The sequence below is a fragment of the Filicampus tigris genome, chromosome 21 (assembly GCF_054856515.1).
Source record: "Filicampus tigris isolate MCC_2025a chromosome 21, RoL_Ftig_1.0, whole genome shotgun sequence".
Lineage (NCBI taxonomy): Eukaryota > Metazoa > Chordata > Actinopteri > Syngnathiformes > Syngnathidae > Filicampus > Filicampus tigris.
The window spans coordinates 14,476,587-14,537,534 of record NC_141237.1 but is presented as its reverse complement, the minus strand read 5'-3'; the positions used below and the strand labels follow the sequence as shown (position 1 = coordinate 14,537,534).

At 42.4% G+C, this 60,948-nt stretch overlaps 1 long non-coding RNA gene and 2 pseudogenes across 3 annotated transcripts; 2 read left to right on the top strand and 1 right to left on the bottom strand.

Moving 5' to 3' along the window:
- The first annotated feature begins 14,314 nt into the window (after positions 1–14,314).
- On the top strand, positions 14,315–17,197 carry LOC147127744 (uncharacterized). The gene is made up of 2 exons (XR_015084201.1): positions 14,315–16,454; positions 16,526–17,197. It is a non-coding gene; the product is annotated as an uncharacterized LOC147127744 (long non-coding RNA).
- A 7,352-nt stretch (positions 17,198–24,549) lies between these two features.
- On the top strand, positions 24,550–29,505 carry LOC147127743 (uncharacterized; annotated as a pseudogene). The gene is made up of 2 exons (XR_015084183.1): positions 24,550–24,632; positions 28,477–29,505. The product of XR_015084183.1 is annotated as an uncharacterized LOC147127743 (transcript).
- A 26,151-nt stretch (positions 29,506–55,656) lies between these two features.
- On the bottom strand, positions 55,657–58,760 carry LOC147127742 (uncharacterized; annotated as a pseudogene). Its single transcript, XR_015084571.1, has 4 exons — positions 58,319–58,760; positions 57,665–58,222; positions 55,905–55,942; positions 55,657–55,839 (listed from the first exon to the last, which is right to left on the bottom strand). The product of XR_015084571.1 is annotated as an uncharacterized LOC147127742 (transcript).
- Positions 58,761–60,948: the final 2,188 nt, after the last annotated feature.

Here is a 60,948-nt window from a genome sequence, read left to right as displayed (position 1 = left end):
CATCTCTACCTGCTACAGATATTCACCAAAGGTCTGCAGAAGCTGCAAAACAATCCTGATCATTTGAATCAGGTGTGTGTTGCAGCAGGCAGGACATCGGCCCTTTGGGAACAGGATTGAAGACCCCTGATCTAGACCCACATGTTTATCTATTAAGGCAAACCAACAAGTCACAGATAATAATAATAGTAATGATCAAAAAGTAAAATAAATTAAAATATGTTCAGTTATTGGCTATCCAGAACAGTAGCAGGTAGGGTTGGGCATCGTTTGAATTTGGACGATTCCGGTTGATGTTTTGATTCAATTCTGGTTCCTAACAATTCGCAATTCCGATTCTTAACAAAAAAAAAATAGAAGGATTTATTTTTGGACAAATCACATAAACTTCTATGTTCTTCAATTTCATGAACTTTTTACTATTTGTGAACTTTACCATGGATTACTCAAAGGGCTGTTTTAAACCAGTATTTATTTTAATACATTTTTTTTGCATTATTATCTAGAATTATTTTTCACAAGAGCTTTATTTTTGAGAAGTTCAAGACAATACAATAATGCAGCTGTTACTGAAAACATGCTACAGAACACTTGGCTAACCTTGTCTTGCTTTAGAAAGAAAATATATATGACAAACACAACGCTGCATTTTATGGGCAAGCAAGGAAGTCTATCTAATCTAAGCAGTCTATGTAAACATATGATGCATAGTATGTATGTACAGTGTTTCTATATATGCTACAGCTGCGTATGCTATAAAATAAATATGAGCTGGATTTGTGCATTTGCGTTTTGAACTTGTTGGTTCAATGTTGCCATTAGACGTACTTAGCTGATTCTGACTTTGGGTCATGAGCCCTACCTATTCTATGGCTCGGCGTCGGCCGAATGAGCCAGCCGGGCCGGCCCGGCCCGAGCAGGATCAGCGACCCCGCGAAGGGCGACCGCTGCCACCGCGGCGGCTGCTGGGGAGATCCATGGGAAGGGCCGGCGCACGCTCAGCGTCGCTGACCGCAAGGACCACGGCAGCTCGAGTGGGGACAAGCTTCCGTGCTATTGCGACGGCTGCAGGAGCTCAGGGCGCTCACTTTTTTTTTTCTAATCATTAGTACTTCATTTGTAGCTCATGCTCATGTAACTAGGGAGTCGACGAGCAGTCTGCACGCGGCAGAGCAGGGAGGGAGGTAGGGGCGGGCGCACGGGGCAGGCTTCGGCAGTGTGTGCGGGAGCAGCAGACCATTAGGAGCAGACGTTGGCAAACCGCTGTTGGTATCGAAGTCAGTGGTTTGGTATCGGTAATATCGATGCCACAGCAAGCGAGTATTGTATCCGTTCAAAATGTTTAGTATCGAGTAAGTACCGACGTATCGATGTTTTTGACAAGCCTAGTGCAAATGTACAAATTAAAGTATGGTTTCCTTGTGTAAACTAACGAGTTAACTTGCTATGCACTTATAAATTGCCAAAGTAGTTAACTGCTTGGAGTAAAATGCCAATTTTGACAGAATAAGAGACATGCTATTCATCTATACGTTTAGACCTTTGTCTGGAGCCTTTTTTGTTTTGTTTTTAAAGTAATATTTACACATAGTAAACACAGTTAAAAGTAATTTGCTTCTGATAAATTATAAATGTAATTTGCTGATTGGGTCAAACTAATTAAAATGTTGACTGTTACATACTAGTAGGTAATCTTTACAATACTTCTAAATTACAGTAGGCCATAAATAAACTATATTACAATGTAATGACCAATAATATGTTTGCAAATTGCATTTGAAGCTATTTGAAATAAAAATGAAAACAAAAAATTTGACTTCATATTATAGACGACACAAGAAATGTAACTTAAGTCACAGTAATAATGTTTAGCACGGTTTCTATTTTTGTGCTCGTAAAAGTAGTGTATATTTGCATAAGATATGTTATTTAAAATAAATACCTCGTGCCAATTGCGAAGTGTAGTCTGTGCCCTAAACATTTGGAAGCCTTGTTCGGGCAATAGATTCTGTTATCTTTTTGGGTTTCTCTGATGTTGATGGGTGGGGTTTGCTGCGTACAGTGTTTCAACGTTGCACGACGCCAAATCTGACTCGGTGTTTTCTTGCTTTGATGTATCATAAAATCATCGTAAACCAAACGATGGTTGAATAGATTCGTTGTGTTGCCGGATGCACTTAAGTCTTTGCTCCCCGTCTTCCACGGCAAACCCAAAATGTAACCAAATAAGCGATTTCGACTTGCCATGCTTGTTTACAAGTCATTCATGTGGCGGGTCTTGTGCCATTTTTAGGTCTGTTACTCTGTTAAAACGTTGAGTAGAGCGTCTGCAGTGTGACTTGCGGGGTGCGGGCTGGCTGGCGGCTGGCTAGCCAGCTAGGTAGCTAGCTTGGAGAGGGCGGCACGGCAGATTAACTCGTGTGCGCATGCCTCAAAACAACTCAAAATTAGTTGCCGCAGGGCCCGACTGGTCCGGCCCAGGGACGGACTGCCCAGCTCTGCAAGTACGGTATTTCTTTTAGTATTTATATGTAATTTAATAGTATTAGTGCAACTCAGCATAATGTATAGTTTTTGCTTCCATTTTAAAATGCACTAACCATTTAGAATTGACCACACAATATCGCCTTCAATCTCAATTACCGGTACACTAAAAACAAGTCAGGAATGCTGGTACATGCTGCACAGTTTCATACAAACTAAATACAAACTATCATCTTGTCTTTATTCTTTTGTACATACCTTAAATAATTCTAGCTGTAAACTAGTGATAGTCATACAAGGGAGCTGCTTGCTGGTGCGATTATGCCACAATTTACATGTGATCCGATTAGTCAAATAATTGCAATTCCTGTTGGTGAATAGTCGACTACCAAAAAAATCTTTGTGACAGCCCTACTTGACACACTCGCAATTTTGATTCGTACTCACAAGAAAAAAATTCAAGTCCTCACAATTTGGATTCATACTCACAGGGAAATACTTAAAACACAAATTACTATTACGGATACAAATTGTTAATCACGCATATGCCTTTTTGACAGCTATCTTACTCCATCCATTTAGCCACCTCAGGTGGCGGCCATTTCGTCATTTCTGTCGACTGAAAATGACATCACAGTTCACTAGGGATGTAACGATTCACTCAAGCCCGAATTATATTAGATTTTGAATTTCAGTTCACGATCTTCAATTCAATTCTTTTAATTACGCGACCATGCTTGTCTTTGTGCACTAGTGTGGTGCTGCAGTCATTCGCAAACGCAATATGCAATGATGTTTGGCTCAAGCGTGTCAAGTAGGGCTGCCACAAACTATTATTTTACTAGTCGACTAATCACCAACAATAGTGCTGATTTTCACTAACACTATGAAACTGCCTACAATTAAAGAAAAAAATACTTGTAAACATTTCACTTTTTTGGACACCAATCCTTTTTTTTAATGTAGAGGCGAGTGAAATCAAATGAGTAAAATTAGGGAAAAGCACTGTGCTAAATTAAACTAAACTCAACACTTTAATTGGTTTTTATTTAACATTGATGCAAAATGTTTTTTGCTTCACTAGTATGCATAATTGAATCTACACATTCAAAATGTGTTATGCACATGGAATGGGAAAATAAATTGCAATCTTTAGCAATCTAAATTAGTACATTCTAACGAGTCAATGTTATGTCATTTATTGTTAGGTGTTGCCATTAATGGTTTGTGGAAAATAGGTCATGTTGTTAACTTGGAGTTCTGAGATTTCCGATTCCTAAACGTAACACTCGGTGCGTAGTCACAATGACTGGGAGGCAGCACATCCTTTTGCTGCTAGATGTTCGCTGACTAATGCCTCCATAATCCGTAGAAGACGCTACCATATTTTAGCGTACCACAACAGGCCATGCACGGAAGCCTTTCAGAAACGACTGCCCCAATGTGAAAAATGAAATCGGGCATCGATTGCTAACGTTAGTGCTAACTCAGAAGCCATTAGTTTTTTTGGGGTTTTTTTTATACTCGGGAGCCATGACGCCATTACCTACAATGCTTCTGTTTACATCACAGATGACTTGGATTACTACTACTGTGCGATGCAGAAAAGCATGCCCGCCGCGGGATACGTGGCTTTTTCGAGAGAAAAACACAACGGCAAATAATTAGATATAAAAATAAACGACACGTCCACTATTAAAATGAACTGTCGACCATTTTGTCCATGGGTGTTAATCATTACACTGTGACAAGTATTGTAGCATATAAACATAATTCAATTATAACTGTAATTAAATGTTTCCATGACATTCCAATTCTGAAAAGCATTTACAAACCCAATCCCAATGAAGTTGGGATGTTGCGTTAAACAAATTAAAAAGAGAATACAATAATCTGCAAATCATGTTCAACCGATATTTAATTGAATACACTACAAACACAAGATATTTAATGTTCACACTGACAAACTTTGTTTTTAGCAAATAATCATTCACTGAGAATTTTATGGCTGCAGCACGTTCCAAAAAAGCTGGGACATTGAATACCCGTGACCTTAGATACCTCAGGCGGCACTAGGGTGACCATATGTCCCGATTTGCGTGGGACTGTCCCGCATTTTAATGATTTTTAATGCAAACTGACTCGATGTCCCGCATGTCTGATCGACAGGCACCAATTTTCAAACGTGCCTCTAAAATCTTGGTTTTTATTAAACGCCTGTGTGCTGAGAGCAGACAACAAACAGGGGAGGCTATTATAGGGGCGGGTCTCGGACTATGTGTGTGTGTGTGGGGGGGGGGGGGGGGTTATATGGTGTTCGGGCGGGTGTGACTGTCTGTGTGCTGTGAGAGGCAGGGGTATGCTATCAATCAAACAGCCGGGCGCACATGCAGGCAAGTCAATGTTGTTTAAAGATACGCGCACCAAAAACAAACAGCGTACCGCATGGCAATAGCAAGCATTTTAGCGACGTGTTCCAGAAATTTGTGCTGAATTAATGAAAATAGAGGACTCTAAGGAAAGTAAGAAAACTGCAAAGAAAATGAAATGCAGTTACAACAAAGTCTAGGAACTCAATGTCCGTGGGTGAAGCCTGTGAAAGGCAAGTCAGATCAAGTTTTCTGTGAACTTTGTCAGAGTGTCTCCTCTCCTCCCTTAAAAGCGGAGGTGAATATAAAGTTAAACGCCACAAACGATGCGAGACTCACAAAAAAACGTGCAACTCAAAAGGAGGCTTCATGTTCTATGGATACATTCCAATACTAAAACCACAACGTGATTCGAACACAGACAATGTAACAGCAGCTGAAGTAACTAGTCTTTACCACACTGTTCATTACTCCCAGTCGTACAGGTCAGAGGATTGTGGTAAATAAGCTCTCATAAGTTATATTTCCAGACTCAAGTCTGATATTGCAAAGCAAATGGCATGTGGTCGTACAAAATCTGCATCCATAGTTACTGATGTTGTTGCACCTGCTAGTGGGGTGAGTTGTTTGAGAAAGATAAAAACACCAGTGGGTCAACTCCCAAGTGACAACAAGCCCAAATTTGCTGCTATACTTGTGTTTCACTCACTGCCAGGTGCTTTAAGATAAGATAAGATAAGAATGCCTTTATTTATTGATCCCACAGTGGGGAAATTTTCATTGTTACAGCAGCTGTGCTGTGATATAGGTCACACAGGGACGGCAGCATAATGTAGCCATTAATGTATAACATTGACGGCAAACATTCAGGATCAAACCTCTGTGAATATACGCAGTAACATGTGTATATACACATGTATATACACACCAACATACATCTACATAAAAAGTATGAGGAACACTCATTTTGGCAATTGCACTAATGTCCGCCAGTTTGTAGAGACTACACAATGTTCTTGTTAAAGAGTCTGACAGCAGCAGGCAAGAAGGAACGGCGGAATCTCTCCTTTGCACAGCGAGGGTGTAACAGTCTGTCACTGAAGGTGCTGTGGAGTGCTGTTAGGGTGCCCTGGAGGGGGTGGTCCGGGTTGTCCAGCATTGATGACAGCTTGGCCAACATCCTCCTGTCCCCCACCGAGTCCACAGAGTCCAGGGAGCAGCCCAGGACAGAGCTCCTGACCAGTTTGTCCAGCCGCTACTTGTCCCGGGGCGAGACGCCGCCTGCCCAGGTGGCCACTCCCTGGAAGATGACCGATGCAACCACCGAGTCATAAAAGTTCCTGAGGAGTGTCCCCTGAACCCCAAAAGACCTCAGTCTCCTGAGTAGGAAGAGTCTGCTCTGACTCTTTCTATAGAGGGCGTCTGTGTTGTCACACCAGTCCAGTTTATTGTTCAGATGAACACCCAGGTACTTGTAAGTTGAGACTCTCTCAACATCTGTTCCCCGAATATTCACTGGTGCAGGTGAAGAGTGCTGGCGCCTACTGAAATCCACCACCATTTCTTTGGATTTCCCCGCATTGATCAGGAGGCGGTTTTGCTGGCACCAGTCCACAAAACCCTGAGTAAGTTCTCTGTACTCCCGATCATCTCCGCCTGTGATGAGGCCGACAATCGCAGAGTCGTCAGAGAACTTCTGCAGGTGACAGGTAGGGGTGTTGTAGTTGAAGTCCGAGGTGTAGAGGGTGAACAGTAAGGGAGCCAAGACAGTTCCCTGTGGGGCCCCCGTGCTACAGAGGAACACGTCAGACACAAAGTCCTGTGTCCTCACATACTGTGGCCGGTTTGTGAGGTAGTCCTGGATCCATGTGGTGAGGTGGTGGGCCACACCCGCCCGCTCCAGCTTGTCTCCCAGTAGGGTGGGCTGGATGGTGTTGAAAGCACTGGAGAAATCAAAGAACATGATCCTCACAGTGCTCCCCGCCTTCTCCAGGTGGGAGTGTGAAGTGTGGAGGAGGTAGATGATGGCATCATCCACACTGATGCCAGGCTGATATGCGAACTGGAGTGGGTCCATTGAGGAGCTCACCAGGGGGCGCAGGTGGACAAGGACCGGTCTCTCCAGGGTCTTCATCAGGTTGAGCTCCTTCGGGTGGGGGGTCTTTGGCACCGGGACCATGCAGGATGTTTTCCATAACTGGGGGACCCTGCCCAGCTTCAGGCTCAGGTTGAACATGTGCTGGACAATTCCACACAGCTGGTCTGCGCAGGATTTGAGGAGCTGGGGGCTGATGCCATATGGACCCGCTGCCTTCCTCGCCTTCACCTTCTTCAGCTGTTTTTCTTTTCTTTTTTTTCTGTTTTTTTTGTGGAGCTGAATGAATGTGCATAGCTGGGGTGGGCTGGGGCTGCTGTTGCGCTCATGGAGAAAACTGAGAGACTTGAGTTGTGATGGACATAACCCAAAGTGTTTCATCAGTGCTTTCCTTGCTTCTGGAAGTGCATAGTGCTGCTATGGCGGACACGTTTGTTTGCAACTGAATTGATTGTAGTTACAGTATTGTTATTTCCTGACTATTTTTGATATACAGTGGTACCTCTACTTACGAACGTCTCTTCATACGAAATTTTCAAGTTACGAAACGCCTCAACAGGAAAATATTGCCTCTAGTTAAGAAAGAAATTTCAGGATACGAAAGGTTAAAGTATGGGATGATACTCGCAGTATGGGCTGTTACTCGCAGCTCCGGAGTTTCGTGAACGCAACATACTCATAGCTGCTCTGCCATTGGCTAGCCTAAAATCGTCCTGGCATCCCATTGGCTAAGAGGGACCTCTTCCGTATGTCTCTATGTGTGTGGATGGATAGGTAAATAGATAGATAGATGCAGCGTCATCGTCATTCACCCCTCGAGCCATGAGGTCCTCTGATAGTTAGAATTAGAAACGAGGAAAAGAAAGAAAAGGAGAAAATCGATTTTTTGTCCATACAAACAAAGCAAGAGATAATAGAAAAGTATGAAAGGGGGATGCGTTTGTTTGATCTCGCCAAAGAATATGACCGTAATTTATCGACAGTCGGCATGTTATTGAATCAGTTGTTTACAAAACGCCAGGCAAAAACCACTTCTGAGAGAGAACATAAACCAAAGATGGCAAAAAGCGATGAGGACAGCAATTAAAAGGTAAACGACCATTGTTATTCCTTACTCTGTTCTTTGTTTTATTTACATTATGCACAACTCTCATTTATTGTGCAATAATCTAATTGTAACATGTATTTGTTACATGTTTTGATGCATTTTTATGCTTTATAAAACATCTATGTCTGAATATTGGGTGGCTTGGAACGGATTATGGCATTTACATGGAAAACGCGTCTCATCTTACAAAATTTTCTACTTACGAAATTTCTTCCAGAACCAATTAATTTCGTGAGTAGAGGTACCAGTGTACTTCTTGTTTTATTTTCGTTTTATGCTGTGGCTGTTTAATTTGAAAATAATTGGAATTGCAGTAGTTGTAGTAGCCTGGCTTTATAAGGATTGTCTTTGTTACTGTAATAAATTGTTACTGCACTTCATGCTCCACATGTTGACTTGAGATTTGACATGGTTCTATTGTGTGAGTGTGACTATTGTTAAAGTTCATATACCTCAAGATGTGATGAGACTGACTAATTTCAGTCTTTATTGTGAGCTCCTATTGGCAATTAACGTCTCAGAGATTGACCGCTTTACTAGCAGTTTGTGTTGTATATTGTGACTGACACCTAGGGGTAGAATCAGCGCACTAATACTTCCACAGTTCCTGAAAAAAGGGACAAAAAATGTCAAAACGGGGCATTTTCTGATTGCATTATTGAGAGAAAAAGACAAAAACAACCAGGCAGATTGCTATAATTGTAGTAATGAGCCCTCACTATGGGTGCATGTTGTGCGCTGATTCTACCCCTTGGTGTCAGTAATGCCTAAGGCGTTCAATTGGCATTATAGTTTGAAAAAGCAACCCGGAAATCATGTACTTGACTATGGCGCTTCGTTTTGATACGTTGCTAAAAGTACACTGTCCTTTCCTAAATTTGAAGGGAAAGCGCCTTTCCATCCCTCCGTGACCCGATGGCTTGTACCACAAAGGTTAATAAAAGGTGTTATAAGAGTTAAGAGCCGCTGAAGAGGAGATCTCTGTACCTGCAATCGATTGATCATCCTTAAAGTTCCCGTATGTCTGTCACTGAGGTTTGAATTTTTACTCATCGAACTGAATGTGAGCATTCGCGGCATTTAATTTTTAGATGCACTTTTATTGAGGAATTTAAAAAAACATCTGTTAGGCTGTGTGTGACGTAGTATACCCGATGCTGATTGGCTGCCGCGAGGCAATAGCGAGGAATAGCAAAAATGTTGAATTGTTTTATACGCGGCGAATGGGGCAAATGGACAGATTTTCGGTGCTTCACTCCGCCTCCCACAGCTGCAAATGCATCATTTGCACCGCCCCGCACGCAACCGCGCCCACCCGCGCCAACTAAATTGAAACGCACCGCCAGAGAGGCTTCCACCGCAGTTGGTGTGAACGTAGCAGCGGTGCCTTCGCGGCGAACAGAGGGGGAGAGACGCAACACGGCTGTAGGCTGCAAAGCATGAGCTGCGGGTGATCGGATGTTTTGATCGACAATAACAGGCTTTGATCGAATGTTCTGATCACGTAATTTTTCACGAAAATCGACCGCTAATCATCGGTGCCCGATCGATCGGAGCATCTCGAGTTACTTGTTGTAACTACAAGTAAACTACCTCTAAATGCAAGATGGCTGACAGACAGCTACACTTGTTGAGCACTGCAGGAATATCCTGCCAATCCTTCTATTTCAAGAGGTCCATTGAGGTAAAAAGGAAAATATGCTGATGTGCAGAAACACCTAAGGAACAGTCTACTTTTATATAGTTTGAAAACTTTATTTGAACTAACTAGTAAATTGGGATTAACCATGTGTCCAACAAAGTGGACGTCATGTCATTAGTATACAGTAAGTATTCCCACCTACGGACCTCTGTCAAACGGAAATTCCCTCACCCGGAAAAACAACGTATGCATTAAATTTTCTACTCCTATATTACATTCACGATCGATTCCTGTCAACGGAAGTTCCGGTATCAGGAACCCGGAACCAATAGCGAAGCCCGCAGTAGCGCAAACTCAAGCAGTCCCCGCTCTATACTATGGAAAAACTTTGACCGCTCCGCCATCATCGGATCCAAAACGGCGACATGTAAGTTACTTCTTTGGCATACGTTTTGCTGGAATTGCAAAAGATTTCAAATGTATTTATTTACATTTTCGTCTGTAGCTCATGGCGTCCAAACGAAGAAGAACGGGACCGTGGAAGAGAGAGTGAAATGCATCTGATTAAGCGAAGCTGGACACAAAGTAAAAAACACCCAGGAGACACTTGGAGTCGAATAAACTAAAATCTACGAGACTTTGAAAAACAAGGAATCGATTCTGGCTCAGTACGATTCCAGCAGTTTGCCTGCTCAAAGGAAATTGCTTGCGGCTCGACGGACGAAGTACAGTGGCGTAAATGAACGTGTGCTTTTGTATGCACATCAGTGATGATCAATGGGACAGTTACTTGCAATTAGCAACAAAACTGTATGATACACAGACAAACATTCTCATACAGCAAAGAATGAAGCCAACACAACAACTCAAAATAGACTCATTTTTTCCCAAGTCTTGAGAAAAATCAACACTAAAATACAGTACAGTTTACTGTAGTTAAGTACTGTACTGCATTGGTGTTTCAGTATTTACAGTATTTTTTCAACAGTATTTGGACCATGTTTGTTATACTGTACTGTATTTTGTTCATATACCTGTACTTTATAGTTCAGTTTTTGTTTAATAAAATGTTTCGTATTTGTTTCTATGTTGCTTGTATTGTTAACATGTTACACATGTATTTTATTAACATACTTGCACGTTTATACAGGGCATGTATCGTAGTCGTTTCCCACATAAGGAAATTCTGTTATATGGAAAGATTGGAAAATGCAAATATGATTCCTTTCTAGAGAATACTTACTGTATCCAGTACAAACCAGGTGGGTGTTCTCGGCTGTAATTTTTGGTACAATTATAAGTTATTCATCTATAATTATTTTTTTTATGCAGATTATTTGTAGTTTATGTCAGTACCACCATTATGCTGTCAAATTTAGTAAGACCGCAAGTGCAGCAAAGAAGAGGCAATGGCTGCACGATATTGGAAAAAACGGAGATTGTGATTTTTGGGGGGTTTACGATAGGGATAGACCAATTATCGGCCAGGCCGATTTTCGGGACAGATATTTGGCATTTTGCAGATTATCGGCATCAGCCTTTTTTTTTCATTTTAAAGCAGATAAATGAAAAACTGCTTTATTCGTGCTTGCTGCAGCGTGCTTCTCTCTCTCTCTGTTTGCGAGGTACCCTGCCTGCATAAGGCAGATTGGCACGCCCAAAGCACCATCTGATTGGTTCCTTGTGCAGTGCGTAACAGCCAATCAGCGTAAAGCTGCGTGTGTGCTCCCTGCTCGCTCGCTCTCGGTGTCTCCTGGACGAGCCATGCACACGACGGGAGTCAGCGAGTTAGTAGTTCAAGGTAATGCAATAGACTTCGCCGAAATTTTAGTAGATAAGAAGCTTTATTGATCCCACAGTGGGGAAATTTTCAGTGTTACAGCAGCAAAGATATAGGTCACACAGGGACGGCGGCATAATGTAGCCATTAATGTATAACATTAACGGCAAACATTCAGGATCAAACCTATGTAAATATACGCAGTAACTATGTGTATATACACATGTATATACACACCAACATACATCTACATAAAAATATGAGGAACACTCATTTTAGCCAGTACATAGTACAGAGGAAAAATACTCTGAGTGACACAGTGCTCCCCACCTTCTCCAGGTGGGAGAGTGAAGTGTGCAGGAGGTCGATGATGGCATCATCCACACTGATGCCAGGCTGGTATGCGAGCTGGAGTGGGTCCATTGAGGAGCTCACCAGGGGGTGCAGGTGGACAAGGACCAGTCTCGCGTCAGGCAATAGTCGTATTCTCGTATTCGTGTTTGGTGATAATGCACCAGAAAAAAACACTCAAAAAGAAGTTGCGATGTTAGCGTACGATCAAATTTAAATTTAAAACTAAAGCTTGGAGAAACGGATGCTAAAGAAAGCTTGTCCGCGCGAGCACGAATGGAGTGGTGTTGGTGAGTGGTTCCTTCCTTGGCGAATCGCGAATCATTCATAGCAAAACTCAGTTCACTCACTGACTGCATGGAGTTCTCATTTGCGTGAACGAGAAATGGCAGCGACACGTTCACTCACTGAATCGTTGATGAACGGGAAATGACATCACTGATTCCTGCAGCGACACGTTCACTCACCGAATCGTTGGTGAACGGGAAATTACATCACTGATTCCTGCAGCGACACGTTCACTCACTGAGTCCTTGGTGAACGGGAAATTACATCACTGATTCGTTCGTGAACGCCAATAGCGTGGTAGTATGTTCAGTAAATCCCGCTTACATCTGACGTTGGCTGCTAATTGGTCAATCACGAAGATTGGCAACATGCGTGTGGCTGAGCTCAAATGAACTGAGAAAAGAATGAATCACTTCAGGAAGTGATCCATTTACTCACGTTCACTGAAAAGATTCGTTCTTTTTGAATGAATCGTTCGTGAACGACCCAACACTACTATGAGCCCTTGTATGTCATATAAACACAAGGGGCAGTTCTGCTCGCTACAGTAAGCTACCTTGCGGCTCAAGCTAACCACTACCCCAATGTCACAACAGTTAATTTGCTTTGTGAACGATTTGGCTCCTAAGAGAAGTAAAGTTGCTTATAATATAGGGAAATGGTGATAAAAGTAAGACATGAGTGCTAGTGTGTGCGTGTCTGTGTGTGATGAAAAGTTAGTTCGTAGATTTTAGCATGTGGATCACACTACAGCAGCTTTTAAAGTCAATGTGATGCCGAATTGTAAAGTAAATTCAAAATGGCGGACTTCCTGTTAGGTTTAGCATATGACTCCAAGAGACTTTTTTGTGGTTCTTGAACTGTTCACAAATATCGTATTTTAACATCAGGAAGATTACAGAGTCTTCTGAGCAATTCTGAGGTCGACCTGGTTAACTTGCGAGAAGAAAAAGATCAACGAATAAAACATGTAATTCCTATAGCCAGTAGGTGGCGCCACCACTACGATGAAAAATAAACTTGGTTAAGTGTGCAGGACTAGTATTTCAGCAACAAGAACCAACAGTCACTACATCTCCGAATATGAATCATGGGAAAGCCTCTGAATATTTATTTCAACTAACTACCTCTGTATATAGCATCAATTCATCAATCATAATCTGTATGAAAGTAGGCAAAGCATTCAGGCCACATACGTGCAGCTGTATTTGGTCTTCTGGATGCATGCAGCATCGTGGCATCTATTGTCTGTATTTTGGATTTGGGTGAAAAGTGGCCAGTGACTTCCCGTGCTGAACCCGACTTAACTTGTGAAGGCACCCATGGCCATGTGGAGCCCAAGAAAATGCTGAATTTCTTCATTTGTTTGTTACTGGCAGATTTTCGTGCACTTTCTGCAGATCACACAAGTTGGTGCTGTACACAACCTCATCAGCGCTCACTGGGAAACAAACGCAAAAGGAATCAACTGGTGTTCTTTCCTCAACCTTCAATTTCTACTGTACTAGAAATGGAGACAAATCTCCATCAAAGTCATATCTTAGTCCAAGGGTGTCAAAGTCAAATGGACGGAGGGCCAAATAAAAAATTCAGCCACAAGCCGAGGGCTGTTCATTCGAATGTTCATTGACATTTTTTTAAATGTCCAGATTGGATCGGGTCCTTCGCGCCTGCTGATGCTGATGATGTCACGCTTTATATTTCTGTAATATATTTCTTTGCCTCTATGTTTGTCAGCCCTCTATCTGTTGTGTTTTTATGTTCCGAGTTACTAAATAAAAAATAAAGAAAAGTACCGCTACTTTTGCGAGGCATCTTGTACGTCAGTTCCCCTTATGACCCGAGAAGAACCCAATGCCCGTCCTGTGAAACAAGATCAGTGGGAACGTTTGCGTTTCGCCTGCCAAACTAGCAACAATGTTGTTTGACTCGAGCTGCAAGATTGTATGAACTGTACATAATGTGAAGTAAAACGGAGAGGATCATATGATTGGTATGATGTCTCCAGCTGACTCTTGCCACTTGGCAAGGTATGGATGTGGGTGCTCCTGTCAGAGAACACAGGCCCGTGTTCCACTTGACACGTCTATTTATTGTGGTCTGCAACAACACAGACAAAGAACAACCTAGCAACATCATCCAATGTATATCCATTAGTTAACAATATGCCTAAACATTACAATTCACTGTATTAAACAATTAAACAGTCAAACAAAACATACAATCCACATTCACACGTTTGATCACTACAATATTTAGCATACTAGCCGAAATAACTGACTAGTGTTCATCAACGTCACATCACTCACGAGAACATATCCAGGCTATTATGTACAGCAGTTACCTGAACCACGAACTTAAAGGGACACTTGGATGATCTTAACATTGGCACTTATATAATAGGTTTGCATGTAAAATGACATCAGTACTAAAATGCCCACCTCAAAAGACTCTGTAGTGATTTAAGGGCTTTTTTGTGATTAGGTTTACAACAAATTTGCCGCCCCTTTTTGGGGCGTGGCTTATGTTATGTTTTCGGTTTCAGCTGTCCACGTCATGGGAGGAAGGCAAGGTGGTAATATTGCTCGCTTTGTCAGTTCTGTTGTCTAAAACGGTGACCGATCGCCACCAAAATGCAAATGCACATTACTACTCTTGTCCACTTCAACCTGTGAAAGTATAAAAGTCTTCTGCACAATAGTTTGCATTTATTGACATCAAACGTGTTCTCATAATCATAATCATGATCACCTCCACAAAATCAAAAATACTGTGGCGATTGCTTCTCCACTTACACAGGCTGAAGCGGACAAGAGCATGAATGCGCACACAAACCCAGACTGGTTTATATTTCGGACGTTTAGCGACGCTAAACTCGTGTCAACTCTCGGGAGGCAGATGGCCTACTGGCAGTGAGCAAGCAATCAGGCAAGCATGGATCTTTATTTCCCCACTAACCCCTTCCCTCCCCAGCTAACAGTAGGATAACAGTACAGCTAATAGCAACAACTAGCTTCAGGCCATTAAAACCAAAAGGCGTTAGCACAACAACATTAGCTCCTTACTGTCCGCGCAGTGTGTGGAGGTGCTCATGAGCCTGTGTCTTCATGTTGCAGAGTTGCCTCCCAAGCAGTCGCGTGCATTGTCCGACACCGCTTGCAGCCGCCAGCTTCGGCGTGAGTGAAGCAGTGTGAAAGTGAGGTAAGACCTCATCGCACATGTGTCAATGTTCAGCAAACAAAAAGTTCCAGCGAGGAGGCTGACAGCACAGTGTGCACATGTGGTCGCATTGGAACGTACCGTTTCGGCTGTTATGTTCCATTGCTTGCGTGTTGTTGGTCGAAAAACTGGGGCCATTCCTCATCCAAATGAATGTGCACATCCACTCATTCCCACTTCAGTCTCTGTAAATATCCTGACTGGTGTTAAATGCCTCGCTCGTCCGAACGGTGATCAGCAAAGAAGCAGTGTTTTTTTTTTTTGTTTGTTTGATTTTTTTAAGCAAAGAAGCAGTGTGCGCTCGTCCCAGCATAAATCTATGTAGCTCTGCTCACTTCCACATTTCCTCATTCTCATATAAATCAGCCAAAGAGAGGTTAATCCTTTGATATGTTGAAGTGGGCATTAGTAATAATAAGCAATGAAAGTATAATGATTTCCAATGGAGAGTTTGTAATCTGTTCCTCCCGTGACTCCGACCGAACAAGGATAGAACGTTAGGGGGCATGGCCATTCCCCTCATTAACAAGAGGCGTTATTCATGGAGTCACTCATTCTCCCAAATTTATTGATAAATTAGAAAATTACAACTCTTTCCATTTTCCTAATCAAAAAAAATATAAAATGTACTTGTTAGTGAAAACGTTGCCATCCCAGCCCCAATGTCCCTTTAAATGATTAAACTCACCTTTCAACATTTACACACAACAAACATGGTGAAACACGGGCAATCTGTAACTACTGAGTTTTTTAGTAACTACTAGCTGTGTCGAAGGAGGAAAAAGGAAAGAAACGTCACTCGCTATCGCGCCCGAGGAGCGTTCAATGCCTGCTCACAGTGTGGGACATTTCAGCATTCACAAACATAGATGCAAAGAAATATAAAATGCAGAAATAGTGTAATGAATTGGGTTATCTGTGTTGTGGTCGAATTTGTGTCTTGCCAAGTTGTGTTGTTTCTGAGGTTGATGAATGCATCGTGCAGCTGGATGGGAAGGCATGCGAGCGCGGGGAGCCGAGGACGAAGAAGAGAGCCGTTGCTCTTTTTTGACTGAACGCTTGTCGTGCTGTATTGGCGTCGGCTGCGGCCCACAGTAGCCGGTTGGACTAATAAAAACGTAATAATTAAACTACGTCTGTGTTCATGGAAGACGCTGCAATATATTTTAACGCGTGACGTCATCGGCAGGCGCAAAGGACCCGATCACATCTGCTATCCACACCGGCTTGCTGCAGGCCGGATCTAATAATAAAGCAATATCATCCCAGGGGCCGTAGAAAACCTGCTCACGGGCCACAACTGGCCCGCGGGCCTTGACTTTGACATGCTCTACAGTTACTGTATATATGCTGATCAGTCGTCTGTCATAATGTTACCATTTGTGACTGTTTACGAGCTTCCTTGTATTATGTCTTTGCATTTGATGCAATCTACTGCTCATATCTACTATCACTATGACTACTGTTATTCTGGGTATATGTGACTGTTTCGTTGTATGTCTGTCAATGTGACCTGCTGCAAACCAAATCGCCCTCCAAGCCAAGGGACCTTTCAAAAGTGAAGTGATATAACAACGCAAACCCCGGACTGTTGAACAGCTGTAGCTGTACATCGAGCAAGAATGGGAAAGAATTCCGCCGACAAAGCTCCAACAATTAGTGTCCTCAGTTCCCAAATGTTTATTGAATGTTGTTCAAAGAAAAGGTGATGTAACACAGTGGTAAACATGACCCTGTCCCAGCTGTTTTGGAATGTGTTGCAGCCATAAAATTCAAAGTTCATGATTATTTGCGAAAAACAATAGTTTATCAGTTTGAACATTACATATCTTGTATTCAATTAAATATAGGTTGAACATGATTTGCAAATTGTTCTGTTTTTATTTATGTTTAACACAGCATCCCAACTTAATTGCAATTGGGTTTGTATATAGAGTAGTAATATTTGGTTGTGTGTGGCTTTCTGGAAAACAATAAATGTTTACGTTTTGGCACACCTGCGATCGTCACGCTTTCTGTTACAAACGGACCCCTCTCTGCCCCCCCATCAGAAAAGGGAAAAGTTAAGTTTGGGGACCACTGGGGACTTGAATAACTGTATAATTGAAGTCTTAGAAGCTTTAATATGTCATGTTTTGTTTTTTTTAAATTGCGCTGCATCGATTTTAGTGAGGTTATTACATCTCCTTAGCAATAAATGCATTTGCAATAATATATTAAAGTGTCTTAAATGATACAATGTAAAGAAACAAGATATGAAATAATCACTAAAACTTATTGCATTATATCATGAATATACAAAGCCAGTACCGCTTTTGATAGGGTCACCACTAAATAAGGTGCGATGTGTCAGATTCCGCTTACCCGCAGGATTACAGGGAAAATCCTGACCGACTATGCCGTTCAATGGGTTACACTTCCTTTTAAACCTTGCTCGTTCCGATGAGGGAGGGAAGGGAGAGTTTTCTAGCCGGTGTCGAGAGGAATTCGCCTACCTTACTAACAGCCTTTAGATTTGTGTAGCTAATCCGATCTTCTGTCATTTAATTATTCTTAACAAGTAACCACACAGAATTAAGAATTACTAATATGACTACTATACTTTTACGGCAGATTCCGCTCATTTTGAATCAATTGCATTTGTTATTGACCTAGGAAGTTTAACCGTTTTTGTTAAAACCGTACGGATTTGTTTTAAGTCTAGCCGGAGTAAACTAATTAATTTCATAAAATGGTTATGAGACCTTTTATCATTAAGGTCACAGCCATTCAGTCAATAGAGGTTAAGTGGTATCAATTAATTAAATCAGTAGAATGACAATAATAGTGTTAAAATAAGTTTAAAGAATTTATTTTAATAAATTTGGATAATCAAACAATAATCCCCTATTAACCATTAATTCCTTAAAAATAGATTATAGTCAATAAGCAAGAGAATTAGATGATTATGGTTTTTATTACATGTTATGAATTCAAACAATCATAATAGTAATAATAACAATTTAATAATTAATAATATACGATTAAAGGTAAATTACAAATTAATGTTAAAACCATGTATAACATCAATTAAAATAGTAAAATGAGAAGTAATAGGGAGTCATGTGGGATGATCGAGCAAGATGGCGACACATTAATACTGCTCTTGGCATCCGTCATGTAATTTCGAATAATTTGAAACATACACATAACATAAACGTTCTCGACTCCAGTAAGTGTTGCTATCAGTTTACGAGTGATAATTGGACATAATGGCCAACAACAGAGCCAACTTTTTCAAAGGTGCATCGACAAGGAGTAAGCTAGCGCAGAGAAGTAGCCCTCCCCCGGAGGGCGATACTCCGCTGGACAAAGCCAAAACAGATGAACCCGGAAGAATGGAAGAAAAAGGCTTATTCGAAAAAATACGGAAAATGAACGCTACTTTACAAATGGTGGCTGTGGAAGTGTCCGCGATTAAAGAAATGACGAAAGAGCTCAAGGATTCGGTGGAGAATATACAAGTGAGGCTGGGAGAAGTCGAGCAGAGAGTGTCGGACATGGAAGACGCAAATGCACGGATGGAGAATGGCATGGCGAAATGCGACAAAAAGCTGGAGACGTTATGGGAACGCATGAAAGAAAATCGAAGTCAGAGGAATAATGTGAGGAAGGTGGGCCTGAAAGAAGCTAAAGAAGGGACCGGAAAAGTAATGCAGTACGCGGAGTAGATTATTTCTGATGGTCTTGGTCTCCGCGGCAACGAATTTGAGTTGGAATCGATCCCTCGTCCCCATGCCCAACACAGATAGTCCACCAAGGGCAATAATCCTACGTTTCCTACGTTCTTCGGCTCGTGACAAAGTGCTGCAAGCTGCTAAGGAGAAAGGTGGGATACAATGGAAGGACTACAGGCTCTCTTTTTTTGAGGATGTGACGCGGGAGAAGAGAAAGGCGTTTCTCCCGGTGAAGAAGCTCCTACGGGAGCGCAGCATACGGCACAGGCTGGTGTATCCTGCAACGCTCATCTTTACGTGGAAAGGAGAGAGGAAAGCCTTCCGCAACGGCGCAGAGGCTGAAAAGTTTGTAAAAGAACTTAAGTAGAGGACGAGTTACTTGAAATCTAAAAATGTGGACATAGCATTTATTCAGGAGTCTCATATGAAGGAGAATGTAGAGGCTGAGAAGTTTAAGAGGAGCTGGGTTGGAAAAATGTTTCATAGTTCATATTCTAGTCAAAGAAATTGAGTGATGATTCTTATCAACAAAAACTTGAGCTTTGTAGTGTTGAAACAACATAGTGATCAGGAAGGCAGACTGATTTGCGTAGAAGCCTTGATTAATGGGATCCGAATAGTGTTATGCAATGTATATGCACCAAACAAAGAGGAGCCTGACTTTTATTCACAAAATTAACCAAGTGGTGGGGAATTTAGAAGGGCAGGTGATAATGGCAGGATACTTTAAACAGGTGATTGATGGAATAATTGATAAGAGCAAGCCTAGTGGTAGGAACACGCAAAGACAGGGCTGCAATTCAGATGATGTCTAAGGACCTGAGTTTAATTGACATTTGGAGACTCGTAAACCGTCGTGAGAGGGAATACACCTTTTATTCACATAGCCATAAATCACACTCGAGGATAGATTTTTTTTGGTATCTGATACTTTAGTTGACTTAGTAGTGGACTGTAAAATAGGGGCCATTGCCCTCAGTGACCATAGTACGGTAGAGATTCATATAAATTTGAATACACAATTGCTTAAGATCGGTTGCTTGAGGTTCAATGTTATGTTATTACTAGATAAATTGTTTAGTGATACGTTGGTGGAAGATTAAAAATTATTTTTCAAAATTAATATTGGCTCTGAGAAAATAGCTTCAGTATGGGAAGCATCGAGAGCATATATAAGAGGGAAGATCATTTCCCACTCATCAAAATTGAAAAAGGAAAGTGTACGAAAAGAAAAACATTTGGAAAGAGCGATTTGTGAACTAGAAAAATATTTGGCTATGCAGTATTCAGATACTTTATACCTATCCATCCATTATCTATACCGTGGGGCGTGCTGGAGCCTATCCCAGCTGTCTTCGGGCAGTAGGCGGGGGACACCCTAAATTGGTTGCCAGCCAATCACAGGGCACACAAAGACAAACATCCGCACTCACAATCACACCTAGGGGCAATTTAGACAGTCCAATCAACTTACCATGCATGTTTTTGGAATGTGGGAGGAAACCGGAGTACCCGGAGAAAACCCACGCAGGCACAGGGAGAACATGCAAACTCCACACAGGGAGGCCCGAGCCGGGATCGAACCCACGACCTCTGAACTGTGAGGCGGACGTGCTAACCAGTCGTTCACCGTGACGCCTACTTTATACCTAAATATTTGTAACTTAAAATATCAGTTACATGACATATATAAGAGAGCTGAAGATGCATTGTTTGGACTAAAAACTAATTTTTATGAGGGAGGCGAAAAGAGTGGCAAACTATTGGCGAGGCAATTAAAGCAGCGGGATTATGCCAACAATATTCCGATGATTAACAGGGACAATAAGGTTGTAAGTATATTCAAAGAAATAAACAAAGTTTTTGAGAGTTTTTACAAGGACCTTTATACTTCTAAAAATACAGCAAGTACAGAGGAGGTTGAGTCTTTTTTTTCACATCTTATATTACCAAATATTTCCGAAGAACAAAAATGTCAGATGGATGCTCCGATAATGGAGGAAGAAGTCAGAGCTACAATTGTAGGTGGGCGTTCAGCAGGTTTGGATGGCTTCTCATCTGAGTATTATAGGAAATATATTGATATTTCACAGGGTATATTTGGAAGCATATGAATCAGGCTTCCTCCCTGGCACATTAAATGATGCTCTGATTACTTTAATTTTGAAAAAAGGTAAAGATAGTTCCAATCCTGCCAATTTTAGACCCATAAGTCTCCTTGGGGTTAATTTTAAAATTTTGTCAAAAATATTGGCCACACATTTGGAGAAAATATTACCGACTATCATACACAATGATCAAGCTGGATTCATCAAGAACTGGTCGGCAATGGATAACGTGTGACGATTTATACATCTTGCCCATATGAATAATTCCAACCAGGTTCCTGTAGCAGCTCTTTCTTTCACTGGATGCCGAGAAGGCTTGAAATTATTTTTTTCAAAGCCAAGAGCAGCGGTTATGACTAATGGGCTAATTTCTGAATTTTTCCATCTTTCCAGAGGAACTAGGCAGGGCTGCCCATTGTCACCTCAGCTATTCACGATATTCCTCGAGCCGTTAGCTTTAGCAATCAGAGCAAATGCAGGAATTGAAGGTGTGTATGCAGGTGGAAGGGAGCATAAACTTTTTATGCATGCTGATGACATTCTAGCGTTGATAACGAATCCTGTTCACTCTCTTCCAGTACTGCTTAATTGTGTTCGTTTCCTAAAATCTCAGGTTATAACATAAATTGGCACAAATCCGAGGGCATGCCTATGTCAAACACCTGCCATTTTGATCACATCACGCTCTTTAACTTTAGATGGATACTTTCTGGTATGGAATATTTAGGCATTAAACTAGACCCAAATATGAATGTAATGTCTTTAAATATGGATCCACTCCTCAAAAAGATTAAGCTAAATTTGGAGAAATGGGGAAAACTAAAACTTACACTGTGGGGGGAAATTAATATGATCAAGATGGTGGTTGCTCCGCAGTTCAATTATGTTTCCATCATGCTACCTATTGATATACCAGCAGGATTGTTTAAGCAGTTTGATCAGATTGTGAAAGACTTTTTATGGGACAAGAGACCCAGAATTAACATCACGAAAATGTGGGCACCAAGGGTCATAGGGGGAATGGCTCTACCTGACGTTAGACTATACAACTTATTGTTTGAGATGAACAAGCTGGCTAAAGACTGGAATGGGACAGCCTGTGGACAGAGTTGGACTCTAATCGAGGAAAAACTGACAACGCGTTTTGGACCTTTGGATATTCTCTCGCATGGTTTGTCTTCTAATGGACACGATTCCTCATCGAATCCAGTATTGGCTCATTCGAAGACAGTCTGGAGGGAGATACATAAGAGGTGTGGCTTATCACACTTACGTCAACCATATGCCTCTATTTGGCATAACCCCGTGATACGGATTGGCAAGAAAACAGTTTTTTGACAGATTGGTTTGCCAAAGGTATACGTAGGAATGGTGATCTGTATTCGCAAGGAGTGTTTATATCTTTTACTGATCTTACTCAGAAATATGGTCTGGGATATAAAGGTCATTTTTGGCCATACTTCCAAATAAGAGATTGTATTACAAAAGGTTGCTTTGCTGAAATGGAAAATCCGGTGAGGAGATTTTTGGAGTTACCTTCTATGGAACATAAGGCTTCTGTGTGTTATAATACCTTTAACCTGTTATGAAGGGACGTATGTAAAAGTCTGAGGATCATCTGGCAAAGAGACCTAGCATGTCGTTTGGGTGAGGAGGAGTGGCTAAATATTTTATAAAATACAGAGAAGTATGTCAGAGAGGCTAGGGCAAATATCCAATATAAGCTAATACATAGGTTTTATATTACCCCCTCTAAACTACATAGGATGACTTTATCGAATAATGATAGATGCTGGAAATGCCGTTCGGATACAGGGACTTTTTTGCATGCCATTTGGGAGTGCAAGTCTATCAAACCTTTCTGGGAAAAGGTATTATACCACATAGGGAAATGGGTGGACTTTGAGATACCTGTATCACCGAGAATATGTCTTTTGGGAGATAGAATTGAACTGCCTAATATATCTAAATTAGATTTTTCTGTGATAAAGATAGGGACGGTCACGGCTACTCGGGTGATCCTCAGATTGTGGAAAGATATATCGCCACCAAACTTAAAACAATGGATAGAATTGATGTCACAAACTGTATTGTATGAGCATATGTTGGCTAGGATCAATGATGATGATGCGAACTTCAGATGAACATGGATCGCTTTTTCCAATTCAATATTGGGATGACACAGTGATGAATGTTGCTTGTTTTGTTGTGAACCCTGACGATTATTTGTTGTTGGCCGTCATGTGTTGGGACATTTGATATGGACCTTTGTTGTCTGCTGTTTTAGAGAAGTTGCACCGTCTGTGACTTTTATTTATTATTTTATTTTTGTTCATCCCCTTTTTTTTTTTTTCTCGTTCATTATTGTTCATATGGTTTTTGAAAATTGGAATAAAAACTTGAATTACAAAAAAAAAGAGAGGTAATAATAATAAGAAAATGGGATAAAAGTGATTAAATAGTAGTCTTAATTTAAGTGAGCTCTCAAGATTGATCAGTTCTCAACTGCCCCAAACCTGATTAAAAAAAGGAACTATAGGGAAATAAAGAATTCAGATGCTCGACTGGCCAATTTACCTATGCGCGCGGTAAAAAGCTCATTCTTTTCAGTTACCTTATTGAAGCAATAATTTGGTCATGTCCAAAAAGGAGGAGGAAAAATCCTTTCGCTTGGGGATTGAAAAATATCCCAAGAAAAATGCAAAATTGTCTCCTCGTCAAAATGTCTCCTTGCAACCGCAGCAGGAAGAAAGAAAAAGGCGTGGAGCGGTTGTGGCCTTCTCTTTTATTGCCTCTGTTTTTTGGAGGCTTTTACATTAACTTCGCAGGTGCTAGAGCTTTCTCACTGAGAAAAACGTTCCTTTTTTCAGTTTCAGTTAACTGCGCATGCGTAAAAGTCGTTTTTCTCAGTGAGTCCGATGAGGTAATCGGCCAGTGTTTTTCCATTATCTTCCCTGGGGCATGAGGGTTGGCTTGATCATTCTTGTAAACAGGTCTCTTTGGCTCACTTAATTATAGACTTTAACAAGTACTTTAACAATACTTTAACAATAAGTAATGGAAATTCCATCACCCAGAAAAACAACATATACATTAAATTTTCTACTCCGATATTACATTCACGATCGATTCCTGACAACGGAAGTTCCGGTATCCGGAACCCGGAACCAATAGCGAAGCCCGCAGTAGCGCAAACTCAAGCAGTCCCCCCTCTATGCTACGGAAAAACTTTGACCTCGCCGCCATCACAAGATCAAACGGAAATTCCCTCACTCGGAAAAAAATGTATACATTAAATTTTTGACTACTATATTACATTAACGATCGATTCCTTACAACGAAGTTCCGGTATTGTAACCGGAACCCGGAAGCCATAGCAAAGCCCGCAGTAGCGCAAACTCAAGCAGTTTCCACTTGATACTATGGAAAAACTTTGAGCGCTCCGCCATTATCGGATAAAAAATGGCAACATGTAAGTTACTTCTTTGGCATGCGTTTTGCTGAAATTGCAAAAGATTTCAAATGTATTTATTTACATTTTCGTCTGTAGTTCATGGCGTCCAAACAAAGAAGAACGGTAATGACTGTGGAAGAGAGAGTGAAATGCATCCGATTAAGTGAAGCTGGACACAAAGTAAAAAACATCCAGGAGACACTTGGAGTCGAAAAAACTAAGATCTACAAGACTTTGAAAAACAAGGAATCGATTCTGGCTCAGTACGATTCCAGCAGTTTGCCTGCTCAAAGGAAATTGCTTGCGGCTCGACAGACGAAGTACAGTGGCATAAATGAACGTGTCCTTTTGTAGGCGCAAGAATCACCAGACATCAGTGATGATCAACGGGACAGTTACTTGCAATTAGCAACAAAACTGTATGATACGCAGACAAACATTTTTATGAAGCAAAGAATGAAGCAAGCCAACACAACAACTCAAAATAGACTCATTTTTTCTTAAGTCTGAGAAAAGTCAACAAAAATACAGTACAGTTAACTCTCATTAAGTACTGTACTGCACTGCATTGATGTTGCAGTATTTTTTTCAACAGTATTTGGACCATGTTTGTTATACTGTACTGTATTTATAAAGTACATATACCTGTACTTTATAGTGCAGTTTTCGTTTAATAAAATGTTTATTATTATTATATTGCTTGTGTTGTTAACTTGTCACACATGTATTTTGTTAACATACTTGCACGTTTATACAGGACATGTATCGTAGTCGTTTCCCACATAAGGAAATTCCGATATAAGGAAAGATTGGACAATGCAAATAAGATTCCTTTCTAGAGAATACTTACTGTACTTCATAATCTAGGTGAATAACAGTCAATTTGTCTGCGACAAACACGATACTTGAACTAGGGATGTGCGAGACTAGTCGTTTAACCATCTACGATTTACTTAACGTTTAATATTTTACTAGTCAGTTAAACGCTACATTAGGATCACACAAATTGTTCCTCACGCCTCTACCTCGGCCTCTGTAAACAAGCTGAGCACCAAGAGAGAGAATTGCTGTCAAACTGTCCTGAATGTTTGGGCTAAAATAGCCCCTACTGTAAATACACAAAACATTTGCATTTTAAATTTTGAATTCAATGTATTAAATTTCAAGTTTTCTTGTTTATTGACTAGTCGACTAGTCGCAAATAAAATTTGAGACTAGTCGGCGGGAAAATTAGTCGAAATTCCCATCCCTAACTTGACCACACACTGTTATTATATTCATATCAACCAACATTATGGTTGTATAAAACACTTATTTAAAACATGTATGATATTATGATATCTTGTCTACATGTCATTAAAACAATTTGAGTACTTAATATTCTATATCTAAGCAATGCAATATAATGGATAACATGTAGATACAATTCTTATTGTCACATTCTCTCCTATGTAGACAACAGGTTGGTTCTTGTTTTCTCCTTTTAATCACATGTGACATCCCTTGAGAGCAAATGCACATGGGTTATCTGGTACACAAAACAGTTTCTATAACAACATGTAGAATGGACATATGGCACATCGGTGCTTGGGTTACCGGATACTAATTACTTGATGTAATTAGAAGAGCAGGCAAAAAACACCTGCATAGGCAATGGAAGGGCATTGACTTTGGTATGTTTGCTTTTACTAGGATTTATGCTTTTAAACTTTATACAGGATTGTCCGAGCTGGCGAGTTTATATTCGCCAAATTAGTTATGCCGACATCTAGCGTCTAAAATATGGAAGTGCACATTAGGCCTTTTACTTCCTATGGTACTAGGGCTTTAACCAATATAAATTTATACCATCACTTCACCTTGACATAGCACATCACATGACAAATGTCAGACCCTGTGCAAGTCTTTTCACAAATAGCCAAAGATGCCCAAGCACCCCCCCCCCAAAAAAAATGCTTCAGTAAGTCGGTTTGCTAATACCAAACAGTATTATACTATCATACTGCAGCACTCTTCACCTGCACCAGTGAATATCCGGGGAACAGATGTTGAGAGAGTCTCAACTTACAAGTACCTGGGTGTTCATCTGAACAATAAACTGGACTGGTGCAACAACACAGACGCCCTCTATAGGAAGAGTCAGAGCAGACTCTTCCTACTCAGGAGACTGAGGTCTTTTGGGGTTCAGGGAACACTCCTCAGGAACTTTTATGACTCGGTGGTTGCATCGGTCATCTTCCAGGGAGTGGTCACCTGGGCAGGCGGCATCTCGGCCCGGGACAAGAAGCGCCTGGACAAACTGGTCAGGAGGGCCGGCTCTGTTCTGGGCTGCTCCCTGGACTCTGTGGACTCGGTGGGGGACAGGAGGATGTTGGCCAAGCTGTCATCAATGCTGGGCAACCCGGACCACCCCCTCCAGGGCACCCTAACAGCACTCCACAGCACCTTCAGTGACAGACTGTTACACCCTCGCTGTGCAAAGGAGAGATTCCGCCGTTCCTTCTTGCCTGCTGCTGTCAGACTCTTCAACAAGAACATTGTGTAGTCTCTACAAACCCTGGCGTTATTCTGCAGCAGCTGCTCCTCCATCCTCTTCCTGTAGGACCTTTTCCCCTCTCTGATCCTCCTCCTCAGGTGGCGCTGCACAGTCTTCCGCTCCTCTAGGTTGCCTGACGCAAAAGCCCTCCTCTTCTCCTTTAGGAGAGCTTTTATGTCTGGTGTGATCCAGGGCTTGTTGTTGGAGAAACACCTTACTGTCCTGGTGGGTATGGTGTTCTCCATGCAGAAATTTATGTAGTCTGTAACAGTGTCCGTTAGACTACTTATGTCTTCCCCGTGAGCATCGCTGAATACTTCCCACACAGTTGTGCTGAAGCAGTCCTTTAAGGCCTTCTCTGCCTCTCCAGACCATCTCTGAACCGTGCGGGTCACAGCTGGCTGCCTGCGGACCAGAGGTTTGTACACAGACTCAAGAGCCACCAGGTTGTGATCAGCTTTGCCCAGCGGGGGGAGGGGCAGTGATGTGTATGCCTCCTTGGAGTTGGCATAGAAAAGGTCCAGTGTTTTATTGTCTCTAGTGTGGCAGGTGACATACTGTGTGAATGAAGCCAGAGAGGAGGAAGGGGAGGCGTGATTGAAGTCACCAGAGATGAGTATCAGGGCATTTGGGTGCTGTGTTTGTAGCCTGCTCACTGCTGCAGTCAAGACATCACAGGCTGTGTCGCTGCTGGCAGCTGGTGGGACGTAGACGGTCACCGCGATCACATGACTAAACTCTCGCGGGATGTAGAATGGCCTCATGCCAACAGCTAGCAGCTCAATATCCCTGCTGCAATTGTGCAGTCCTGCACCTGAGCTCATATCGTGCAATACCCAATATTCCCCACTACTGTAATACCGTGCAATACTCAACATTCCCCACTACTGTTAGTCTAGTTTTACTTTTATCCAATGCTGTTCCTTACATTTCACTACAGCACTGCAGCACTGTCACTTACTTAGAGTATTTTTTCCTCTGTACTATGTACAGGCCGAAATGAGTGTTCCTCATACTTTTTATGTAGATGTAGGTTGATGTGTATATACATGTGTATATACACATGTTACTGTGTATATTTGCATAGGTTTGATCCTAAATGTTTGCCGTCAATGTTATACATTAATGGCCACATTATGCCGCCGCCCCTGTGTGACCTATATCTTTGCTGCTGTAACAATGAAAATTTCCCCACTGTGGGATCAATAAAGGCATTCTTATCTTATCTTATCTTATGTTGTAACCGTAACTCATCGAGCTGTCCTAATCACCTTCATTCTACAGATAAACCATAATACCATGTGTATTTGACTTCTTGTTTTGCAGACATTAGTCAACATGTTCGTCCTGAGCGGCAGAGGCCAGAGCACCCTCACATTAAAGAGGAAGAGGAGGATGAGGTAGTCCGGCATTTCAAAGAGGAAGAGGAGTCTGTTTCCATCAAAAAAGAGGAGGAGCCAGAGCATCCTGACATGAAAGAGGAGAGAGAAGACCCCCACTACATTAAAGAGGAGGATGAGGAGGAGGAAATGTGCAAGCTGCCATCAACCGGTGTCCCTTTAAAGAGTGAAGGTCAAAATAAATGTGAAGTGAATAAAGGGGCGGAGCCTCCAAGCAGCAGCTGTCAACACATGACAACAGAAGGTGATGATGACCACTGTGGAGAATTGCAAGCAGACAGCCTCTTAGCTCCATTATCAGAGAGTGACGACATCTCTTCACATGCTGATGATGATGAAAATGATGATGAGTTTATAGGTGATGACAACAAAAGCTGGAAATGTTCTCACTGTGTGAGCACATTTGATTGTAAGAAGAGTTTGAAACAACACATGAGAATGCACACTGAAGAGAAACCTTTTGCCTGCACAGATTGTAGCCGAACATTCTCTCGGAAGGGAAGCTTAATAATACACACAAGAACCCACACTGGTGAGAAACCTTTTTCCTGCTCAGTTTGTGGCCAAACATTCTCTCTCAAGGGAAACTTAAAAAAGCATACAAGAACCCATACTGGTGAGAAACCTTTTTCCTGCTCAGTTTGTGGCCAAAGATTCTCTCAGAAGGGAAGCTTAAAAAGACACACAAGAACCCACACTGCTGAGAAACCTTTTTCCTGCTCAGTTTGTGGCCAAACATTCTCTGTGACGCAAAGCTTGAAAATACACACAAGAACACACACTGGGGAGAAACCTTATTCGTGCTCAGTTTGTGGACAAAGATTCTCTCACAAGGAAAGCTTAATAACACACACAAGAAGCCACACAGGTGAGAAACGTTTTTCCTGCTCAGTTTGTGGCCAAAGGTTCTCTCATAAGGAAAGTTTAAAAACACACACAAGAACACACCGTGGTGAGAAACCTTTTTCCTGCTCAGTTTGTGGCCAAATATTCTCTCACAAGGGAAGCTTAAAAATACACACAAGAAGCCACACTGGTGAGAAACCTTTTTCCTGCTCAGTTTGTGGCCAAAGATTTGCTCGGAAGGGACATTTAAAAATACACACAAGAACCCACACTGGCGAGAAACCGTTTTCCTGCTCAGTTTGTGGCCAAAGTTTCTCTCACAAGGAAAGCTTAAAAACACACACAAGAAGCCACACTGGCGAGAAACCTTTTTGCTGCTCAGTTTGTGGCCAAAGATTTGCTCGGAAGGGACATTTAAAAATACACACAAGAACCCACACTGGTGAGAAACCTTTTTCCTGCTCAGTTTGTGGCCAAAGTTTCTCTCACAAGGAAAGCTTTAAAACACATACAAGAATCCACACTGGTGAGAAACCTTTTTGCTGCTCATTTTGTGGACAAACATTCTCTGTGAAGCGAAACTTAAAAATACACACAAGAACACACACTGGTGAGAAACCTTTTTCCTGCTCAGTTTGTGACAAAAGATTCTCTCAGAAGGGAACCTTAAAGACACACACAAGAATACACACTGGCGAGAAACCTTTTGCCTGTTCAGTTTGTGGACAAACATTCTCTGAGAAGGGAACCTTAAAAATACACACAAGAAGCCACACCGGTGAGAAACCTTTTTCCTGCTCAGTTTGTGGCCAAAGATTCTCTCAGAAGTTTCAGGTCAAGAGGCACAAGTGTGCCAGTGAAGAAATGCAGTCATCATTTGTTTGCACTTCAGGGACCACTCGGAAAACATAAACTCCCAAAAATATTCTTAGACTTGACGAGTTTAGAGGTGATGACAACAAAAGCTGGAAATGTTTAAATGTGTGTGCACACACTCGCTTTGTTTGCAAGCATTTGAAATATTTCTGTCACAGTTCTGGGGCTTTTGCGTTAACAAGGATTTTCCCACAAAGGGATTGTAAGAATAATAACGTATATGATGATTCATGTGTTAGATTTTACCTGATTAGGCTTGGTAGCTTTCTTAGCTTATGGGTTTAGCTTTAGCTTTTTCCATATCTAGGCCCAACTTGTGTGTGCTTTGCTTCCACACACACACACACATAAACAAAACAAGTTCAGTGTTCCAGCTGCTTTCGCTCCCCTTTCCCTTAGAGCTGGAACATCTTTGTAATCAGGGACTCCAAAGAAAATAAAAAGAGAGGAGGCGCAGGACCCGGGCAGAGGGTTTTAGGAGCTGTAATCGTACACTTCCCTGCGCTCTCCTCTCAAGTAAAAAGACAATATTGTGTCGAGTGTCTTCTCTCCTAATTGTGTGCGTTGTTTACTAATGTCTCACTTGGTGTGAATCTGACATTAAATTGGTCCTTCGAGCCGGATCCCTATATGCCTGAAGTTTCCAGCTGTAGAGTCAACCTCCAGGTAAAGTCTGTGACCATGGCTCTAAGATTTTTTCCGGGACTGGTCCTTGGCACCACTTCTGCAAGCTGAAGGTTGACGGGAAGCCGGAGGAGTGAAGGAATCTCTGGGTGAGTAGGAAACTCAGGACACTCGTGGATGAGTGAATTGCGCACTGGTAAAAAACCTTGACAATACTAGTCCCTTGTCAAGTGGTATAAGACAGAGTGAGTCTATAAAACTGTAAGACAGAGTGAGTCTATAAAACTGTGAGACAGAGTTAGTCTTTAAAAATGTATGACAGAGTTAGTCTTTAAAACAGTGTAAGCCTTGAGAATACTAGTCCCTATCATGGCAAGACAAAGTGAGTCTATAAAACTGTTAGGGCAACGGTGCCCTGTATGTACTAATTTCTGTGATAAAACGCTGCTAAAAGTGTGACTGTGTAAACTACATGAGTGGATATAAACAGGATTGTAAGTGACAACCTTTTTTGGACGCAATAGGCAAGAATCCTCCGCCACTTGTGGTAGAAGCTTGAGGATTGCCACACACTGTGTTGATTGTCACCCTGTTTTAAAGTAAAAGTCAGTGTAGGACCCCCTAGGTGTCATAAAACTGACCTTACATCAAAAGAATGGGGAAAGCTAACAGTAAAATCGGTGATAAAAGTGATCCTAAACAAAACCCCGCATGCAAAGATTGGAAATTTGTGGAGCGTCACTGTCCTTCCAAAATGCAACACTTAAACCTTTGGATAACAAGATATGACTTTGCTGCCCATCTTAAAAAAGAAAATAACGATAATAATAATAAACCTGTAGAATTAAATAACATATTTCATATTGATTAATTAAGAACTAAATGAGAAAGAAAAAAAACTGTGAAAAAGAAAAGGATGGGAAGACCTGTGTACACTTAAATTCTGTGTGTGTGTATGTTTGTGCAAATCGTTTGTGAAACCCTGTGTGAAGTGTGTAAGTGAACAGAGTGATTGGGAATTAAAATATCCCTAGGTATTTTATTCCATATAATGTAATAGGAGGCGGCACGGTGGTCGACTGGTTAGCACGTCCGCCTCACAGTTCAGAGGTCGTGGGTTCGATCCCGGCTCCGGCCTCCTTGCGTGGAGTTTGCATGTTCTCCCCGTGCCTGCGTGGGTTTTCTCCGGGCACTCCGGTTTCCTCCCACATTCCAAAAACATGCATGGTAAGTTGATTGGATACTCTAAATTGCCCCTAGGTGTGATTGTGAGTGCGGATGTTTGTCTCTGTGTGCCCTGCGATTGGCTGGGAACCAGTTCAGGGTGTCCCCCGCCTACTGCCCGAAGACAGCTGGGATAGGCTCCAGCACGCCCCGCGACCCTTGTGAGGAGAAGCGGTACAGATAATGGATGGATGGATGTAATAGGATTATGAACAGCAGACTGGTGTGTATCCAGAAGCAAGCATTCTCCACCTGAAAAAGTTGAAGCGAGAATTACCACAACAGAAAATTTGAGTTGCTGTCCTACTGATAAAAGTCCAGTTTTTAGAACACCCTAGATGTTAGTGAACTAGACCACATTCTCTATAAAATGGGGAAAATAGCTAGTCAAATTAAACCATGAAGAGCAATGTAAGGATTGTAAATTTGTTGAAAAACAGGATCCTGATAAGATCCAATATTTAGACACATGGATGACTGAACAAGTTTTTAATGGTTAAATTAAATACACAAAAGTAGCCGTGTTACAGAACTCAATCATATAGCAGTAGCGTTTAATGGGCAGTAGGAGCGCAAAAAGTAAGAAACAAAGATAATCTGATTTAAGCGGCGGTCCAGACATCAGGAAGGGGCACCTGAGGCCTCTGCTCCTCTCTTGTCCCTGCGACAAGGCAGAACAATTCTTGTTCATTATTAGAACATTTGGCTGAAGAAGAGCACAAAGTAAGCAAAAATAAACAAATGTAGAAACACGTCAAATATTTGGGACGCAGTCTTAGTGCTGGAAAAATAATTGTAGTGAGGAATAGAAAAAAAAATGCAATTCTTTATTCCAATAATGTATATCATGACCCTTGTGAGGATAAGCGGTATCGATAATGGATGGATGGATGTATATCATGATTTATGCGTTAGATTTTTCATGATTAGGCTTGTTAGCTTTATTAGCTTATGGGTTTAGCTTTAGCTTTTTCCATATCTAGGCCCAACTTGCTTGGTGTGCTTTGCTTCCACAAATGTATTTTTTAAGCTGTGATATATATACATATACACACACACACACACACACACACCGTATTTTCCGGACTATAAGTAGACACGTTTTTTTCATAGTTTGGCTGTGTGTGCGACTTATACTCTGGAGCGATTTATGTGTGAAATTATTAATACATTATTATTGTCATGCCTTGTTAGTGCTGACTTGTATTTATGATGTTTTGCCTCCCTCTGCAGGCGCTTTAGCATAATTCGCTCTGTCACCAATATTTCTAAATTGTCTTCTTATTGGCAGATTTAATCACACCACCTCCAGTTCACGGTTCACGTAGTCTGCTTAGCGACATGTTAGCTTGACGCAAGCTGTAAAATGGCTGTAAACACGTCAATTACGCTAAAGCGCCTGCAGAGGGAGAAAAAACATCATAAATACAAGCCAGCACTAACAAGCTATGACAATTACCTCTATTATCATTTCACATGTTATTGTAACCCATATAAAGAAACATAAGATAAATCCTAAAGACTATTAAAATGCTTGAATAATTTAAACGGTTAGAATCTAATGTTTTGTTAAATAAGTAATTAAAATAGTATGAAGACAATTTGACTGTTAAGGCCTTGCTAGTCGAGGAGCTAGCTTATCCAAACAGCTAAACATTCATAAACAAACTCCACAGACTGCAGGTGTGCAGCGAAGTTGCCTGTTTATATTGTGAAACTGCACAAGAAACAGAAAACAATATCAATCTATGCATTACATGCACATGTATTTTCATTGACGTGAACAAGATGAGCCTATGCTAACGATTAGCGATCAGGATTAGCATTAGCGATAGCGATTAGTATGTTCAGTCAACAACCTACAATCATCCACAATTCAGCTCCTATATAAATGTCATTACACACAAGTGTCTAAGTTAGTTTCAGACAGTGGTTGAACAAGAATGAACCACAAACAGGCAGACATGCTAACGATTAGCGACCATGATTAGCGATAGCGATTAGTATGTTCAGTCAACAACATGCACACAATCATCCACAATTCAGCTCGTATATAAATGTTGCATGCTCATTACACACAATTGTCTAAGTTACTTACAGACGATGGTTGAACAAGAATGAACCACAAACAGGCAGTTGCCTGCCTCTGGCTGGGGTATTGCATCATGCAGCCACACAGTAAGAAGCCAAGCGCAGAGGAGACGAAGACATAATTACGACCGAATACATAAATACTTTTGGAGACTTGGAAACATCCTACATGGTCAGGGATAAATAAAAGACTCATTTAATCGATCTACAACCATTTCGGTGAGTTTAAAGTTATCTTACCATAACTTTCTTGTATGCTACATGTGTGAATGTTAGCTAAATGTTACCATCGTAGCTCAGTGGAAATGATTTATCGCACAATTTCCTCCCAAAATGCGACTTATACTCCAGTGCGACTTGTATATGTTTTTTGCCACTTTATTATGCATTGTATGGCTTGTGGTACTCCGTAGCGACTTATAAATAATAATAAATATATATATATATATATATATATATATATATATATATATATATATATATATATATATATATATATATATATATATATATATATATATATATATATATATATATATATATATATATTAGGCGGCACGGTGGTCGACTGGTTAGCACGTCCGCCTCACAGTTCAGAGGTCGCGGGTTCGATCCCGGCTCCGGCCTCCCTGTGTGGAGTTTGCATGTTCTCCCCGTGCCTGCGTGGGTTTTCTCCGGGCACTCCGGTTTCCTCCCACATTCCAAAAACATGCATGGTAAGTTGATTGGATACTCTAAATTGGCCCTAGGTGTGATTGTGAGTGCGGATGTTTGTCTCTGTGTGCCCTGCGATTGGCTGGCAACCAGTTCAGGGTGTCCCCCGCCTACTGCCCAAAGACAGCTGGGATAGGCTCCAGCACGCCCCGCGACCCTTGTGAGGAGAAGCGGTACAGATAATGGATGGATATATATATATTATATATATAAGGTGTAAGTGTTTTGGTAATGGGTGCTTGTGTAGCATTGTTGTGGAGAGTCAAAATAAGCATGATGTGCGTATGTATGAACAGCGGGAAAATTTGTTTGAGACAGAGAGTGCTTGAGCACAGTCATTCCAGCAGTTTCCTTCAGAATCATGGCCTATAGGCTTTGCATCACTGGACACTTACCAAAATATTGCTCACTTCATTCAGTCATGACATATATTGCCGAGAATATTTTTCGCTGTCCAAATTGTTGAATCTACGACAATCCCACTAGAACACATTTTAAGTCCGGCATGAATCGACATTAAAAATGTATTTGATAAAACCGGGATGAAGACATCGAAACTGAGCCTATATATGATAGACACAAATAATCCGGTACTTAAAGGCGTTTTTCAGTTTAGACAATTTTGGTCCTTGTGGTTATTACGTACGAGTTGAGTCTCCTTTTTAAAAAACAAATGTTTTATTGAACAAATTGCATATCGTCGCTGTCATGTGAAAAACACGTTTTTTACATTTTCTTATTTTTACATGAATGGAGTTTCCGCGTTACAGACATCGCATTAATGTGAAAATTGAAAACGTTTCCAATTGGAGATAAGTGTTTTTCACAGGAAAGCGACGATTAGGCTTGCCAACTCCCTGAAAAAAAATTAGGGACACCTCATCGGCAGAGACGGCCGACCTGATTGCCTTCAACCTCGTCGCATGACTTTTTTTGTTTTTTTTGTGCGTGAAACAATTTTTAACTACGTAAACCTGAGTTGGCAGCATGGTGGTAAACTACTTGGCACATCCCCCTCCAAGTGCAGAGGTCGTGGGGTCGAATTCGGCCCCGGCCTTCCTGTGTGGAGCTTGTATGTTCTCCGCGTGCCTGCATGGATTTTATCCGGGTACTCCGGTTTACTCCCACATTCCAAAAATATCCATGGTAGGTTGATTGAACGCTCTAAATTGTCCCTAGTTATGATTGTGAGTGCGAATGGATGTTTTTTCGTGTATGCCCTGCGACTGGCTGGCAACCAGTTCAGGTGTACCCTGCTTGCTGCCCATAGACAGCTGGGATAGGCTCCAGCATGCCCGCGACACTTGTGAAGATTAGCAGAAAGATTAACAAAAAGTTATTATACAGAAATGTACTTTAATCCAAACTAACACTATTTACTTAACAAAATAAATATCTCTCAAACACAAACTTTTCCTGTTTAACTTAAAACTGTACGAATTAATATAAAACAAGAAATAATAAGCAGAACATTCATAACTTATGAACAGCTCAATGCCACATTATGTGGAGACAGACTATTTGTTCCATTTTTATTTCTTCTGAGATCTTGCTGAAGCGAGGAGCGGTTTGTCTTTGACTACTTCAGAGTAATATTTTGAGCAAGACGTCATGTCAAGCTCACAATGAGCTCACCCTTAATCAGTTCAGCAGAACATTTGTTTCACACAACAATCAACACAACAATCAACTTCAGCTTCATAAAAGTGAAAATAATGTAAACAAGTGTTGACTGTATTATATATTTATAGTTAAAGTAGTAAATCAACTGCCTGTACAATAAAAAATTATGCATATCTGTTTGAACTTGTAATAAATGTAAGGCTGTGTGTGTATTCTTTATCTATTGTTTATGAATTTATTACTTGCATGTATTATTAATCTATTTAAAGTACTTGTCAATCAATTGTACTTGTTTATTCTACCCAAAAATTATATGTTTGTCCATGCAATGCTGACATTCATTCCACATTCCCATATTAACCTTGATCAGAGGGTTACCAAAAAAATCATTCTTTACATACCATATATCTAGCTCTGGCGTTACCTGGTGGACAACAAATTTGTCGAGGATTCCCCTAGTTTTGTTGTGCCTTGTATTCCGTCTGTGTCCACGTTGTTGCAATTCACGTTGCTGGAGATCAGTCAGTCCACCATAGGCTGTGGAAAAACTGCGCCTGTAGACAGTGCAGTGCGCTTGATAGATATTTTCTCCCACTTTTTCGACCTATTTGTTTTCTGCTTTCCAGTCCTCTCTGTATTTTTGCTACCGTTTCTTCTTTTTTTTTTTTTTTTCGGAGGAGTACTGCCGTTGCCAGTCGCATTGTTCCACGCAGGTGTGTCACTGTCATCCATGCTGCTTGTTTTCTTCCACTATCTACTTTGGCAAAGCAACTGTACCTTGACCAATAAGATAAGTGGATTCCGTATCGTCATATTCATGTATGAATGTGCTGTCAGCTCATTGGTCACGAGGGGGTCGGATCAAGATGGCGGCCTGTATGGACGCTTTCTCTTGAGCTCGTGAACTTTTGAGGAGTACCGGACCACCAAAGCAATTGAAAATGGGCTCAAACCATGTAATTTAAAAGGTGAAACAATATACTTGCTTTTCGTGTCAAGCGTGTCCACTTGTGTTACTGTTAGTAGCCGAGCTAATGTAATGGCCAAAAGGGACGTAAAAAAGAAGATTGGATTGATAACAAACATGGAGACCTATGACTCTTTTCCAGGTTTATGTACACCTCTTCCCCTGAGTCCTCTTAAGGGTCCTGACTCAAAGAAGACCCGTCTTGAAGTTGCAGGAATGAAAAAAGAAGATACCGTTTCCAATGCTGATATCTTAAAGGCTATCAATGGGTTCAATGACCGCTTCTCCAAGTTTGAAGAAATCGTCGTTAAAAATGCAGCGGAGATTGTAGCCGTGAAGGAAAATGTGACGAGCCTTGAGATGCAATGTAAGGAGACAGATGACACCGTAAAGAAGTTAAACGACTGGATCAATGCACTTCAAGAGAAACAAGAAGAGGTCGAAAGGCATAGTCGCCGCTGGAATCTCCGTATTATGAATCTGTGTGAGAAAGTTAACGAAGATGTGAGAAAGGAGGTGCCGGACGTGATAGCCCAAATCATCCCTGAGGAAAAGAAGAAGCTTGGATTTGCGGTGGATACCGTACACAGAGTTGGACGTATGAAAGATAACCAAACAAGGCCTATCATCATCCATTTCACCATACGCACTTTTCGACACAAAGTGTGTAGGGCCGCACTCAACGCTGACGTGATGTAGAAAAACAATCTTTGAATGGCAGAAGATTTAACCTGTATGGAGAGACAATGCAGAAATAAACTGGCCACTCGTCCAACAAGACCGCGACGAAGGAAAGAAGACTAAATGGATTGGCCCTGTCGCCATTATTGATGGCGTGAGACATACTTCTGGATAATTGCATACGGCCTATCATCATCCAGTTCATCATGCGCACTTTTTGACACAAAGTTTGGAGGATCGCGCTCAACGCTGGTGTGTGAAGAGGGGCAGTCTTCGAATGGCAGAGGATTTTACCTACATGGAGAGAAGATAAAGGGATGGACCGTGGCCACTCGTCAGACGGACTCGCAACGAGGGAAAAGAGGACCGGATGGATTGACCCTGTCGCCATTGTTGTTTTGTTGTTTTTAATGGCGGATATGCATTTCCGTTCCTTATATCCGTTAATGTTAGAGGTATCCGTGACAACACAAAAAGAAAAGCTATTTTTATGTTTTGCAGACGAAAAAATGCAGACTTGATTTTTTTTTATAAGAGACTCATTCACTTTAAACACAGATTATAAAATTCTCTCATTGGTACATGCTAAAAAAAAGGTCTGGATGAAATCATAAGTGAAACCCAAACTGGATTCATGTCAAATCGCCATATTAGTTCAAACATAAGTATTGTACTTGATTTACTGGATTACTCTGATTATATTGACGAGGACTCTCTTATAATTTTTCTTGATTTCTACAAAGCCTTTGACACGGTGGAACACTATTTTTTATTTAAAGCTCTAAAACTTTTCGGTTTTGGTCAAAATTTTCTATCGACTGTTGAAATGTTTTATAAAGGTATTGATAGTTGTGTCATGCCAAACACTACCAGTAGATTTCCGGTTTCGATCTCTGTTCGCCAAGGTTGCCCAATATCTCCTTTCTTGTTTTTAATTGTGGTGGGAATACTTTCGTTACATATCAAGAATAGTACAATTGTCAAAGGTTTGTCTATTTTTAATAGGGAAATTAGATTGACCCAACTAGCTGATGATACAGCATTATTCCTTAGAGACAAACAGCAAAGTCAACATGCAATTTCACTAGTCGATAACTTTTCATCTGCATCCGGGTTAAAATTGAACAAATCAAAATGTGAAATTATCTGTTTATACCAAACAGACGTACCAGCTTTATGTGATATCCCAGTTAAAAATTGTGTTCAGTATCTTGGTGTTTATGTCTGTAGCAATGTTAAGGAGCGCCAAATACTTAACTTCTCCCCCAAACTACTGAAAACTAAAACAATATTGTTATTATTAATATTTTTTATTTTTTTTGTCAAGATGGCCGAAAGTGCGCCTGTGTCTTTGGCGACCCTCGTGACAATTTGGCTCATTTGACTGTTTTGGCTGATTGGTGCTTCATTCACAAACACTCTGTATGATCGCCAAACTTTATTGGACTTGCGATGCGGTGTCAGAAATTCGGGTGCGTTTGAGCACAACTGGAAAGAGACGTTGCCTGCTGACATCGCGGCGAACCTCTTCCATCTCCCAGCGCTACCACCGTGGCGAAAACGGCGCCGAGGCAAACGTGGTGGCAAGCTAGAGAGGCTAAAAAGGGAGCAGGTGCACGCTTCGTCCCCTGCTCTCTCCTGGACGCACGGACGTACTCCACTGCTGTGCCTCGCCCAGGACCCCGCTGCTGGCTACCTGATACCTGTCGTCGGCTGCGCCGAGGAATTCCGGCTGCGCCGCCACCTACCAAGCGCCATCGCCTACCAAGCGCCATCGGACGCGGTGTGAATTGCCAACTTGTCAAGGAGCTTCCCCGGCCGGGCCCGTCAATTGGAGGTGACGCGCATCTGCTGCTGCTGATGCTCCCACAAGGATAGCGTGGTTGAACGCCCGGTCGTTGACGAACAAATAGTTTATCCTGAGAGAGCTATTTCTTTCCAACAACTTGGATTTCCTCTGCCTGACAGAGACTTGGACTGGTGCCGGTGAGTGCAGTGCGGTGCTTGAACTATTACCACCTCCTCTTACTCCGAGAACTTCAGGCCGAGGTGGAGGAACGGCGAGTGTTTTTAAAATTTTTTTTTAAATGTAACAGTGTATATTCGCCACAGCGTTCAGAAGCTTTGAGGGCACATTCTTTGAAGTTGCCAGTGCCGTCCCTGTGCTCTGCGCTGTCATATACCGTCCTCCCAAATACAACAAGGAGTTTCTGAATGACTTTTCAAATCTCCTCGCCGAAATCATGTTGCGATATGATCGCAACCTGTTCATGGGGGACTTTAATATTTATGTGTGCTGTCCTGAAAAACCACTGGCAAAGAACTTTTTAAGACTCATTGACTCAATTTGGTGCAGTGCATGGCTGGCTCCACTCACAAACAAGGACATACTTTAGACCTTGTCCTTTCTTGTGGTCTATCGGTCTCAAATTTGAAAGGTTTGGACAATAAGCTCTCTGATCATAAGACTGTGCTCATTGATGTAATGTATTCCAGTGCTGTCAGAGCTAATGCTAGCGAGCGCAAGGCCCGGGTTTTTAACCACCTCACTGCTAGTCAGTTCTCTGATGCCTTTGATCAGCTTTGTGTTCCCTCTTCAAACACAGAGGAGCTCAGCACTTGGTTCCATTCATCTTGCCTTAATATTTTGGACTCCGTGGCTCCATTAAAAATCAGGCGTGTTAGGTTCAAGGTCTAAATCACGATACTTACCCTAATTGTCTGACTCCAAATTATTTACCATATATTTATTATTTGAACCGACATTAGCCTTAGCTTCACCTTACCTAACAATTATGCGTGCTCGTTCCGTAAGAGAGACGACCAGAAAGCCAATCAGTCGAATCACCGAGATTTTATTCCTAACAGCAAAAGCTAATACAGTATCGGGGGCTCGGTTCCCTCTCAATACAGATCTGTGCGCTCCTGTGGCCATCAGAGAGCGACACCTCACCCGAGTTGCCCCAAACAGTTATTGAAAACAATATGCAAATTAAACACACTAAAAACACTAGCCACTATCATTTCATTAGTTACATGGTATCTGCAATATATTTCTTAAGATGCTGATTGGTTCTCTTTTCCCCGCCGTCTCAGATGACGCCTTTTCCTGTGCACGTGACTCGGTGGGTTGTAGCTCCGGAAAACACCAAGTTATCTGCATTCCAAGAGGCCGGGGCCTTCAGAGAAACTGTGGCCCCTGCCTTTGTCTCCCTGTTTTTCACTGGCGGCACCTGGTACCATCAAACCGCCCACACATTGTGTTCCTCTGATTCATCTGCTCCCCTGATACTGCATTCTCAAACACAACCTTGAAACAGCTCTACTTCTACTCATTTGTAATACATCTTTGAATCATTAATAAATGGTTAACATACATGTATATGTCTTCACAAACTAATAATAAAACCCTTCAGGCGGCACAAAATTAGACTGGAGCCATGGTTTAATGAGAGCACAGCTAAACAAGAATGCCGCAGAGCTGAACGCAGGTGGAAAAAAGACAGGCTGCAGGTCTCTTATCAAATCCTCAAGGACTGCTGGCGTCATTACCAGAGAAAGGTGAAGGAGTCCAAGAGCGACTATTTGTCAAGTCTAATTCAGGCAAATCGCCAAAATCCACATGCCCTATCTAAAACAATCGACCCTGTACTCAAGCCCCGTCAACCGACTTGCATGGACTCGTCCCCTGAAATGTGTGACAAATTCTTGCAGTTTTTCATTGACAAGGTTGCTGCAGCTAGGACTCTTGTTTCGAACGCCACATTTGACCCCTCTGTCCAAGTTCCTTGTTCAGCAGTGTTCGATTCGTTTGAGCCGGTCTCTTTGACATTTTTGGACGAAGTGGTTTGCCATATGAAACCATCAGGCTACCCTTATGACTCCATTCCTCCACACTTCTTTAAGGAGAGTGTCCCGACAATTGGTAAATCGGTTTTGGCCATTATCAACAGCGGCCTGTCTTCTGGTGTGGTCCCCCAACAGTTTAAGCATGCTGTAGTGCAACCCCTGCTGAAAAAAAATGGCCTTGATCAAGCTATCAAATTTTAGACCCATTTCAAAGCTGCCTTTTATGTCTAAAATTCTGGAAAAAGTGATGCACTCACAGCTAAGATCATACTTGGATAAACACAATGTCATGGAAGTTTTCCAGTCAGGCTTCAAGAAGATGCATAGCACAGAGTCAGCCCTGCTACGTGTTTTCAATAACATCCTCTTGGCAAATAACACTGGAGACCACGTATGTCTCGTTTTGTTGGATTTGACTGCAGCTTTTGATACGCTAGACCACAGTATTCTTTTGACTCGCTTGCAACACCAAGTGGGTATTAGTGGATGCGCTCTAGAGTGGTATGGCATGGCATCTTCCAAACCGCTTATCCTATACAGGGTCGCGGGGAGGTGCTGGAGCCTATCCCAGCTGTCAATGGGCGAAGGCAGACCACAACCCGAACTGATCGCCAGCCAGTCGCAGGGCACACAGAGACACCGTCACTGAGCGGGAATCGATCCCACGCTGCCCGCACACAACTCAGGCGTGTGTACCACTACACTATCAGTGACCTCGCTCTCTATCGTATGGTGTTCCACAGGGTTCTATTTTGGGGCCATTACTGTTCTCACTGTATTTGCTGCCCTTGAATTCCATCCTTAGAAAACACAACATTTCCTTCCACTGCTATGGGGACAACTGTCAAATCTATATCCCGCTAAGCAAAAAAGAAGCTTCCTCCTTAAGACCACCTTTTTTCCTGCCTACAGGACATCAAAGATTGGATGTCACTAAATTTCCTAAATTTCAACGAAAAGAAAACAGAAGTTATGGTGTTCGGTCCCAGCGATTCATCTCCATCCCACCCTGTTGTCCTGGGCCCCCTGGCTTCATATCTAAAGCCAACAGTCTCAAACTTGGGTTTTATAATGGACAGTGATCTTAAATTGGACCAGCAAATCAGCACTGTTGTAAAGTTGAGATTTTATTGTTTTTGTTCTATTTATTGTATTGTTTGTAAAGTGCTTTGTTACAGCTCTAGCTGTTATGAAATGGGCTATATATATAAAATTGTATTGTATTGTATTGTCTTGTATTATGGCTTCAAAGAGACTTATCAATTTTGAGAAGAGTCCTTTTGACTAAAGCTGAAGGTGTCTCAAGATTTGTACACCCAGCTTTGTCCCTTGATGTTAGTAATTCCACATGTTAAAAGAGTAACTCAGGTACATCCCTGTTTTGAAAGGTGAATTTAATTTCATTTTATTGTAATTCTTATTTGTTTTAATGTAAAATTGTATTTTTGATAGTATTGTATATGTATGCAAATATCCACCCATCCATTATCGATACCGCTTATCCTCACAAGGGTCGCAGGGCGTGCTGGAACCTATCCCAGCTGTCTTCGGGCAGTAGGCGGGGGACACCCTGAATAGGTAGCCAGCCAATCGCAGGGCACACAGAAACAAACATCCGCACTCACAATCACACCTAGGGGCAATTTAGAGTGTCCAATCAACTTACCATGCATGTTTTTGGAATGTGGGAGGAAACCGGAGTACCCGGAGAAAACCCACGCAGGCACGGGGAGAACATGCAAACTCCGCACAGGGAGGCTGAAGCCGGGATTGAACCCACGACTTATGAACTGTGAGGCGGACGTGCTAACCAGTCGACCGCCTGTATGCAAATATGTTAATTGGAATGCCTGATTACTATGTTGTACTTTGTTATCTATATTTGTTGAATAAAAAGAATGAATGAATAAATAAATAAATTAAAAACAAATAAAGGTTGCGACCCAAAAAAAAAGTATTTTGCCAAAACACTTGCTTTAAATAAGCAAATGGAAATATTACATGAATATTAAAATAAAGACTGAAAATACTGAAATAAGTAACTATAAACAAACGAACAAAGAAATAAGAAATAAATATTGAGGTCATTGAATAAACAGTTAAATACTTAATGACACATTAAATTATTTATTTATTAAAAATGTGACAAAGCACAACATGACATTTCGCTCAGGTTGAGTTCTTTCTTAGACATTCTGACTTATTTTTATTCAAAATTGTTTTTTTAAGTTACTGAACAAATCAAGCCATGTCAGCGAGCCCTTTTGAGAGAAAAAAAAATCTAAAATCAGATTTCAAATATGGGAGTAAAACATCTCGGACAGCATCACAGATTTGCCAAGTGGTATTATTTGCAGAGGAATATTGTCACTTGTCCAAAAGTAAGGAAACAAGTTCATGTTGTCAGACAAACGTGGCCAAGCGGAAGGGTTTGTTTTGACACATCAAAGTTTCCCCAACGTGCTAAGTGAAGCCGCCGTGGAAGAAAACGAAAGCAAAATGCAGTCCTGAAGGCCTCCTGAAAAGTACCGTGTGAGGAATTTAGTGGCATCTAGTGGTGAACTAATAGAATGCAACGACAATCCTCCACAACTTTGATGTTAAAGGACCCATTTGGCCGTCACCACTAGGTGTCAGAAATGATCCATCCCAAAATAATTGTACTTTGCGCTTTTATCTTTTGAAAAGTTCTCGATCCTCAAATACAGAACATATGTGGTTTCAATGGTCATTATTTAGTGTTTCATTTTCATTCATTTCATTTATTGTAATAATTGATACATTGGGGTTTGTCTGGTGGTTCCAACTGGTTGAAAGGTGTACCTAATATTGTGGCCAGTGCTTGTGACGTCACATCAGCTGCCGAGAAAGTGTGGGAGGCCTTGTTATTTTTTTAATCATAAAATTCAGATTTATTTTTTTTCTTAAAATGAAAATATTCAAAAACAATCTTGTAAAATTACAACTTCATTCTGGCATTCTGCCGGAGCCTGTAGAGGACTGTATGTTCACAGCAGGTGGATCCGAGCGCGCTATCCTCTCCGTAGGAAGCGCAGGTGGGAGCGGGGACTTTTCTCCTAGTACGAGGGGGGATGAAGGTCGGTCCTCACTGTCGAGGGAAGGTTTTGGCTGGGTAGACTGTCTGAGGACAACGGGGCTCAGCCGCGAGGGAGGATGGCTATGCTTAGCCGGCGGATGCTAACTAGCCTGAATGCTAGCTAGCTCGATTTCCGACAGAGACGCTACACACGGGCAGCACAGTCCACCTCACCGGAACCTCCCGGTTCGAGACGACACTTCGTTCGACGGACGACGTAGGTGAACATCGTCAATCTGTTCCACTGGTGCTACTTTTTGGTTCGGGAAAACAGCTTACTCCGAACTGCCTTCGTTCTGCGGCTCGCACACTTTCTCTCTGTCAGGTACGTGATCTCTGACGTCATCAGTCGCATCGCGTGAGGCATCCCGTGACCAATGAAATCGGCGTATTATCCAATACATGCGCCACACCAATGTTAAAGGCAAACAGTACTCAAAGAAATAATTCAACTCAGGATAACAACACAAAACAATACAGCAGAACTTAAACGGTAATTTCACAAACCTTCAGAACAGCCGGCCCCTGATTTACGGGAAGGAAATCGGTTATATAAATGAAGGTTTCCTATCAAGGGGGAGCGGGGTCAGAGTGAGTGGGAAGCTCGATTAGGCGAGCCACTGGTCGGTGGTAGGTTCTATGGCCATAGCTGAGCGGACTCTCGCATTCCTTCCCCTGAGGACTGTCTTCACTCTGCCCAGGAGCCAATGCGCTTTGGGTAGCGCTGGATCCACTATTGTAACGGGAGTGCCAGCCTCCAAGTTACTGCGTTCAGGTCACTACTTGTGTACCCCAACGGTTTAGAGTTTAGGATCGATTCGACTTCGACCAACACAGTAGAAAAAAACTCAGCTTTGGGAACCTGTCCTCCAAATGCAAAGTTGAGAGCCGCTTTCACTGATTTGACCTCCCTCTCCCAGACTCCACCAAAATGTGGTGCGTTTGGTGGGTTGTAAAACAAGATTTTAGACGCACGTTTGAAAATTGGTGCCTGCCGATCAGACATGCGGGACCGCGAGTAAATTCGCGGGACGCATCAAAAATCATTAAAATGCGGGACAGTCCCGCGCAAATCGGGACATATGGTCACCCTACTGCTAATTGATGTTGTTTCTCTTGAGAAACCACTCATATGCCCCGCGGCCCCCTCTAGCTACACCAGTGGGTTCAGACGCGCCCACTATCAGTGGCTGTTCAAAGCCAGTTCGGAGGGGTGGGGTTTATTCAGCCGTTGAGTGGACCTCTTTTGTGTTTTTTCGTTGCTTCCTAAACAAAGCAGGAAGGGGAAGCTACCAGTTCCTTACAAGCCCTTTTCTTCTCTTTTTTTACCTTTCAGAACTGCATTTTCTTTTCTTTTTCATGGAGCTTTGTGGCATCCTACAGGCTGAGGAGGAGGCCAGGTTGTCTGCTGTGAGGGAGGAAGAGCGGAGGAAGACTCGCTCTCTCAGACGCCATCAGAAGCACAGAGGGGCAGCTGACCCGTCTGTGTCGGCTGGCGTGCGCCACGTCAGGTGAAGTGATGGTACAATTGCTTAAGATGTTATGGGCTAAGCCCTAGAAAAGAAAGGAATTACAATTGGTTTAGAACTGCAATTCCAAATTTGGACACCAGGAATCGCCAGAGCAGGCCAGGCCTTATGTAGAATAGGAATTAGATACCAAGTCAAGTTCAATGCAGCACTAATGGATAAGAATGTAATATTGATGTCATCAAGATTACATTACAATGACAATGACAAACTGATGAAAAGCATGTTATGATACAAATGCCTTTGACTGAGATTAAGTTTTACTCTCAGTGTTAGGTCTTTCTTTTGAACAACCTTTTTTCTTTGAACTATTGTTGAAAATCAATAACAACATGAATGTTTATCTTACTTAGAATAGATATTGCTTGTAACAGTGATTAAGGATAATTAGCCCATGTGTATTATCACTTTCAGAAATAACACATGTGAAAGGAAATGTAACTAATGTCATACAATTGTCTACATGAGAGGTGACTGTAACAATTGTTGTGTGAACATTATTTTATTATGTTTTATTGCTTAAGCATAAGAAGTGAAATGTATTTTGTCAAAAGTCTAACTTAGTGAACTATTGAACAAGAACAAAATGTTCTTTGTTGCAAGGCCTTGACAGGAAACAGATGGCCAGCAACTCAAAAGGGGAAAAACACCCTTTCTCTGGAATGATGCTATGATTTCTCGGAAAAAGCAGAACAATATGTTCGTTGGCCAAAAACGGGAAAGAGATGGCCAGCAGTTTGAGAAGGACAACGCCTTCAGTGAACACACATTTTACCATAGTATTGCAAAAAATTGAATAAACAGATGGTGATTGGCTGGAAAGTCCCAATCACAAGGGATTTTCCATTTGTTCAGGACTTTCCACATTTACCGGAATGTTTCATGAACTCAATGATTGTGAGACGAGGTTATAAAAGCCAGCGTCTCAAAGCAACATTGCTCTTTCTCAACCATCAGGCGGGTGGCAGTAGTGCGTGTAGACGTCTTCGACGGAGGAAGAAAAACGTAGTCTTTTTTCCACTTTGCAACTTTTGCTCAGCCTAAAGGATTATTTTCCTTCTTTTTTTTGGGGGGACATCTCTAAATTATAGCGATCATAAGGTAATTCTCTGGAAGGGACACTATTGCGCAGATAGATTGAGCCAGTTGAGCGTCTTTAATTCTTCACTATTCCAAAATTATCTTGTCAATAATTAGACTTTGTGTATTTTTAAGACTGATCACCTTGAAGTTCACCTTATTACAATTTTACTAGGAGTCACTGATGGTGTAGTGGTACACACGCCTGAGTTGTGTGCGGGCAGGGTGGGATGGGTTCCCGCTTGGTGACGGTGTCTGTGCGTCCCCTGCGACTGGCTGGCGACCAGTTCAGGGTGTAGTTTGCCTTTCGCCCATTGTCAGCTGGGATAGGCTCCAGCACCTCCCCGCGACCCTGTGTAGGATAAGCGGTTTGGAAGATGATGATGACACAATTTTACTATCCATCAAAGATTGTAACTTTTGATGACTTGATTTTGTTGGGACTTTTCTGAAACAATTCCAACATGTGATTAATCTGATTACTGATTGTATTCCATGGAAAGCTGGAATGATTATTGATTGATGATCATTGTTTGAATTATTACTATTTCATTAAAACTCTTAAATTGTATCTATCTTTGTCATTCTTATGAACCCATTATTATTTAAATCCACTCAACCTTCTTATGTGGAAGTACAGTTACCCCCTCACCACCGGGGCATAGTGTCATTATTGAAAACTAATAGTTACTCCGGCTTAACAAATTAACGAATCCTTGGGGTTCTAACAAGGACACCTAAACTTTCCTAGGTCAATAACAAATGCATTGATTCAAGGGATAGAGCTGCTATGAAAAGAAAGTGTTTGTTTTATTCTCTTTTATTCTAGACGGTTACTCTTAAAGGAGACATAGACAAATTAAAATTGGATTGGCTTTCTTTAACTGGGGCAGTTAGACACCTGGGCGAATCTATCTCGACACCGACACCTTCCCTCCCTCCCTATAACCTTAAAAAGAGACATGGCAGGGCACAGAGAAACCATATGAGGAAAGAGTACCCAAGGTGAGCTCGTCCACGCTGAGAGGGATGACAGCCCATGGCCACGGGTAGCACCACCACCTCAAAGACCCTCGGGCTACGACAACCGGGGCAGCCCCTAAGCATGGCGCAGGGGGGGCAGCCACACCTCCCAGTGCGGAGGCCCCCCTTGAGGAAACACTGGAGGTAAAACCTAGATGAAGCTAAAGGAAAATGACAACAAAGCTAAAAAGACAAAGCAATAAAAGAAGCTAAGAACTATAAAACAATAAGATTGGATGAAAATAGTAAGAGACTAAGAACAATTATTTAAAGGCCAAACTAAAAAGGTATGTCTTGAGCTTCCCCTTAAAAATATCAACAGTCTCTGCAGACCTGATGTCCTCTGGCAGGCTATTCCAAAGTTGAGGACCAAAATGGCTGAATGCAGCCTCGCCGTGCGTTTTGGTCCTCACCCTAAGAATAATTAAAAGGCCGGCGCCAGAGGACCTCAGGATCCGCGAGGGTTGGTATGGTAAAAGCAAGTCAGATAAATAAGATGGCCCAAGACCATTAAGACATTTATAAATTAATAAAAGTACCTTAAAATCGATCCTGAAACACACGGGGAGCCAATGCAGCGATTTTAAAACTGGTGTAATGTGCTCCCGCCCTCTGGTTCTCGTCAGCACCCGAGCGGCTGAATTCTGCAATAGTTGAAGGAAAGAAATACTCTTTTTGGGGAGACCAGAGAGCAGGGTGTTACAATAATCTAAACGACATGATATAAAAGCATGCATCAGCACTTCCGTGTTAGCCTGAGAGAGAAATGGGCGGACTCTGGCAATATTCTTAAGATGATAAAAAACGATCTTGGTTACATTTTTAATATAAGGAATAAAACTGAGCTCAGAGTCAAAAATAACACCCAGGTTCTTTACACATTGTGATTGTTTAAAATCTAGTAATTTTGGTAAAAGTCTTTCTCTCAGACTTCTGTCTGTGAGATAGGAGTAAAACCAGTTAAAAGCAGTACCGGAGATGCCCACCAGGTTTTAAAGTCTGTTTTATAAAATTTGGTGATCTACTGTATCGAAAGCGGCGCTTAAGTCTAGTAGCACCAAGACTGTGAGTTTTTTCATGTCTGCGCTATACCTTATATCGTTTAAAATCCTTAAAAGGGCTGTCTCTGTACTGTGGTTCACCCTAAAACCAGATTGATATTTCTCTAAAAATTTGTTTGTATTCAAAAAATAATTTAACTGGAGGAAGACCAGTTTTTCTAAAATCTTACTTAAAAATGGTAAGTTGGATACTGGTCTGTAATTGTTAAAAACGCTGGGGTCCAGATTGCTCTTCTTGAGAAGGGGCTTCACCACCGCCGTTTTAAAGGCGGCGGGGAAGACACCTGTCTGAAGAGAGCAATTGGCTATATTTAAAGTCTGTTCCTCAAAAAATCCATAAAATGTCTTTAAAAGAGATGTGGGAATTGGATCTAGAAGGCAGGTTGTTGGATTTACTTGGGAGAAAACTTGACCAAGTGTCCTTGCATCAACCAGGGCAAAACTTTCCAGTGTTTCCTTAGGTAAAAATGACTGTCCAGGTATATTAAAATGTATGTTTTGACAGGCTAAAAGACTGGACCTTATGTCATCGATTTTACTTCTGAAGAGGTCTGCAAAGTCCTTACAGAGAGCATCTGTTGGTCTCTGTGGGGACTTATTAAAATTGGAGTTGGTTAAAAGATCGAAGGTGGAGAAGAGAAATCTGGGGTTGTTCTTATTAACTGAGATGAGGTTTGAGATATAGGAAGTTCTTGCCTGTTTGACTATTTTATTGTAGGATTTGAGTTGTTCACGTAATATTTCATAATGCACTGTGAGTTCAGTTTTTCTCCACCTCCTCTCTGCACTCCTGCATTTTCTTTTTGATGTCTTGACTGCATCATCTCTCCACGGGGGTACATTCTTTATTTTTATAGTTTTGGTTAAAAATGGAGCCGCTAAATCTAATGATGATTTAAGATTCTTGTTAAAATTGTCAACAATAAAATCACATGGTGCAGGTAAAATGTCAGCAGGAGTGCTCTTTAAAATCTCGATAAAATTTGCAGCCACCTCAGAAGATAGGTAGCGTTTCCTCACTGATCTCATCGGGGCTGCCTGATGATTAAAACAGGCGATGTTAAAATATACACAAAAATGGTCCGACACAGCCAAGTCAACAACAGAGGACACACCGACAGACAGCCAGTAGGTTACGACCAGGTCTAGGGTGTGACCTCTGTTGTGAGTTGGCTGTGAAACATGCTGTTTAAAATACGTGCAGTTTGGACAGTAGGTCCGAGATGTCGTCAACATGTATATTAAAATCGCCGGTTATTAAAATTCTGCTATAAGTGGAATATAAAATCAATAAAAAAATCTGAAAACTCACTACTAAAAGAAGTGGAATGATGGGGAGGTCTGTATATAGTGACACAGATAATAGAGGGACTGCTAAAAACAAATGCATGGTGTTCAAATGATAAATATCTGTTAAAAATGATCTCTTTTGGGATAAGACTATTTTTAAAAATTGATGCAGTCCCACCTCCTCTTTTTTTCATCCCTGGCAGAAAATCAAAAATTAAAATTCGGTGGACAAGCCTCGGTGAGAACAACTGGAGCATCTGTACCAAGCCATGTCTCAGGTATAAGAATACCTTGTAGGTTATTGTCTAAAATCAAGTGATTTATAATAAAAGTTTTGTTTTGAAGTGAGCGCACGTTCAGCACTGCCAGGTTAATGTTTGTGCTGGACGTGCGCTGATGGTCGTATGGGTGATGAGTGTTGACGTATGTAAGGTTGTCACTGTTAAAACCACATTGTTTGTGAGTGCGTAGGAAGTGAGATCGTTATTGCAGTAGTTAGAGGTAGGAGATGAAGAGGGGAGAATGTGTGCAGAGTGATTAGTAAATAGAAGTCAGCTGGGGATGGAGTTTATGATGGCATGGTGGATATTTGCAACTAAAATTAAGCTGCCCAGAGAGTTCAGATGAACCCCGTCTGGCTGGTAAAATGACTGGCGGTTCCAGAATAGGGTAAAATTGCCAATAAAATCAAAGTCAAGGTAGCCACAAGTGCGCTGGAGCCATGTATTCAGGCCCAAAAGACGACTAAAGCGCTCGATGCCACGAGATAGCGTTGGTAAAATGCCGCTAATCCAGACTGACAACCCGGACATTCTCAGCAAGGAAAAAAGAGCATGAAAGTCTTTCTTAGTCTGCTCTGACTGTCGACGTACTGTCTCGTTCGTCCCCACGTGGATAATGAGCCGGAATATGGATGATGGTAGATTGTCAAGGACACTGGGCAATAGGTTCACTATGTCCGTAATTTTGGCTTCGGGATAACAGCAGGTGAGAGTGCGGAAATAATAAGTGCGTCTAACGATGCTGTCCCCAACTATAACGGTGGTTGGTGGGTGATGTGGAGAAGGAGCACCAGAGGACCCACCAGAGGACCCACGGCCTCCGGGGAGAGAACCCCGACCCCGTCGTCCAGAAGGATGCTGTCGGGGGGCGGGTGGTAGCCGCGGGCACCGGTGAGTGTCGCCGGTGAGGCGGCCCACTCGTGTATCGGGACACTGCGTCCTTCAGTAGCCCGACGCGCGAGCGGCTCACCGGACCACGAGTGGACTTACCCACTCTGGAACTCCTGGCAGAGATCATCGCTGTGGGTGGTGGGGGAAGCAGAAGCAGATGTCTCTGACCGCGGGAGCGCAGTAGTTGGAGCAGGAGAATCATTTGCCAATGGGGCAAATCGTTTTTTCAGCACCAGTTGGGTTCGGGGGGGTTGTTTCTCTGCTCCTCTTGCCGCGGGACAGCACCTCGACCCAGGTGGCACCGTGCAGTGGTGTTGAGCAGGATGGCCCCGGGCAAGCAGCTGGATCCCAACTCACCGTGTCCATCAGGGGAGCCTCGGTCGTCGCCATTGCCGTCAGGGCCCCGCTAGAGATGATGCTATTCATGACGACGGCGGAGAGTTGGGGGAATCGGGTCGTGAAAGAAGAGACTTTTGGCTCGCTTTTCCGGAGTTCTTCTGACAGGCGGCGAACATCCTCTCTCAGGTCAGCAATTGTTTTGTTTGCTTTTTCCAGCAAGCTGTCCGAGTTGTCGCCGTTGTCGCTGTGATGGGGTGGCATTTTGCACTAGCCCCAGGCTAGGCTATTGCCGGTGTGCGTATGCTAGGGGTATGCTAACTATTCGGCACACGGACAGGAGCAAGTCCGTAAGTTGACGTCCAAAAAGCATACAAAAAGTAAAACATTTAAAAATAGAATAGTAATAACGGAGTCTAAATAAAAACGTGAGGTGACCTCAAAAAGTAGGTAAAAGTTAAAAAGTTAAAAAGTGCAGTCGTTCCCCGGGTTCCTTCGATCGACCGGCTGTCAGGAAGATATTCAGTGTCTGTCAATATACCAAGCTTGCAGGCTGTGATCAGAATTTAGCTTCGACCGACCAGCTGACGATCACGACAGAACGTTCGCTAAAAACTACATTAAAGTTTTAATTTTTATCATAAAATTGACTTACCTTAACTAGAATGCCATAGTGTAATTTATCCAATCCTGCACTTTAAAAGCTTGTTGTCGTCGTAAAAAGTGAAAGTAAAAGCAGCTGACGGGGGGATCATGCATTAACTTTATCTTTGCACAATAACATCAATAAAGTCTTTTGGATAAAATGCAACGCGGGATTGTAGTTAAGGTAAGCCGTTTTAAGACAACCTAAGACAAACTAACATCTTAAGTCGTCCGTGCCGCTGGCCGACTTATAACGACAACTTATAAACACAGCTGTTTTACTGTACTATCATATTTTTACAAAACTTTATTAGAGCAAATACATCATTACAAATATGGAGAAAGTATCCGGCTTGACTCTTGACTAAATCAACAGCACATTTGAATAGTGGATGAGACTAGCGAGAGGCTGCGATGATGTGCAACCAGTCAGCAGACGTACAGTACAGTGTTAGAAAAAGTGAATCCATTGTGCTCTCGTTGGTCGATCTCGCGCTGGGAACCAGTCACCGCCTTTTATGAGTGCCTGCTGGTATGTACAAAGCCTCCGAGTCAACTCATATCTTTGAAACAATGCGTCTTTCTGCAATATAGCTCCCGATATGGCTGTGTTGTTTCATTTTTAATTTATGAATCCGCAATGCACTAAGGGCGCGAAAGTTGAAGCGCAAAGCGCAAAGTAGCGAGGATCACTGTATTTGTTTCAACATGTACTTATTTAATTCAATTATTCATTTTTTTTACTATTTAAGCATGTCACTATTTTGTTCAGTCTTCATTTTTGTTAATTATTTTGATTCCTTTGAATTCATATTGCATTCATTTAAATCTTGTTGTTGATTATGTCACGTGAGGATCGGCATTTGGACCCATACATAGACATGACATGGAAGTTGAAGAGTAAAAAGTCTTTATCCACAAAAATACAAAGTAACAACCGAGATCAGGACTGGAGGAGAGTTTGCATCTTCACTCGAAGAAGATTTGACGTGCTGACGTGTCAGTGTGTAACCCAAATTTTTAAACTGTAAGACCTCAGGCCTATATGACATCATATAAGACAAAGCATAAAAGGACCATAGCAACTGCAGAGATACTGATACATCAAGTAAACAACCAGTCATAACAGTACCCCCCCCTTCAAGAGGCACCACCTGATGCCCAGAATCTAAAACAACAGAAACAAGTTCAAAAATAAAAAAAACACCAAATAAACTTAAGTATAAAACAAGAATTAAAGTACCTTAACAAACACTAGGAAACCAGCTGTACTTGATCAAGACAGCAAACAAACAGCAGTTAGACCCGACAAAGTCAATGAACCAACAAAGACTGAAAGAAAACAATAAACCAAATACAGACAAGACAATGAGCAACACTGAACGAGGCACAAAGTGTACAGAGGGAGGTAACACAAGGGATCGGGGTAGACGAGCACAGGTGGACATTACCTGCTTGCGACTTGGACTAACACAGCAAAGAAAAACGTAACAGAAACAAATGAACAAAGACTGAAGGAAAGCAAAAAACTAAATATAAACTGATGAGATGAGGAACGCCTGGACAAGACACAAAATGTTAGAGGGAGTTGATTGAGTACTTCAAGGGATCTGGTAACCAAGCACAGATGGACACAATAACCTAACCAAACAGACACGTACAAAAGAATCATTATGAAAACATGAAACTAAATTCTAAATCAAAACCAAAATCAAGAACAGATCGGAGAGGGCCAGACAAGAGGTTCCTGGCGGAACCGGTATGGTGGGCGTCCAGGAGGCCTGACGAGAGGATCATGGCAGGACCAGTCTGGTGGGCAACCCAGAGGCCAGACGAGAGGATCTTGACGGGGCCAGTCCGGTGGGCGTCCAGGAGGCCAGACGAGAAGATCTTGGCAGGACCAGTCTGGTGGGCAATCCGGAGGCCAGGCGAGAGGGTAGTGGCGGGGACAATCTAGTAGCCCTCCCGAAGGCCAGACAAGAGGTTCTTGGTGGGGCCAGTCCGGTGTGCGTCCAGGAGGCCTGATGAGAGGGTCATGGCAGGACCAGTCTGGTGGGCAACCCGGAAGACAGACGAGAGGGTCTTGGCGGTGGGTGTCCAGGGGGGCCACACAGGGGTTGAAGGCTGCCTCAGGCCTTGCGCCGCTCTAGCAGAATCCAAGAGCAGCCGCAGAGGTTGCACCACTCAGAGGGCAGTCGAAGGCCTTGCACCACGGAGTAGAATCAGAGTGCAACGAAGGCCTTGCGCCGTCGTAGCAAACTCCAAGTGCAGCCGCAGAGGTTGTGCCGCCGGAACAAAATCAAAGGGCAGCCGAAGGACTTGCGCCGCTGGAGCAGAATCAGAGAGCAACCAAAGGCCTTGCGCCATTTTAGCAGAATTCAAGGGCAGCCGCAGAGGTTGCGCCACCGGAACAGAGTCAGTGGGCAGCCGAAGGCCTTGTGCCGCCGTAGCAGGATCGAAAGTAGGCTGCAAAACTTGCGCCACTGGGGAAGAGTCAGAGCCTGGTGGTTCTGAGGAGCCAGGATGGGGGCCTGCATTTGCTGAGGTGCCGGGAAGGGGGTCTGGCATTGCAGAGGAACCGGCATGGAAGCCAATAGTTACCTAGGTGCCGGGAAGAGGGCCTGACACTGCAGAGGAGGTTGGGACGCAGGCGAGACACGAGGGCTTGGGAGTACAGATAGTGAGGAAGGTAAACTAGAAGAAACGGGATGAACGGGACTAGGTGAAGTAGTACGCAGTGAACAAGGTGTCGAAAAAGGCGGGGAGTGTTGTGGCTCGGGTAAAGGTTCGTAATGACGTGACTTGGAAAATGGCTGAATTATGGGAGGAACCACAATCTCTACTCAGACGCCTACGTTAGCCGTGGGGGTCCCGTGTAAATGGCCAACCGGGCACCCAAAGAAATGTCCGATGGGAAGGGTTCAGCCGTCGACACTAAGGGTACAGGTTCGGAATGACGCGACTTGGAAAAAGTGGACTTACGGGAGGAACCAGAACCTCTACTCGGGCATCTACGTTGGCCACCCCGTGGAAATCGCCAAACGGGCACCCAAGCCATCGTCTGATGGAAAGTGTTCTGGAGTGGACACTAAGGGATCATCATCAGAAAAATATGACAAAAACTGACAAGGGCTTGAATTGTGACTGGGGAAGGAACTCGGAAAACCAAAATCAGAGACCAAATCTGAATCGGAAACTAAGGGATCATCATCTTAAAAACATGACAAAAACTCAATGTCAGAATCAGAATCAGAAAGGAGATTAACCGAATCATGGCCATCTTTACAGTCAGAAAAATCTGAGTCTAAAAACAAAACATCGGGTGTTAAACTAGAAGAGGACTGTACAAAGTTAGGTAGATGGACCAATCCGACATTGGCCAACACTTACCTCCTGTGGGCACGTCACGCTGGAAAAAAAAAAAAAAATAAAAAAATAAAAAAATATATATATATACCGCAAGGGGGCGGCACGGTGGTCGACTGGTTAGCACATCCGCCTCACAGTTCAGAGGTCGTGGGTTCGATCCCGGCTCCAGCCTCCCTGTGTGGAGTTTGCATGTTCTCCCCGTGCCTGCGTGGGTTTTCTGCGGGTACTCCGGTTTCCTCCCACATTCCAAAAACATGCATGGTAAGTTGATTGGATACTCTAAATTGCCCCTAGGTGTGATTGTGAGTGCGGATGTTTGTCTCTTTGTGCCCTGCGATTGGCTGGCAACCAATTCAGGGTGTCCCCCGCCTACTGCCCAAAGACAGCTGGGATAGGCTCCAGCACGCCCCGCGACCCTTGTGAGGATAAGCGGTACAGATAATGGATGGATGGATGTTCCCAGCAGGCCCTCTAGTTGAAACACAGCATTCTGGTTAATATGGCCTTTGTGGAATATATATTAAGCAGCAAAATGCACTCGTTTTTAGCCATCTAGGGATAATTAAAAAGACACACAAGAACACACACTGGTGAGAAACCTTTTCCTTGCTCAGTTTGTGGCCAAAGATTCTCAAAGATCAAAGATACATTCTTCAAAAGTACACAAGAAGACACACTGGAGTGTAACCGTTTGCCTGCACTGATTGTAGCCGAAGATTCTCACAAAAGACTAACCAGAGTGCCCGGAGAAAACCCACGCAGGCACGGGGAGAACATGCAAACTCCACACAGGGAGGCCAGAGCCGGGATTGAACCCACGACCTCTGAACTGTGAGGCGGACGTGCTAACCAGTCAACCACCGTGCCGCCCTGCTGGGAACATATTCTTGAAAAAATATGTTTTGGTTGACTTCCGCTTTCACATTCCCCTCCGAAAGAATCTTTGGCCACGGACTGTGCAGGCTAAAGGTTTATCGCCTGTATGAGTTTTTGTGTGTTTTGTCAAATGTCTCTTACGGGAGAATATTTTACAACAAAGTGAGCAGGAAAAAGGTTTCTCTCCACTGTGTATTGTCATGTGTAATTTCAAAAGGCTCTTATAAGCCAACGTTTTCCCACACTGAGAACATTTCCAGGGTTTGTTGTCCGTCTGACATGTCATATCACCTTCAGGCTCTTTATCATCATAACCATCAGTGTGAGGAGCGTGTGACAACTTGTCGTCAATATCTGATTGTGGAGCGAAGAGGCCATCTGCTTGTGACCCTCCACAGGAGTTTCCATCACCTTCGCTTGTCATGTGTTGACATGAGCTGCTGCTTGGAGGCTCTGCCCATCTGTGTGCCTCATTTTGACCTCCAGCTTCTCTGTTCAAAAGGACACCAGTCGATGGCAACTTTCAAATATCCTCCGCCTGCTTTTTGATCAGGGAGGGCTCCTCTCCTTCCTCTTTCATGTAAGGATGCGCTGGCTCTTCCTCTTTTTTAATGTAAAGGGACTGCTGATCCTTGTCCTCTTTAAAGTGGGGGACCGCTTTGTCCTCCTTTTCCTCTTTAATGTGTGGTTGTTTAATGTCTGCAAGACACATGAAGACAAACACACATGGTATTTTGGTTTACCTTTGTAATGAAGGTTATTAAGAGAGCCACATGAATTAAGATTACTGCTTACTGTTAAACATTAGCAGAGCTGGGCCCTTTTTTGCCGGTCCATCCTCCGTCCGCGACCTGGGTACCCTTCTGTCCTCGTCATGCCGTCCTTATTCATAAAAATGATCACCCCCACGACCCCGTCCGTCCTCATCCTTTTAAAGCGCTTCCATCATTCCGTCCCTCAACACCATAGACAACACCGGAAACATACAATTTACACATGATGAAGAATCACACCGGACCATATCTTTTCTGGGCTTAAATATTCACCACAAGGAAGATGGCAGCATAAAAATCGCAGCATAAAAATCGCAATATACAGGAAACCTATACATACATACAATACCTCCTTTGGACAACAGAACATCCCACAGCACACAAACTCTCTGTAGTAAGAACACTATACAATGGAACTAGCGTCATAACAGACAATAAAGACAGATTGGAGGAAGAAAACCAAATACAACACGCTCTTACACTCTGCCAATACCCCAAATAGGCAATCAACAAAGGAAAATAACAAGCCAGACCGAACCAACAGCGGAAAAAAACAAGAAAGACAAAAACAAAACACCTGACAAAAAATGCAACATAATCTATGAAATCTCATGCAAATCATGCAATAAAACATACAATGGAGAAACTGGTCGAACTTTCAGCACCCGCAAAGAAGAGCATCAAACAGAAGGTGAAAGCGAAACAACAGGACATTACACCAGAACCCCAAAACAAAAAGCTGAACAAGAAAACAAGAAATCGGCCACAAGAGACCACTGCAGAAGAAATAACCATACCATGGACTGGGAGAAGGGCAGAGTCATATCATCAGAAACCAATAAATTCAAAAGATGGATCAAGGAGGCTATTAAAATAAGGAGATGTGGAGATGGCACCATCAACAGAGACGAGGGGGTCTACATGCTCGCACACACCTGGGACGCCATCCTCCAATGGCGGCGGGGGGTTGGACCGCAGCCTAGATTGGGTTGAGGAGCCTTATTTTGAATGTTTCCCCCGTCCCGGTCAGGTGTCTTTAGACACGTCACGAGGAAGCAGTGACAGCTCCAAGGAAGGCTGAAGTGACAGTCGAAACTGCCAACGAGGTAAGAGAGATTTTCTCTTCACTAGAAAAAGAAGATGATTGTCGGACAATAAGAAAATTGAAACCTACATAAGTACAGAGCATCTTTTCATATTATAAGGGTACCATTAGTGCTGCTGTACCAAAAAATGACTATCGTGCAAGTGATAAACAGGAGGGAAATGTGAGAATAATTGTACCTACGTACAATTTATACAGTTAGCCCATATTTTCTCTTATAAGTATTGTAAGGCATTTATTCAGCATTATGAACTTGTTTAAATCATGTCAGTCAAAGTTGTTTGTGAAGAAAGTGGACCATGAGGACACAGCTGCAAAATAAGAACAATGCTCTTATCAAAGACCATCCCGTGGTTTGACGCTGAGTCCTTGGGACGAATATAACAATAACAATTAACTTTCTCACACACACACACACACACACACACACACCCACACACGCACACACGCACACACGCACACACCCCCACACACCCACACACCCACACCCATGCACACACACACACCCACACACACACACACACACACACACACACACACACACACACACAGTCTTTGAACGCGATACTACATGTTCCCTCCACCCTTTAGAGTAACAATTTCTGTGTATAAAATTTGGGACCACCCAAGAAAATAAGAAGACAGGAGGCCGAGGGGATTTTTCAGAGCGCTGTGAGGAATTGTAATTGTGCAGTTCCCTTCGCTCTCCACACGGGTAAAAAGACAATATTGTGTTGAGTGTCTTCTCTCCTCAGTGTGTGATATTTATTAATGTCCTGAGTGCTGTGAACTCACCATTAAGGGTACCATTAGTGCTACTGTACCAAAAAATTACTACTGTGCAAGTGAAAGAGTCATCAAAAAGTAGAGTCAATGTCATGAAGTCTTCTAGAGCAGGGGTGCCCACACTTTTTCAGCCTGAGAGCTACTTATGACATGACATGAGTGAAAATTATCTACCACCTACTAAAAATGCAAACCACATTATTTATAAATATATTGAGAATTATTTCTATATGTACTATATATGCTGGGGTACCTTGCATGACTGCATCAACCTACAGTATATACAACAAAAACAATGTTTTGCAATTACCTTACTCTGATGAATTGCACTGAATGGAATCAGCCATGGGCGGCACGGTGGTCGACTGGTTAGCACGTCCGCCTCACAGTTCAGAGGTTGTGGGTTCGATCCCGGCTCCGGCCTCCCTGTGTGCAGTTTGCATGTTCTGGATGCATTTGCAAGCCTGCGTGGGTTTTCTCCGGGTACTACGGTTTCCTCCCACATTCCAAAAACATGCACGGCAGGTTAATTGATCGCTCTAAATTGTCCCTAGGTGTGATTGTGAGTGCGGATGTTTGTCTCTGTGTGCCCTGCGATTGGCTGGCAACTAATTCAGGGTGTCCCCCGCCTACTTGCCCAAAGACAGCTGGGATAGGCTCCAGCACGCCCTGCGACCCTTGTGAGGATAAGCGGTATCGATAATGAATGGATGGATGGAATCAGCCATTTGCACACTATGCTAATGTTAACAATATTGCTG